General features: G+C 44.1%; 2 long non-coding RNA genes across 2 annotated transcripts; both read right to left on the reverse strand.

Annotated features, from left to right (window-relative positions):
• Positions 1–18,057: 18,057 nt before the first annotated feature.
• LOC147975984 (uncharacterized) lies at positions 18,058–21,761 on the reverse strand. The gene is made up of 2 exons (XR_015601265.1): positions 21,367–21,761; positions 18,058–20,069 (listed from the first exon to the last, which is right to left on the reverse strand). It is a non-coding gene; the product is annotated as an uncharacterized LOC147975984 (long non-coding RNA).
• Positions 21,762–25,559: 3,798 nt separating this feature from the next.
• Positions 25,560–29,265, reverse strand: LOC147975985 (uncharacterized). The gene is made up of 3 exons (XR_015601266.1): positions 28,870–29,265; positions 27,501–27,572; positions 25,560–25,873 (listed from the first exon to the last, which is right to left on the reverse strand). It is a non-coding gene; the product is annotated as an uncharacterized LOC147975985 (long non-coding RNA).
• Positions 29,266–72,089: the final 42,824 nt, after the last annotated feature.

Raw genomic sequence — 72,089 nt, forward strand, 5'->3', positions numbered from 1 at the left:
CTATACTGAAGCGGCTGCACCCCTCGCATGATGCATTCGGCCATAACCCCAATCATGGTTAGTCCGGAATGGGCCAACAGGCTTATTCGGCCCATCAGGTAAATGATGTCCCTGTCACTTTCCCTTTGAGGGCTCCGCGGACGCCGGCTTAGGTGCTTCTTTAAGGGAGCACCGTCAAATTCAGGGAGGCCGACCCGGACAGGATCCGGCAGCGGGACGTCTTCTATATAGAACCATTCCGAGGGCCAGTCTTCGGACGCCTTCTTTGGGGTTCTGGACAGATATCCGGTCCTGGCGATGCGCCATACTTCGGCTCCGCCCACTTGATACATTGACCCCTCCTTAGAGCGGGGCACAAGGCAGAATAACCTTTTCCATAGCCCGAAATGAGCCTCCACGCGCAAATACAGCTCGCAGAGGGCTACGAAGCCCGCGATATGCGATACGGAGGCTGGCATGAGATTGTGTAGTTGGAGACCGTAGAACTCCAGCAGCCCCTGGAGAAATGGGTGGATTGGAAACCCGAGCCCCCTTATTAAATAAGGGGCAAGGCATACTCGCTCTCCTTTGGAGGGATTGGGGGCATCCTCCGCTTGCTTTCCGCCGTTATAGATGGCAAGACCGGCTCGAACCGGGACCATGTAGGCCGGGAGGAGAAATCTCTTGGTCTGGAGCTTCACCAGCTCGCTATGCGGGACGGAGCATCTCTCCCAGTACCCGGGCTGAGGGATGGAAGGGCGAGGGGAAGAGTTGTGATGACTGGCCATGGTGGAATGGACCTTCGTCGGATGCGCTCTGATGAACACTTGCGAAGGAAGGAAGATGTGGTTTGGATCTAAATCCTCGTCCCCCTAAATAGGGTAGCTCATTTACGCGGCTAGGGGTGTGAATGTAAAAGCGCTCAGACTTTTCATATTCATTTGACACGTGGGAAGCGGCCATTATTGGGCGTAGAAGCCAAGGAGCGCAACATCTACAAGAAACCGGACTTTATTCAACAGGTACACGGAATTTGGGGGAGAACCCGCCTTGCAATGCCGAAGACACTCTGCGCGCCGGACTTATCGTCATTGAAGCCTGGTTCGGGGGCTACTGAGGGAGTCCTGGATTAGGGGGTGTTCGTGTTGGGGAACGTAGTAATTTCAAAAAAATTCCTACACACACGCAAGATCATGATGATGCATAGCAATGAGAGGGGAGAGTGTTGTCTACGTACCCAACGCAGACCGACTGCGGAAGCGCTGAACCGACGTAGAGGAAGTAGTCGTACGTCTTCACGATCCAACCGATCAAGCACCAACACTACGGCACCTCCGAGTTCGAGCACACATTCAGCCCGATGACGATCCCCGGACTCCGATCCAGCAAAGTGTCGGGGAAGAGTTCCGTCAGCACGATGGCGTGGTGACGATCTTGATGTACTACAGCAGCAGGGCTTCGCCTAAACACCGCTACAGTATTATCGAGGAATATGGTGGCAGGGGGCACCGCACACGGCTAAGGAATAGATCACGTGGATCAACTTGTGTGTTTCTGGGGTGCCTCTGCCTCAGTATATAAAGGAGCCAAGGGGGGAGGGGAGCGCCGGCCTAGGAGGAGGGCGCAGGAGGAGTCCTACTCCTTCCGGGAGTAGGACTCCCCCCCAATCCTATTCCAACTAGGATTCCCAAAAGGGGAAAGAGGGAGAGGGGTGGCCGGCCACCTCTCCTAGTCCTAATAGGACTAGGGGAGGGGGGAGGCGCGCAGCCCTTATGGGCAGCCCTTTCACCTTTCCACTAAGGCCCATTAAGGCCCATATGTCTCCCGGGGGGTTCCGGTAACCTCCCGGTACTCCGGTAAAATCCCGATTTCATCCGGAACACTTCCGATATCCAAACATAGGCTTCCAATATATCAATCTTTATGTCTCGACCATTTCGAGACTCCTCGTCATGTCCATGATCACATTCGGGACTCTGAACAACCTTCGGTACATCAAAATGCATAAACTCATAATATAACTGTCATCATAACCTTAAGCGTGCGGACCCTATGGGTTCGAGAACAATGTAGACATGACCGAGACACGTCTCCGGTCAATAACCAATAGCGGGACCTGGATGCCCATATTGGCTCCTACATATTCTACGAAGATCTTTATCGGTCAGACCGCATAACAACATACGTTGTTCCCTTTGTCATCGGTATGTTACTTGCCCGAGATTCGATCGTCGGTATCCAATACCTAGTTCAATCTCGTTACCGGCAAGTATCTTTACTCGTTCCATAATACATCATCTCACAACTACATCTTAGTTACAATGCTTGCAAGGCTTATGTGATGTGTATTACCGAGAGGGCCCCAGAGATACCTCTCCGACAATCGGAGTGACAAAACCTAATCTCGAAATACGCCAACCCAACATGTACCATTGGAGACACCTGTAGTACTCCTTTATAATCACCCAGTTACGTTGTGACGTTTGGTAGTACCCAAAGTGTTCCTCCGGTAAACGGGAGTTGCATAATCTCATAGTTATAGGAACATGTATAAGTCATGAAGAAAGCAATAGCAACATACTAAACGATCGGGTGCTAAGCTAATGGAATGGGTCATGTCAATCAGATCATTCAACTAATGATATGACCTCGTTAATCAAATAACAACTCATTGTTCATGGTTAGGAAACATAACCATCTTTGATTAACGAGCTAGTCAAGTAGAGGCATACTAGTGACTCTTTGTTTGTCTATGTATTCACACATGTATTATGTTTCCGGTTAATATAATTCTAGCATGAATAATAAACATTTATCATGATTATAAGGAAATAAATAATAACTTTATTATTGCCTCTAGGGCATATTTCCTTCAGTCTCCCACTTGCACTAGAGTCAATAATCTAGATTACACTTTAATGATTCTAACACCCATGGAGCCTTGGTGCTGATCATGTTTTGCTCGTGGAAGAGGCTTAGTCAACGGGTCTGCAACATTCAGATCCGTATGTATCTTGCAAATCTCTATGTCTCCCACCTGGACTAGATCCCGGATGGAATTGAAGTGTCTCTTGATGTGTTTGGTCCTTTTGTGAAATCTGGATTCCTTTGCCAAGGCAATTGCACCAGTATTGTCACAAAAGATTTTCATTGGACCCGATGCACTAGGTATGACACCTAGATCGGATATGAACTCCTTCATCCAGACTCCTTCATTTGCTGCTTCCGAAGCAGCTATGTACTCCGCTTCACATGTAGATCCCGCTACGACGCTTTGTTTAGAACTGCACCAACTGACAGCTCCACCGTTTAATGTAAACACGTATGCAGTTTGCGATTTAGAATCGTCCGGATCAGTGTCAAAGCTTGCATCAACGTAACCTTTTACGGTGAGCTCTTTGTCACCTCCATATACGAGAAACATATCCTTAGTCCTTTTCAGGTATTTCAGGATGTTCTTGACCGCTGTCCAGTGATCCACTCCTGGATTACTTTGGTACCTCCCTGCTAAACTTATAGCAAGGCACACATCAGGTCTGGTACACAACATTGCATACATGATAGAGCCTATGGCTGAAGCATAGGGAACATCTTTCATTTTCTCTCTATCTTCTGCAGTGGTCGGGCATTGAGTCTTACTCAACTTCACACCTTGTAACACAGGCAAGAATCCTTTCTTTGCTTGATCCATTTTGAACTTCTTCAATACTTTGTCAAGGTATGTGCTTTGTGAAAGTCCAATTAAGCGTCTTGATCTATCTCTATAGATCTTAATGCCTAATATGTAAGCAGCTTCACCGAGGTCTTTCATTGAAAAACTCTTATTCAAGTATCCCTTTATGCTATCCAGAAATTCTATATCATTTCCGATTAGTAATATGTCATCCACATATAATATCAGAAATGCTACAGAGCTCCCACTCACTTTCTTGTAAATACAGGCTTCTCCGAAAGTCTGTATAAAACCAAATGCTTTGATCACACTATCAAAGCGTTTATTCCAACTCCGAGAGGCTTGCACCAGTCCATAAATGGATCGCTGGAGCTTGCACACTTTGTTAGCTCCCTTTGGATCGACAAAACCTTCCGGTTGCATCATATACAACTCTTCTTCCAGAAATCCATTCAGGAATGTAGTTTTGACATCCATCTGCCAAATTTCATAATCATAAAATGCGACAATCGCTAACATGATTCGGACAGACTTAAGCATCGCTACAGGTGAGAAAGTCTCATCGTAGTCAACCCCTTGAAATTGTCGAAAACCTTTCGCGACAAGTCGAGCATTGTAGACAGTAACATTACCATCAGCGTCAGTCTTCTTCTTGAAGATCCATTTATTCTCAATTTCTTGCCGATCATTGGGCAAGTCAACCAAAGTCCATACTTTGTTCTCATACATGGATCCCATCTCAGATTTCATGGCTTCAAGCCACTTTGCGGAATCTGGGCTCACCATCGCTTCTTCATAGTTTGTAGGTTCATCATGATCTAGTAGCATGACTTCCAGAACAGGATTACCGTACCACTCTGGTGCGGATCTTACTCTGGTTGATCTACAAGGTTTAGCGGTATCTTGATCTGAAGTTTCATGATCATTATCATTAGCTTCCTCACTAAATGGTGTAGGTGTCACTGAAACAGTTTTCTGTGATGTGCTACTTTCCAGTAAGGGAGCAGGTACAGTTACCTCGTCAAGTTCTACTTTCCTCCCACTCACTTCTTTCGAGAGAAACTCCTTCTCTAGAAAGGATCCATTCTTAGCAACGAATGTCTTACCTTTGGATCTGTGATAGAAGGTGTACCCAACAGTCTCCTTTGGGTATCCTATGAAGACACATTTCTCCGATTTGGGTTCGAGCTTATCAGGTTGAAGCTTTTTCACATAAGCATCGCAGCCCCAAACTTTAAGAAACGACAACTTTGGTTTCTTACCAAACCACAGTTCATAAGGCGTCGTCTCAACGGATTTTGATGGTGCCCTATTTAACGTGAATGCGGCCGTCTCTAAAGCATAACCCCAAAATGATAGCGGTAAATCTGTAAGAGACATCATAGATCGCACCATATCTAGTAAAGTACGATTATGACGTTCGGACACACCATTACCCTGTGGTGTTCCGGGTGGCGTGAGTTGCGAAACTATTCCACAGTTTTTCAAATGTACACCAAACTCGTAACTCAAATATTCTCCTCCACGATCAGATCGTAGAAACTTTATTTTCTCGTTACGATGATTTTCAACTTCACTCTAAAATTCTTTGAACTTTTCAAATGTTTCAGATTTATGTTTCATTAAGTAGATATACCCATATCTGCTTAAATCATCTGTGAAGGTGAGAAAATAACGATATCCGCCACGAGCCTCAATATTCATCGGACCACATACATCGGTATGTATGATTTCCAACAAATCTGTTGCTCTCTCCATAGTACCGGAGAACGGTGTTTTAGTCATCTTGCCCATGAGGCACGGTTCGCAAGTACCAAGTGATTCATAATCAAGTGGTTCCAAAAGTCCATCAGTATGGAGTTTCTTCATGCGCTTTACACCGATATGACCTAAACGACAGTGCCACAAATAAGTTGCACTTTCATTATCAACTCTGCATCTTTTGGCTTCAACATTATGAATATGTGTATTACTACTATTGAGATTCAATAAGAATAGACCACTCTTCAAGGGTGCATGACCATAAAAGATATTACTCATATAAATAGAACAACCATTATTCTCTGATTTAAATGAATAACCGTCTCGCATTAAACAAGATCCAGATATAATGTTCATGCTCAACGCTGGCACCAAATAACAATTATTTAGGTCTAATATTAATCCTGAAGGTAGATGTAGAGGTAGCGTGCCGACCGCGATCACATCGACTTTGGAACCGTTTCCCACACGCATCGTCACCTCGTCCTTTGCCAGTGCCCGCTTATTCCGTAGTCCCTGTTTCGAGTTGCAAATATTAGCAACAGAACCAGTATCAAATACCCAGGTGCTACTGCGAGCTCTAGTAAGGTACACATCAATAACATGTATATCACATATACCTTCGTTCACCTTGCCATCCTTCTTATCCGCCAAATACTTGGGGCAGTTCCGCTTCCAGTGACCAGTCTGCTTGCAGTAGAAGCACTCAGTTTCAGGCTTAGGTCCAGACTTGGGTTTCTTCTCTTGAGCAGCAACTTGCTTGCCGTTCTTCTTGAAGTTCCCCTTCTTCTTCCCTTTGCCCTTTTTCTTGAAACTAGTGGTCTTGTTAACCATCAACACTTGATGCTCCTTCTTGATTTCTACCTCCGCAGCTTTCAGCATTGCGAAGAGCTCGGGAATAGTCTTGTTCATCCCTTGCATATTATAGTTCATCACGAAGCTCGTGTAGCTTGGTGGCAGTGATTGGAGAATTCTGTCAATGACGCAATCATCCGGAAGATTAACTCCCAATTGAATCAAGTGATTATTATACCCATACATTTTGAGTATATGCTCACTGACAGAACTGTTCTCCTCCATCTTGCAGCTATAGAACTTATTGGAGACTTCATATCTCTCAATCCGGACATTTGCTTGAAATATTAACTTCAACTCCTGGAACATCTCATATGCTCCATGACGTTCAAAACGTCGTTGAAGTCCCGATTCTAAGCCGTAAAGCATGGCACACTGAACTATCGAGTAGTCATCAGCTTTGCTCTGCCAGACGTTCATAACATCTGGTGTTGCTCCAGCAGCAGGCTTGGCACCCAGCGGTGCTTCCAGGACGTAATTCTTCTGAGCAGCAATGAGGATAATCCTCAAGTTACGGACCCAGTCTGTGTAATTGCTACCATCATCTTTCAACTTTGCTTTCTCAAGGAACGCATTAAAATTCAACGGAACAACAGCACGAGCCATCTATCTACAATCAACATAAACAAGCAAGATACTATCAGGTACTAAGTTCATGAGTTTAAGTTCAATTAATCAAATTACTTAAGAACTCCCACTTAGATAGACATCCCTCTAATCTTCTAAGTGATTACGTGATCCAAATCAACTAAACCATAACCGATCATCACGTGAGATGGAGTAGTTTTCAATGGTGAACATCGTTATGTTGATCATATCTACTATATGATTCACGCTCGACCTTTCGGTCTCCGTGTTCCGAGGCCATATCTGCATATGCTAGGCTCGTCAAGTTTAACCTGAGTATTCTGCGTGTGCAAAACTGGCTTGCACCCGTTGTAGATGGACGTAGAGCTTATCACACCCGATCATCACGTGGTGTCTGGGCACGACGAACTTTGGCAACGGTGCATACTCAGGGAGAACACTTCTTGATAATTTAGTGAGAGATCATCTTATAATGCTACCGTCAATCAAAGCAAGATAAGATGCATAAAAAGATAAACATCACATGCAATCAATATAAGTGATATGATATGGCCATCATCATCTTGTGCTTGTGATCTCCATCTCCGAAGCACCGTCATGACCACCATCGTCACCGGCGCGACACCTTGATCTCCATCGTAGCATCGTTGTCGTCTCGCCAATCTTATGCTTCCACGACTATCACTGTCGTTTAGTAATAAAGTAAAGCATTACATCGCGATTGCATTGCATACAATAAAGCGACAACCATATGGCTCCTGCCAGTTGCCGATAACTCGGTTACAAAACATGATCATCTCATACAATAAAAATCATGCCTTGACCATATCACATCACAACATGCCCTACAAAAACAAGTTAGACGTCCTCTACTTTGTTGTTGCAAGTTTTACGTGGCTGCTACGGGCTTTAAGAAAGAACCAATCTCACCTACGCATCAAAACCACAATGATAGTTTGTCAAATAGACTCCGTTTTAACCTTCGCAAGGACCGGGCGTAGCCATACTTGGTTCAACTAAAGTTGGAGAGACAGTCGCCCGCAAGCCATCTATGTGCAATGCACGTCGAGGGAACCGGTCTCGCGTAAGCGTACGCGTAAGGTTGGTCCGGGTCGTCTCGTCCAACAATACCGCCGAACCAAAGTATGACATGCTGGTCGGCAGTATGACTTGTATCGTCCACAAATCACTTGTGTTCTACTCGTGCATATAACATCAACATAAATAACCTAGGCTCGGATGCCACTGTTGGGGAACGTAGTAATTTCAAAAAAATTCCTACGCACACGCAAGATCATGGTGATGCATAGCAACGAGAGGGGAGAGTGTTGTCTACGTACCCAACGCAGACCGACTGCGGAAGCGCTGAACCGACGTAGAGGAAGTAGTCGTACGTCTTCACGATCCAACCGATCAAGCACCGAAACTACGGCACCTCCGAGTTCGAGCACACGTTCAGCCCGATGACGATCCCCGGACTCCGATCCAGCAAAGTGTCGGGGAAGAGTTCCGTCAGCACGACGGCGTGGTGACGATCTTGATGTACTACAGCAGCAGGGCTTCGCCTAAACACCGCTACAGTATTATCGAGGAATATGGTGGCAGGGGGCACCGCACACGGCTAAGGAATAGATCACGTGGATCAACTTGTGTGTTTCTGGGGTGCCTCTGCCTCAGTATATAAAGGAGCCAAGGGGGAGGGGGCCGCCGGCCAGGAGGTGGGCGCAGGAGGAGTCCTACTCCTTCCGGGAGTAGGACTCCCCCCAATCCTATTCCAACTAGGATTCCCAAAAGGGGAAAGAGGGAGAGGGGTGGCCGGCCACCTCTCCTAGTCCTAATAGGACTAGGGGAGGGAGGAGGCGCGCAGCCCTTATGGGCAGCCCTTTCACCTTTCCACTAAGGCCCATTAAGGCCCATATGTCTCCCGGGGGGTTCCGGTAACCTCCCGGTACTCCGGTAAAATCCCGATTTCACCCGGAACACTTCCGATATCCAAACATAGGCTTCCAATATATCAATCTTTACGCCTCGACTATTTCGAGACTCCTCGTCATGTCCATGATCACATTCGGGACTCCGAACAACCTTCGGTACATCAAAATGCATAAACTCATAATATAACTGTCATCGTAACCTTAAGCGTGCGGACCCTACGGGTTCGAGAACAATGTAGACATGACCGAGACACGTCTCCAGTCAATAACCAATAGCGGGACCTGGATGCCCATATTGGCTCCTACATATTCTATGAAGATCTTTATCGGTCAGACCGCATAACAACATACGTTGATCCCTTTGTCATCGGTATGTTACTTGCCCGAGATTCGATCGTCGGTATCCAATACCTAGTTCAATCTCGTTACCGGCAAGTCTCTTTACTCGTTCCGTAATACATCATCTCACAACTAACATCTTAGTTACAATGCTTGCAAGGCTTATGTGATGTGTATTACCGAGAGGGCCCCAGAGATACCTCTCCGACAATCGGAGTGACAAAACCTAATCTCGAAATACGCCAACCCAACATGTACCATTGGAGACACCTATAGTACTCCTTTATAATCACCCAGTTACGTTGTGACGTTTGGTAGTACCCAAAGTGTTCCTCCGGTAAACGGGAGTTGCATAATCTCATAGTTATAGGAACATGTATAAGTCATGAAGAAAGCAATAGCAACATACTAAACGATCGGGTGCTAAGCTAATGGAATGGGTCATGTCAATCAGATCATTCAACTAATGATGTGACCTCGTTAATCAAATAACAACTCATTGTTCATGGTTAGGAAACATAACCATCTTTGATTAACGAGCTAGTCAAGTAGAGGCATACTAGTGACTCTTTGTTTGTCTATGTATTCACACATGTATTATGTTTCCGGTTAATACAATTCTAGCATGAATAATAAACATTTATCATGATTATAAGGAAATAAATAATAACTTTATTATTGCCTCTAGGGCATATTTCCTTCAGTTCGGATAGCCGAACTATACCTTCAGCCGAACTCCTGGACTATGAAGATACAAGATTGAAGACTCTGTCCCGTGTCCGGAAGGGACTTTCCTTGGCGTGGAAGGCAAGCTTGGCGATATGGATGTTCAGATCTCCTACCATTGTAACCGACTCTATGTAACCCTAACCCTATCCGGTGTCTATATAAACCAGAGGGTTTTAGTCCGTAGGACAACATACACATCAACAATCATACCATAGGCTAGCTTCTAGGGTTTAGCCTCTCTGATCTCGTGGTAGATCAACTCTTGTAATACCCATACCATCAATATTAATCAAGCAGGACGTAGGGTTTTACCTCCATCGAGAGGGCCCGAACCTGGGTAAAACTTCGTGTCCCCTGCCTCCTGTTACCATCCGGCCTAGACGCACAGTTCGGGACCCCCTACCCGAGATCCGCCGGTTTTGACACCGACAGACCGATTGGATCCAAAATTTTAATGCTATGGTTAGAATTTATGCTTGATACTTTTCTCATAGTTGCGGATGCTTGCGGGAGGGTTAATTATAAGTAGGAGGTTTGTTCAAGTAAGAACATCACCTAAGCACCGGTCCACCCACATATCAAATTATCAAAGTAGCGAACACGAATCGAATCAACATGATGAAAGTGACTAGATGAAATTACCGTGTACCCTCAAGAACGCTCTGCCTATTATAAGAGACTGTTTTGGCCTGTCCTTTGCCTCAAAAGGATTGGGCTATCTTGCTGCACTTCTGTTACTATTATCATTACTTGCTTGTTACAAAATATCTTGCTATCAAACTAGTTACTTACAATTTCAGCACTTGTATACATTACCTTGCTGAAAACCACTTGTCATTTCCTTCTGCTCCTCGTTGGGTTCGACACTCTTACTTATCAAAAAGAGCTACAATTGATCCCCTATACTTGTGGGTCATCATGTCGCCTTGGCGTGCCCTCTTAGGCGCCACCCTACGGAAGCCAGCCGCCGGTACCTGCACCGTGGGACCCTGCCCTCCTGGCCGCCCATCACTCTGCGCCGTCATCGAGTAACTACGACGGTGGAGGCAACTGGTACATGGACTCAAGTGCTACTTCATACATGACAGTTCATCCCGGTAAGCTATCCTCTTCTACTCCCGTTAACACTCCCACTTGTATCACCATTGGCAACGGTTCTTCTTTACCTATCACTCATGTCAGTAGTACTAGTTTTCCTTCTATTTCCACACCTATTACGATGTCTAATGTCCTTGTCTCTCATGACTTAGTCACTAGCTTAGTTTCCATTCGCCATCTTACTCGTGAGAATCCACTTACTGTTGAATTTGACGGCGTTGGTTTTTCTGTGAAGGACGGCCATACCCGGATGGTGCTTCCCTGATGTGATAGCCCTGACGAGCTTTATCCCGTGCACACCGGCGCCTCCACCTCCACACCTGTCGCCCTCGCCGCCGGCGTCGACCTTTGGCATGCTCGCTTGGGCCACCCCAACCCCGTTGTTTTGCGTCAGATTCTTAGGAGTTTTCCTTTCTCATGTATGCTCGACGAGCATATTTGTGAGGCTTGTCGTTTGGGCAAGCACGTTCGTCTTCCCTTTAGTGTGTCTACTACTATTTCCTGCATATCTGCTGCTCTACGTTGACGACATCATCCTCATGGCGTCCGCCCCCGACCTCCTTCAGCGGCTGACTGCTCGTTTGCGTGGTGAGTTCGCCCTCAAGGGCTTAGGGCCTCTGCACTACTTCCTCGGCATCGAGGTGGTACAACGGACTGACGACTTCTTTTCTACATCAGCAGAAGTACGCCCACGAGCTTTTGGAGCATGCCGGTATGCTTAACTGCAAGCCGGCGCCCACCCCCGTTGACATGAAGGTGAAGGTCTCTGCTCTGGAGGGGTCTCTCGCATCTGATGCAGCGTTCTATCGCTCCATCGTTGGTTACAGTACCGGACGCTGACTCGACCAGACCTGCAGTACACTGTCCAACAGGTGTGCCTCCACATGCGCGCTCCACGTGACTCCCATTGGACCTTGATGAAGTGTATTCTCCGTTACATACGTGGCACCATGTCCTTGGGACTCGCCCTGACGGCCTCCGCCTCCACCGACCTCATGGCCTAATCCGATGCCGACTGGGCTGGCTGCCCCGACACTTGATGCTCCATGTCCGGCTATTGCATCTACCTTGGGCTCTCATTGATCTCTTGGTCATCGAAGCGGCAGCCCATGGTCTCCCGCTCCAGCGCCGAGGCAGAGTATCGGGCCGTGGCTAACGCCGTGGCTGAGTGCTCTTGGATCCGTCAGCTACTCCATGAGTTGCTTTGTGACGTTCAAAAGGCCACTCTTGTCTACTGCGATAACATCAGTGCGGTTTACCGCTCCGCCAACTCGGTGCACCATCGACGTACAAAGCATATTGAGCTCGATATTCACTTCGTGCGCGAGCAGGTTGCCCTTGGTCGTGTTCGGGTTCTCCATGTTCCGACGTCGCAACAATTTACTGATGTGATGACTAAGGGATTGTCCACTCCCATCTTTGAGGAGTTTCGGTCCAGTCTCTGTGTCTTCGGCGATGCTTCGACTGCGGGGAGGGGGGTGTTGAGTATATATTTTGTGTTGCATGTATTATGTGTTGTGGCCCACCTCCTAGTCATGTATAGTTGAGGTTGAGGCCTACCATGTACTTATATATACGTGCACCAACACCCCATCAATACAACGTCTATTGTGTTGCAAACTCTCCATCTACAAACTGAGATCATCAATTTGAATTGGGTCACCGATTTTGTCCGGGTCAACAATATCTCACTCAATTTTTTAATTCATATGTCTACTATATCACTAACCTCTCTAGGACTAGAGGCCTCTCATTCAATTGAGATCACCAATATAGAATTGGGTCGCCGATTTTGACTGGATCAACAATCTCTCACTCAATTCATTTAATTCACTATGCTCTCTAATTTTGGAGTTCTCCCATTCCATTGAGAAATTTAATACTCCCTACATTTACTTATACAAGGCCACTATGGAATATACGTTTTGCATCAATACAAGGCCACCAACAGTAACCAAGGAAAGAATTAATGATATTTCATCGTACTAGCAACATGTTTAATACTTGCATGCATGTAGTCATAATAACACTAGCTACTTCCTCTACTCAGTTTCCTTGCATTCATGTTGCGTATTAATGATCCGAGTAAACAAAAAGAAAAGCTGGCTTGTAAAGTATGCATTAAATTTTATCTTAATACCTATAATTTGGGTTTGTTGCCTTGTATATAAAAATGAAGGGAGTATTGAATTTGATTCATGATTTTGATTGGGTTAATAATTTTTCAAATCAATCGGAGGCAACCGTCCTATAAAACCATACCAATCCCGCACACCCTCTCATCACCTAAAAAAACAAAGTGTCAACATGTGATACGGTAGCACCAATATAGTATGCAGCCATTGACGCAAATAAAATCCCACATAAGTACAACTTGATTAGCAGACAATACAAAATCACACCACGAAAGTCCCATCAAAACACCGCATTATATGAATAAAAAAGAAAATATAGTCCATCATCTTCCCCACTAACCAAACCAAATATTACTGTGTTTCAAAATATAAAGTGTATTCTTTATTAAAAAGTCCAATTCCTTTAACTTTGACGAAGTTTAGAGTCAAAAATATTGACTTTCACAATACTGAATAAATAAAATATGAATCGTTTCATGATTAATCTAAAAATCTGATTTGATATTATGGATATTGATATATTTCTACACAAATGTGGTAAAACTTAAAGAGGTTTGACTTTTCAAAAAACTAATACACCTTATATTTTGAAATAGATGGAGTAATAAAATTATGAAAATTTAACAACATCAACGGTGCAGCAAAGCGCGACCAACCCTTCTAGCATGTATTAAAATGACACCTCTTATAGGGCGCATTCTGCGTTATGTCTTTTTTTTAAAAAAACTGCAATTTTATTCATACTCGTAACAATTACAGGTACACTGATTCGGATTTAAAATCCAAGAAAATAGAAAGTAACTCCTATCACTAAGAATTACAATGAAATCTCTTGGAAACAACTTCTTCGCTGCACCAAGCCCTGTTAGAAGAAATACTCCAAAAACTTTGATAAAAGGGTTGTAATTGGATTGGAGCAACGATGTTGTCACTCTTTCACTCGCACGAACATTACCAATAATGATTTTTGAAAGCACCTTGAGTCGCCCATCCAAAAAGATGGGAAGCCTTGATCGGTGAACGTACTTGGGCCGGGGATGATCCCCTAGAAGTGCGGGACGTCGGATCACAAAATCTTCACCATGATGTCGATGAAACACTTCAACTTCGCAAAGAATCAAACCAACATGAAATGTTTGACACACCAATCTAAACTTATCAGATCCAAATAATCAGGTCTGCGAGGACAAAAAATTCTCTAATCTCATGGCATCGCTAAAAGAACAAGAGTAAATTTATTCTCACAAAATACGATAATCACTAGATGATGATGAAGATCGTAGTACTCTGACAATGCGAGGTCCCCCATCTCTAGGTGCCAAGATGGCAGCCGGAGGCGAGGGGGTCAAAAAGTTCCTAGCGATGGCGGTGCAAACCATCGTTCGTGCTTGTTCAAAATCGTGTGTGCATTCTGCGTCATGTAGGAACCTGATGCAGAAGGCGGCGCACAAACTGGGCCGTCCCACGGACGCTTGGAGGAAATATGACGAACATGAGAAAAAGAAAGGTGGCGGGTTTCGATCCTGCGACCGCAAACTCATGCGGGTGACCTACGAGCCAACTTGTCAATCAAGTTCTACTAAACAAAGTACAACGCGATGCTAAAACACACATGTACGGTCGCGAACTTTAACATCTGAAAAATGGCGAACAAATTTTCAAAAACTAGAGAAAAAAAATCTAACTTACGACCAATTTTGACAAAACACGATGAAATTTTGAATAATTCTGAATATTTTCTAATTTTCAACAAAATACGACACATGTGAACAAAAAATTGAAAATCTTGACCATTTTTAGATAAATGTGATCATTTTTCTAATTTAGAGAACAAAAAAAAATTAAATCTAGAACAAAATTTGAACATGGGAACAAATATTCAAAAATCCCACAAAAATTTGAATTTAGAGGGAAAAAATTCAAATCGAGAACAAAAAATACTTAAAATTCTGAACATTTTTTGAAAATTTGAACATTTTCCAGTTTTGGGAAAAAATGAAAGTCAAATCAAGATCAAAATTTGAAGATGGGAACAAAATATTGAATAACAATTTGAATTTACAGAACAAATAATTCAAATCAAGAACAATTTGAAAAACTTAGACCTAATGTTAAAATCCGAACTATTTTTTTATACATAAAAATATATTTTAAAATATTTGGAAATTGTAAACGTTTTAGAATATTTGAACATTTTTTTAAATGAAGCAAACAACATTTGAACTTCTGAACATTTATTTAAATTTGTGAACAAAATTTTAAAAACAGAAACATTTCTTAAATTTCTAAATATTTGTTGAAAAGTAAAATAAAAAGGAAAGAAGAGAGAAAAAAGAAGCAAAGAAAATAAATAAGGAAAAATGAAAGAAAAAAGAAAGAAGAAAAACGAAAAATTAAAAAAGGATAGAGAAAATAAAGGAAAAAAGCGAAGAAGAAACAAAAAAATACATAATGCTGGTGCAGAAACCTTCCCTTACCGTCTACTCCCTCGGTTCCTAAATATAAGGCTTTGTAGAGATTCCACTATGAACCATATACATAAGTATATAGATGCATTTTAGTGTGTAGATTCACTTATTTTGCTCTGTATGTAGTTCATAGTAAAATCTCTACAAAGACTTATATTTAGTAACATGGGGAGTAGAAGGTTCTGAAAACTAGAAAAAACCAAACGGAACCCCCAAAACCGGACGACACTATAGCACGTTCTTTACCGATAAGTCGTCGACGGGAACGTCTCCTCCCACTGAAAGTGCATCACCAGAAATCTTGAAATAAATCCAGGAATAATGCGAGCACCAGGACTTGAACACTAGTTGGCTAGGAATACCACTGTTCCTCTAACCATCCAACCACAGGTTGGTTCGCATGTGGCAGATAGGATTTTCCTATTAAAATTCCCGACGCACACCTCCCTACCAGCGATGGGCCATCTCTAGAAAAAATCCAGAGATGGCCCGACCCATGTTTCCTTATTTTTTTGTTAAGCTTTTTCACTGAAGAAAAAGGTGCGCAATAGGGGATTAAATCATGCGACCTGCTCGTCGTATATAAGATCCAGTAACCAACTAGGCCTGCTCACGTACATGAAATACTTACATCTTTTATCCTTTTTTGTTTCAGTTCATTTCCTAGTTCGCTGGATCCTTTTTATATGGTTTTTTGTTTACTTCCTTTCTTACTTTTTATTTTCTTTTTTGAATGTGCGAATCCTTTCTCAATTTTTACGATTTTTTCCGAAGTCTATGAACTTTTTTCAAAGTTGAAAAACTTTTTTTAAAAAATTGATGTTTTTTAAAATCATAAATTTTTTTTCAAATTGGATGAAGTTTTCTTTAAATTCTGAACTTTTTCCAAATTTGATTTGTTTTTAAAAATGGATGAACTTTTTATAATTCATGAGTTTTTTAAAAATTGATGTTTTTTTGCAAATTTATGAACTTTTTTGAAATCCATGAACATTTTTCTAATCCATTATTTTCTTTTTTTTTAAAATCCATAAGACTGTGTGATAGTAGGCAACAGAAAAACCGAGGAAAAAAGCCTGATACGAATGACATACGTACATATGGGAGCTTCTGTTCGGCGCCTGTTGTGCCAGGAAGTCTCTCCCTCGCGCACACTGCCTACGATTTTGGGCCTCGGCCATTACTGCTCCTTCGCTAATTCACTTTCTCTATCACCCGTATGTATGGGCATGCCCTATTCGGCGCCTCTTGCATCCGTTAACGTCTAAAAGGCAAACCGGCGCTCGCCCCCACCAGCGATGGGCTGGCCCATGTTGCCATTTTTTCCTTGTTAAGTTGTTTCTCTGCATGAATGGTGTGTTATAGGAGATTCGAACACACGACCTGCTCGTCCTACATAAGATCCTTTTGTTTCAGCTCATTTCCCGGTTCGCTGGATGTTTCTAAACTATTGTTTTCTTTACTTCTTTTCTTCCTTTTTTCTTTGATTTTTCGAATGCGTGAAACCTTTTTCAATGTTTATGAATATTTTCCCAAAATTCATGCACTTATTTTAAGAATCAATGAACTTTTTTTTTCAAATCGATGAGCTTTTCTCAAATTCGACGAACTTTCATTTAGGTATGAATAACTTTTAAGAAATGATGATTTTTTTTCAAATCGATGATATTTTTTCAAATCCATGTACTTTTTGTGCAAATTCACAAACCTATTTCAAATCTTTGAAAAAATTTCAATCTGTTTTATTTAATGCAAAAAACTATCTGACAACCGGCACCAGAAAAACCGAGAACAAACCCTAAGACAAACGGCCTACATACATACGGGAACTTTTGTTCGGCACCAGGAAGTCTCCTTGGTGGACACTGCCGACGGTTTGGGCCTCGGCCTGTTACTGCTCCTTCGCTAATTTGCTTTCAGCTGCCTGATGTCAGACAATTTTATGGATTTCAAAAAAGAAAAAGTTATTAAAAAGTATTCACATATTTGCAAAAAATAGCAAATTTTTCAAAAAGTTCACGTATTTAGAAAAAAGTTCGTTGATATTGACAGAAATTTAATCAATTTGGAAAAAAATTCACAAAACTAAAAAAACTTTGAATTTGAAAAAAAATCATCGATTCTGAAAAAAATTATTCGCAAAATTTGGAAATGATCATCAATTTTTAAATAAAAGTTAATATATTTTGGAAAAATATTTGTAAATTTGAAAGAAGTTTCACGAATTTGAAAAGGAAAAGAAAAATAAATAAAGGATGTAAAGAAAAAACGGTATAAAAACATCCGGCGAACAACGAAATGTATTGAAACAAAAAGAGATAAATAATGTAAGTATTTCATGCACATGAGCAGACCTAGTTGGTTAGTGTATCTTACATAGGACGAGCACGCCGTGGCTTCGAATATCGTATAGCGCACATTTTGTGACGCCCCCGATTTAATCATACACTAATCATACACGCAAATGTGTACGATCAAGATCAAGGACTCACAGAAGATATCACAATACAACTCTAAACATAAATTAAAATAATACAAGCTTTATATTACAAGTCAGGGGCCTCGAGGCTCGAATACATAAGCTCGAAAACACAAGAGTCAACGGAAGCAACAATATCTGAGTACAGAGATGAGTTAAACAAGATTGCCTTAAGAAGGCTAGCACAAAAGCAACAACGATCGAAAAGGCAAGGCCTCCTGCCTGGGAGCCTCCTAACTACTCCTGGTCATCGGCGGCCTCCACGTAGTAGTAGGCATCCTCCGGGTAGTAGTAGCCATCAGTGGCGTCGTTTGGCTCCTGGGATCCGTCATCTGGTCGCAACAATCGGGTATGGGGAAAAAGAAGTAGCAAAGCAATCGTGAGTACTCATCCAAAGTACTCACAAGACTTACATCAGATCTAAACTAAGTATGCATTTGTATCAAAGGGGTGGGTTGTATCTGTGGACTAAACTGCAGAATGCCAGAAGGGAAGGGGAAAGCCTAGCCTATCAAAGACTAGCATCTTCTGGAAACCACCATCTTGCAGCAATAGGAGGGAGTAGCGTAGCATAAAGTAAAGTAGCAGTAGTGTTATCAACCTCGGCCAGAGATCCTTTCTCGACTCCCTGCGAGAAAGCAATCCCAGAGCCATACTATCCAGTTATCATCACAATCCAATTCTCATCACCATCCGTTCATTTCTCATCACAAGTATCCAGTTCTAGTTGTATCGATCGGGATACAACTCCAAGTGTCCGTTACCGTAGGACAGGCTATCGATAGATGTTATCTTCCCTGCAGGGGTGCACCAACTTACCCACCACGCTCGATTAACTCCGGCCGGACACACTTTCCTGGGTCATGCACGGCCTCGGCCAAACAATACGCCGCAACCCGACCTAGGCTTAATAGAGAGGCCAGCACGCCGGACTAAACCTATGCCCCCAGGGGTCATGGGCCATCTCCCAGGGAACTCCTGCATGTTGCGTACGCGACCGGTGAGCAGACCTAGCTACCTCCTTCAACAAGGTAGGTGCTTTCCAGTCCAACCCGGCGCGCGCCGCTTAGTCGCTGACATCTATTAAGCTTCGGCTGATGTATACGACGCAGAACGCCCATACTATGCCCACGTGATGGTTAGTGCTATCAGGCCAGAGGCCCCTCAGATCAAATATCCGAATCGTAGTGGATTAGGAACGTGCGGTAACGAGCAGAGACTCACGATCGATGTGACCCCGTCGCCCCGTCTCGAGTACTTGCGGCAAGGGCTAAGAATGCCCGGCCATGTCTCGTAAGTATCTCGCGGGCACCTTCCAGGTCAACCCGTCTCCACATCACTCGCAATTAAGCTCACGCGGGTACCGCTTAGGGTCGACCCGTCTTTCCAAGTAACAGGGGTAAAGTCCAAGTATCCGTGTGTCCAAACATCAAGGGGAAAGCCCGAGGATTCACCCCCGGTGAATTCCACTCGATGTAATCATCAAGGTGAACGTAAGAGGATCCACCCTCGAGGTTCACACTTGAGGGGTTGCACGACAGAGCCGTATCGGAAGTGATTAAGGAGGAAATCACCCTCGATGACCACGACCGAATAGCTACACTACAGGTTAACAACAGAAGTGCTGAAGAGGTCTCACCCTCGGCACTCGATAGTAACCCAGTAGTGTCGAGCAACTAAGAGGAAAGTGATGTGCGGTGTCGGGGCCTGGTCTTCGATCCCGTTGATCGGGTCTTCGATGATGAAGCAGGGGCAACAGGGACAAGGTGGGGGTCACTGATGTATCACTAACCAACCTATACTAAGCAGTTTAGGATAAGCAGATAAGGTATGAAAACAGGTAACAACAATAGGTTATGCATCAGAGTAGGATCATACCGAAAGCAGTAGCAGTTCTAATGCAAGCATGAGAGGAAAATAAATGGGCGATATCGGAATGCTCAAAGGGGGTTTGCTTGCCTGGTTGCTCTGGTAAGGAGGGGTCGTCGGGGATGTAGTCGTACTCAGTCGCATCAACGTCGGTCTCGGGGTCTACCGGAGAAGAAGAGGGGGGAGAAACAGTAAATACGGGGCAAACAAGCATCAGAAAATATAACAAGGCAAAACGCGGTGCCAGGGGTGAGCTAACGTAGTACTAGGCGATACTGGCGAAGGGGGGAAACATCCGGGAAAGTTTTCCCGGAGTTAGGCATTTTCGGACAGATGAAACGGAGGGGGACGGTTGCAGGTTTGCTATACTATGGACGTGTGGCGGACAAACGGGTTGCGTATCCGGATTCGTCTCATCGTTCTGAACAACTTTCATGTACAAAGTTTTCCCATCTGAGCTACGGTTTAATTTCTATTAATTTTCAAAATTTTAGCAATATTCTAAAATTATTAAATCGATTTATCCAAACAGTAAAAGGCTAAGTGCACCCTGATCTGTGTACACAGAAGTGAACCAGTGGGTGACATGTGGGCCCAGGGGGTCCCAGTTGACCAGTCAAAGTTTGACTGGTCAACAGGGGCTGGGGCCCTCCTGTCATTGACTAGGACTGGCTAATTAATTCCAGTTTCAATTAATCCAATGATTAGGCTAATTAATCCTAGTTAATTAAATTAATTAATTACCTAATTAATTAATTCCATTAATTTATTTTATTTAAATCCTTTTTTTACAGGGGCATGCCCCACTAGTCGGTGGCCCAGGCCGACCTGGGCGGTTAATAGGGCGAACGGGCACGGGCGCCCGCATGTGCGCACGAGGCCGCCGGGAAAGAAACAGCCACGGCTACGGGCCGGAGCCGCGCGGCGAGGTGGCTGGCGAGGGCGGTCGCCGGCGGTGGCGTGGCGCCGGCGGGCGACATAGGAGGCGAGACGGGGCGCGGGGAGCAGGAGGGCGCGAGGCGAGCGGCCAAGGAGGGGCGGAGGGGACCGGAGCCGCGGGCGCGCGGGGCGGCGGCGGAGCAGTAGTGACGGTGGCGGGCTCGGCGGCAGGTGCAGGCGAAGCTGCAGCGGGGCTCGGGGGGCGCGAGGCGCGGCGGAGGTAGCAGGGGAGGCTGCGGCGGCGGCGCAACGACGGGCGCGGCCAGTCGGGGCCGTGGTGAGGTCAGGGGAGGAGTGGCGTGGGATGGCTGCTGGGAGCGGGGCGTGCGCGACAGGGGACGGTCGGGCGCGCGAGCGCATGCGTGCGGAGCGGGAGCACGCTGGTGGTGGCGGCACAGCCTAGGGTGGCCGGAGGCGACGGCAATAACGACTGTCTACGGCGCGGCAACTGCCAACCAGCGAAAACGAGCCTACGGCACGGGAAACGGCAGGGGGGTACGGGGGAGAGGGAAGTGCTCACAGGGAGCCTATGGAGGAGTAGAGCGGGCTCGGGGGAGGCCTGGGGCAGACGAACGGCGGTAGTGGAGCTCCGGTGTCCCGAGGTGGAAGACGGCGGCGTGACGGCGATCCAGCGCCTCCGAGCTCCTGCGAATGGCACCAGGGTGCGTAGAGGACGACGGCGAGGAGCTGCGTCATGGCGTAGACGTGCGTGGTGGCCGACGGCCGCGGCAACGGCGATGACGTTGGGGACGAGCGCGGTGGCGAGGAACCGACGAAGGCGGCGGCGACGGTTGCGTACGGGGCCTATCTAGATCAGGGAGGTGAGCGAGGAGGAGGGGGAAAACTGGGGCTAGGGTTCGGAGGGGGTCGCTGCGACGCTCTTATCCACCCAGAGGACCGCGGGATGCCCGACACGGCGATTGCAACGGCCCTGAGGGGGGTGGATGCGTGCCACGCCATGGCCCCTGCCTCCTGTAGCGAGGTGGGAGAAGCCCAGGTTGGGTTGGGCCAAGTGCACTGTGTACTTAGGCCCATTCCCCAACAGTAGTCTAGGCCTTTTTTCTATTTATCTCTGTTTTATTTCCAGAGATAATTTTGCAATAATTTGAGCCATCAAACGACTTAGTAAAAATGTGAAACTTGGTCACATAAATACTATGGCATATTTCACATTGCCACAGAAAGTTAGGGAAATTTTGGAATCCTTTGGCATTTTTCATAAATGAATTTAGGCATTTATAGTGTTGTTTTCGCACTGATTTAAATGCTTTGTCCCACTTTGACTTGATGGTGATGTTGTTTTCCTTAACAACAAGTTGTTTTGGAATATTTTCTAGATGGCGAACATTTTTCCAGCATCTTTTGTGCAACTTCAAATTTCACTTTGAATTTGAATTGAGTTCACAGAAGAATTGTGAAATGAGATGTTTAACCACTGTGATTAATCAATGCAAAGGATAATGACTTTGCGTGATCATAAGGGATTACTGTGGTGTGATACTGGGGATGTTACAAATCTCCTCCACTACAAGAAATCTCGTCCCGAGATTTAAGTGGGGAATTAAAGAGTAACTTCGAGAGAAATGACCCTTATAGGGTTAATTATATGGTGAACAATTCAAAGAATGTGGCAGAAGTATCTCTCGAGTAGAAAGTTAATAAGACCTCGAGAGCATGTATGAAGGTACAACAGGAAGGATCAAACGGATAGGCAAACGATTGATACCCGAATAGAGTGTGAGAAAGGGGTTCAGAGCATCAGGAATAGATCATCTCTCGGACGGTGCCTCGTGACAACACACAAAGACAAGAGCAAATGATACTTCGAAATAAAGGATATACAGGAAGAGTCAGGTTCCGATCCTGTGGAACTGTGGGTTATGGGCCCACCATGTGGGTTAAAAGTAAGGGGAGCGGTGACATGTTACAAGGTTATGATAGCAAGGCATGTTAGAGTGTAGCCTGCCAGTTATGTCGGCAATAACGTCGGTACCAAGGGCGAGGGGCGAAGAGAACCATTTTCCTGCTCGTTGAACGAGGCGGGCCATTAGGCAAAGTTCTCGTCCATCGGTGGCTACCGGAATGTCAACAGCAATAATAACAGGGTCTTTACTGACAGAGTTGTACATTGAGGTGCTACCTAAGCAAGAAATTATCTCTACTGAGATAAGTTAGTTTACCGGAAAGGTTAAACAAAAGAATGGAAAGGAAAAAAATATGATTAGTATATTAATCGAAACAATGGAAAGGAAAATATGTTTGAACACATATTTCAGGGGTATATCCTCCCCAAGAATAAGCAGAGCATGATATCCATGACAGGATAGAAGTATAAAACCATTTAGGTGAGGGGAAAGAAATTTCATGACATTACCCACACAACGATGTTTGGATAATTGATAAAGAAAATTTTAGTATCATGCTTCAAATGTTCTTATTGGAGATCGGATTACCACAGACATGCTTCGAGATAGCATTAACATGGTTTCAAGCAAAGGTCAGACTTTGGATACACCAAGGATCCATCGAAAACAACTTAGAAAAATAAGTCATACAATTTTAGCAGGGAACAGATGAGGGTGTGGCCAACGGGCTCAGCCATAATCCATTGACATGCCAAAAAGGATGTATTTCCAAATTATATGAACCAGTTTGTGTTCGGGAAGGCAAGAATATTGTCGATGATAACACAAATCATCGAGGGCAAGGATTTATTTCTCATCATGAATTCGATTGATATCCTGGAAAAGCTCGGAATGTTGATGATGATCACGACACATTTGTCGAGAGATTTCATGAAGATGTCACCGAGCCGAAAAGGAAGGGTGAAGTGAAAGGCTATGAGAACCACGGATTCGACACAAGCTCAAAGTCAAGCTTGTTGTTCGAGGTGAAATGATAAGATGAGGAAGATCGACGTAAGATTAACTCATCGTCGAAAGTTGCTCCGGGCATAAGGACCAGGTAGCACAGTTAAAAGTGGACATGATAAAAATATAGCCGATCAGGCTAGGAATGATGTGATGGGGTATAAAGCTTCTCAGAATCAAGTACTAGGTGTAATGCCTGAAGGTAAATCAGAATAGAGGTTGGACGGGCAAATGATTTGCAGAGGATAAGTAATTTTAACTTACCCAGTAAATAGGATCAAGGAGGAAATATGGTCGGGACCATAACTGCAAGGGATCCAATTTACGATACCGTAAGAATTATTCAAATGATTAAATATCCTTGCAAGAAGCTTTCATGATAAGTTCCACACCGTGTCCATGGGCATGAACACAAAGGTTCAGGGTCGACTCCCACTTCCACAATGCATAACCTTTCATTTTACTTTTCGCTCTTGATGAAGCTACAGTATTGAAATTTTATCTGACGAAAAGCCAGTAGAGTAAAACCCGCATAACTTTCAAGTTCACACAGATTAGGGAAGGCATAGGTTCAACTCATCGGGGCATCTTAGGAACATATATCATAAATTTCGAGAATAAATAACACAAGCTCGGTAGTAGAGCATGCTTGAGAAAGCGGAGGATACAATTTACCAAAAGAATTATGTATCCGAGGAAAGGCTCACAAGGTGATTGAATAAGAAGGACATTGTCGGATAAAATCCAACAAAGGACCTTGTGGTCCACAAGGGAGTTGATGTGAGTATAGGTACTCAACCAGAGAAAGAAGAATGCAAAGGCATCGAATTATAGAACATCTGAATAATTTCAAAGTTTAAATGCAAGGAATTATGGTTTCCAAATGGGGGACCGGAAGCAGAAGCTCTGATCAAAAGATAAGCAAGTTGAATAGACATAGATCGACAATCATTCAAGGTTTGATTTACCGAGAACCAGCTCATGTCCGGAATGACGTTTGAGCCGGGAGGATAATTTATAATGATCAACTGATGATTGCGGGCATCCGCAAACATACCGAATCAAGGGCTCAAAACGATAATGACAAAAAGCTGACAATAAGATTACTAGACTTATGGTATTGACCATAATGTAAGCAAGCAAGAAAATCAAGAACAATAGGTTGTTGAGGATTTTCACAAGAACGAATGGTATTACGAAGACTTTTGTGAAGTACATGAGTCAACTGAGGATGAGCGGATACTCGATAGTTGCACAAGGTTATCCGTAGGGGTATTCAGATGACAAGGAACTGCAAGGCAGTAAGCTCAAAGGATTCTCGGAACAAAGGAGAGCAGTTCAGGGCATCTTGTAATAACAAGAGCAACAAGGAATGATTGTATGAATGACAAGTGTATATAGTTATCCATAAGGATATATCGGTGGTAGGGAGCTGCAAAGAAGTGGGCACAGGGGCTCGGGACTCATCGAGGAGTACCTTTAGAGTCTTTTGATGAAACAGTCGGTCATGTGTGGTGAAGGGGCTCTCCGAGATGAAGTGGTTACGAGAACCTAATGTCAAGTTAGTAAAAATTTAACCCTAAAGGAAGAGAGATCAGAGTCCCAGAGTATAGACGAGGAGTAAAAGATCCTAATACCTCCCAATGGCGACGTGGGGCCGTAAGCCACACAGCCATGTTAGTAAAATAGTCTTCACTGACTAGACTCAACTTCGGCCAAGGAGTTTGGAAGGGGATCCCTACAGGCAGTCGGCTCTGATACCAACTTGTGACGCCCCCGATTCAATCGTACACTAATCATACACGCAAATGTGTACGATCAAGATCAAGGACTCACGGGAAGATATCACAACACAACTCTAGACACAAATTAAAATAATACAAGCTTTATATTACAAGCCAGGGGCCTCGAGGGCTCGAATACATAAGCTCGAAAACACAAGAGTCAGCGGAAGCAACAATATCTGAGTACAGACATGAGTTAAACAAGAATGCCTTAAGAAGGCTAGCACAAAAGCAACAACGATCGAAAAGGCAAGGCCTCCTGCCTGGGAGCCTCCTAACTACTCCTGGTCGTCGGCGGCCTCCACGTAGTAGTAGGCATCCTCCGGGTAGTAGTAGCCATCAGTGGCGTCGTCTGGCTCCTGGGATCCGTCATCTGGTCGCAACAATCGGGTATGGGGAAAAAGAAGTAGCAAAGCAACTGTGAGTACTCATCCAAAGTACTCGCAAGACTTACATCAGATCTAAACTAAGTATGCATTTGTATCAAGAGGGTGGGTTGTATCTGTGGACTAAACTACAGAATGCCAGAAGGGAAAGGGAAAGCCTAGCCTATCGAAGACTAGCATCTTCTGAAAACCACCATCTTGCAGCAACAGGAGGGAGTAGCGTAGCATAAAGTAAAGTAGCAGTAGTGTTATCAACCTCGGCCAGAGATCCTTTCTCGACTCCCTGCGAGAAAGCAATCCCAGATCCATACTATCCAGTTATCATCACAATCCAATTCTCATCACCATCCGTTCATTTCTCATCACAAGTATCCAGTTCTAGTTGTATCGATCGGGATACAACTCCAAGTGCCCGTTACCGTAGGACAGGCTATCGATAGATGTTATCTTCCCTGTAGGGGTGCACCAACTTACCCACCACGCTCGATTAACTCCGGCCGGACACACTTTCCTGGGTCATGCCCGGCCTCGGCCAAACAATACGCCGCAACCTGACCTAGGCTTAATAGAGAGGCCAGCACGCTGGACTAAACCTATGCCCCCAGGGGGCATGGGCCATCTCCCCGGGAACTCCTGCACGTTGCGTACACGGCCGATGAGCAGACCTAGCTACCTCCTTCAACAAGGTAGGTGCTTTCCAGTCCAACCCGGCGCGCGCCGCTCAGTCGCTGACGTCTATTAAGCTTCGGCTGATGTATACGACGCAGAACGCCCATACTATGCCCACGTGATGGTTAGTGCTATCAGGCCAGAGGCCCCTCGGATCAAATATCCAAATCGTAGTGGATTAGGAACGCGCGGTAACGAGCAGAGACTCACGATCGATGTGACCCCGTCGCCCTGTCTCAAGTACTTGCGACAAGGGCTAAGAATGCCCGGCCACGCCTCGTAAGTATCTCGCGGGCACCTTCCAGGTCAACCCGTCTCCACATCACTCGCAATTAAGCTCGCGCGGGTACCGCTCAGGGTCGGCCCGTCTTTCCAAGTAACAGGGGTAAAGTCCTAGTATCCGTGTGTCCAAACATCAAGGGGAAAACTCGAGGATTCACCCCTGGTGAATTCCACTTGATGTAATCATCAAGGTGAACGTAAGAGGATCCACCCTCGAGGTTCACACTTGAGGGGTTGCACGACAGAGCCGTATCGGAAGTGATTAAGGAGGAAATCACCCTCGATGACCACGACCGAATAGCTACACTACAGGTTAACAACAGAAGTGCTGAAGAGGTCTCACCCTCGGCACTCGATAGTAACCCAGTAGTGTCGAGCAACTAAGAGGAAAGTGATGTGCGGTGTCGGGGCCTGGTCTTCGATCCCGTTGATCGGGTCTTCGATGATGAAGCAGGGGCAACAGGGACAAGGTGGGGGTCACTGATGTATCACTAACCAACCTATACTAAGCAGTTTAGGATAAGCAGATAAGGTATGAAAACAGGTAACAACAATAGGTTATGCATCAGAGTAGGATCATACCGAAAGCAGTAGCAGTTCTAATGCAAGCATGAGAGGAAAATAAATGGGCGATATCGGAATGCTCAAAGGGGGTTTGCTTGCCTGGTTGCTCTGGTAAGGAGGGGTCGTCGGGGATGTAGTCGTACTCAGTCGCATCAACGTCGGTCTCGGGGTCTACCGGAGAAGAAGAGGGGGGAGAAACAGTAAATACGGGGCAAACAAGCATCAGAAAATATAACAAGGCAAAACGCGGTGCCAGGGGTGAGCTAACGTAGTACTAGGCGATACTGGCGAAGGGGGGAAACATCCGGGAAAGTTTTCCCGGAGTTAGGCATTTTCGGACAGATGAAACGGAGGGGGACGGTTGCAGGTTTGCTATACTATGGACGTGTGGCGGACAAACGGGTTGCGTATCCGGATTCGTCTCATCGTTCTGAACAACTTTCATGTACAAAGTTTTCCCATCTGAGCTACGGTTTAATTTCTATTAATTTTCAAAATTTTAGCAATATTCTAAAATTATTAAATCGATTTATCCAAACAGTAAAAGGCTAAGTGCACCCTGATCTGTGTACACAGAAGTGAACCAGTGGGTGACATGTGGGCCCAGGGGGTCCCAGTTGACCAGTCAAAGTTTGACTGGTCAACAGGGGCTGGGGCCCTCCTGTCATTGACTAGGACTGGCTAATTAATTCCAGTTTCAATTAATCCAATGATTAGGCTAATTAATCCTAGTTAATTAAATTAATTAATTACCTAATTAATTAATTTCATTAATTTATTTTATTTAAATCCTTTTTTTACAGGGGCATGCCCCACTAGTCGGTGGCCCAGGCCGACCTGGGCGGTTAATAGGGCGAACGGGCACGGGCGCCCGCATGTGCGCACGAGGCCGCCGGGAAAGAAACAGCCACGGCTACGGGCCGGAGCCGCGCGGCGAGGTGGCTGGCGAGGGCGGTCGCCGGCGGTGGCGTGGCGCCGGCGGGCGACATAGGAGGCGAGACGGGGCGCGGGGAGCAGGAGGGCGCGAGGCGAGCGGCCAAGGAGGGGCGGAGGGGACCGGAGCCGCGGGCGCGCGGGGCGGCGGCGGAGCAGTAGTGACGGTGGCGGGCTCGGCGGCAGGTGCAGGCGAAGCTGCAGCGGGGCTCGGGGGGCGCGAGGCGCGGCGGAGGTAGCAGGGAAGGCTGCGGCGGCGGCGCAACGACGGGCGCGGCCAGTCGGGGCCGTGGTGAGGTCAGGGGAGGAGTGGCGTGGGATGGCTGCTGGGAGCGGGGCGTGCGCGACAGGGGACGGTCGGGCGCGCGAGCGCATGCGTGCGGAGCGGGAGCACGCTGGTGGTGGCGGCACAGCCTAGGGTGGCCGGAGGCGACGGCAATAACGACTGTCTACGGCGCGGCAACTGCCAACCAGCGAAAACGAGCCTACGGCACGGGAAACGGCAGGGGGGTACGGGGGAGAGGGAAGTGCTCACAGGGAGCCTATGGAGGAGTAGAGCGGGCTCGGGGGAGGCCTGGGGCAGACGAACGGCGGTAGTGGAGCTCCGGTGTCCCGAGGAGGAAGACGGCGGCGTGACGGCGATCCAGCGCCTCCGAGCTCCTGCGAATGGCACCAGGGTGCGTAGAGGACGACGGCGAGGAGCTGCGTCATGGCGTAGACGTGCGTGGTGGCCGACGGCCGCGGCAACGGCGATGACGTTGGGGACGAGCGCGGTGGCGAGGAACCGACGAAGGCGGCGGCGACGGTTGCGTACGGGGCCTATCTAGATCAGGGAGGTGAGCGAGGAGGAGGGGGAAAACTGGGGCTAGGGTTCGGAGGGGGTCGCTGCGACGCTCTTATCCACCCAGAGGACCGCGGGATGCCCGACACGGCGATTGCAACGGCCCTGAGGGGGGTGGATGCGTGCCACGCCATGGCCCCTGCCTCCTGTAGCGAGGTGGGAGAAGCCCAGGTTGGGTTGGGCCAAGTGCACTGTGTACTTAGGCCCATTCCCCAACAGTAGTCTAGGCCTTTTTTCTATTTATCTCTGTTTTATTTCCAGAGATAGTTTTGCAATAATTTGAGCCATCAAACGACTTAGTAAAAATGTGAAACTTGGTCACATAAATACTATGGCATATTTCACATTGCCACAGAAAGTTAGGGAAATTTTGGAATCCTTTGGCATTTTTCATAAATGAATTTAGGCATTTATAGTGTTGTTTTCGCACTGATTTAAATGCTTTGTCCCACTTTGACTTGATGGTGATGTTGTTTTCCTTAACAACAAGTTGTTTTGGAATATTTTCTAGATGGCGAACATTCTTCCAGCATCTTTTGTGCAACTTCAAATTTCACTTTGAATTTGAATTGAGTTCACAGAAGAATTGTGAAATGAGATGTTTAACCACTGTGATTAATCAATGCAAAGGATAATGACTTTGCGTGATCATAAGGGATTACTGTGATGTGATACTGGGGATGTTACACCTTTTTCTAGAGAAAAGGCTTAACCAGGGAAAAAAAGACAACATGCACCGGCCCGACGCTCTTTACTGTGGTGTGATACTGGGTGTGCATGGGTTTGACATTTACACGGTAATAGGCGCCGAATAGGAAATGTCCCTGTCAGTCGCTCTCTGCAGCAGATTGTTGCCTGCACACACGGGGAGATCTACAATTAGGCCGGCCATGAAGCTAGCGACCAACAGCGAACAAATCGAACCCAGAATCTCCCGCTACTAACATGGTACTACCGGTTGAGCTAGCGATCATTCCTAATTATATAGTAGTGCAAACACATTAAGACCTACCCACAACGCAGATCCAAATATTGTCTAAATTTTAGAAGATCGACATTTTCTGAAGAATAATGCGACTGTTTTATGGAACACAGATACTATTACATTCTTTGAACAAATATAAAAATAATTTAAACATTTTTTTAAAAGAGAACATTTTCCAAGAACCATAAACAATTTTATGAAACACATTTTTGGAATTGTCCCAAAACATTGAAAACACAAACATTTTTGAAATTTGCAAATAGTTTTTTAAATGGGAACCTGCTTTTTGTGAAAACACAAACATTATTTTATATTTCTGAACAACTTTTTAAATGCAAAGTTATTTTAAAATGTCGTGAAATTGGACAACATGTTTTGCACATTAGTTAAAGAAGTATGCCAATTTTCTTGGTTGTGCGTTATTCTTCTGGATTTGGTCAGCCATATTATATATACTTATAAATATGAAAATGTAGCATTCTAGTGTCAATGAAGTAAATACTCCAATTTGTAAATGTTGAGCTCTATTGTTTGGAATAGTCTCGCCCCATCCTTCCACCAGGCAGTGCATTTACTTTTTTGTCTAGTGGCCTCCTGGTATTTTTTTTGAAACGCCTGCACAAAAACATCTTGAATATTTTTTTACGATTCTCAAACAATAAATGAAAAGTGCTAACCTTTTTTAGATTTATGAACAAAATTTTAAAATACAAATATGTTTTCAAAATTTGAAAACAAAGCATGAACATTCTTGAAAAAAAAGTAAGTTTGAAAAAATAAACTGGAAAAGGAAAAGAAAAAATTGAAAAAAAAAGTTAAAAATTAAAAGAAATAGAAAACATGGTAAAAAAGAAAACTAAAACCCCGAAAGAAACAAAAGGACGCTTCCCCAAAACAGATGGAGTAGTACCTACGCTATCTACACAAATGTGCGGGCCCAACGTGTCACTCGGGCGCTCGCCCTGTGCAACACGCCCACAGTGTGCCAGAAGGATCAACAACTGGGCCAGCCCATAAACTTGGCGACCGACAGCGAACTGGTACTCTACCGCTCGAAAAACACTCGCACCCCGAAGAATAAAACCCAGGATCTCGCGCTATAGATGACGTGGTGCTCCCGGTTGAGCGAGCGAGCGTTCCAAATTATTAAGAGACGATCTCTGCTGACTTGTTTTTCTTCTTCTTTGCTGTGTTGTGCTTGCCTCTGGTGGCCAAGCTTCGCCTTTATTTCTTCAGTGTTTATTTAGAGTTAAACTCTGACGGCTGACAGTTCTAGATCGCCTAGACTGCCTAGCTTGCTGTACTCTTCCTGTTCTTTCTAATAAAAGATCGGCCTATGGCCCTTCGACAAATTATTAAGAGACTCAAAAACACTAAGAACCAAGCATGGTGCAGATCTGGATATTTTCAAAATTTTGACCGCTAATTTTTTTTCGAAGAAAAGACTGACCATTGAATGAAGCATGAACACATTCCAAATTTTGAACACATTTCAATTTTTTCGAAAATACCAAAACAAATATTGAAAATGCTACTCCCTCTGTTCCGATATAAGTGTCATCGTTTTAGTTCAATTTTGAACTAAAAGCACAACCTTATTTAGGATCGGAGAGATAAACATTTTTTAGATTTATTAAGTAAATTTAAAAACGTTAATATTTCTATCAAAATTTTCATATTTCCAAACATTTTTCATAAAGTACAAAAATAATTTGAGAAAATGGAACAAAAATCAAAAAATGAAAAAAATAGAAAACACAGTAAAAGAGAAAAGAGAAAGAAAAATATTTAAAAACTAAAAGAAACAAAAAGCCAGTTTCCAAAAACCAGATGGTGTAGTACCTACGCTATCTAGACAAATGGGCCATTTGTTTTCTGTTGTGTTTTTATACTTTTAGTTTTTCTTTGTCTCATTTTTCATTCATTCTTTCTATTTCGATTATAGTTTTTCTGCACCTTTTTCTTTTTATAATTTTCTATATAACTTTTTACTATACAATGAATAATTTCCCCGTACACACTGAACATCTTTAAAATATACGGTGAACATTTTAACACACATAGTACAATAATTTCACAAAGAACATGTTTTGAATACACGCAAAATATTATTTTAAATATGTTATATATTTTTATATGTTTTGAAAATATTTAGCTTTGTAAAAAATCCATCAATTTGTTTTCCGAAAAAATATGAGGAGAAAAAAAGGAAGACAAAATGCCTTGACTATTCAACCTTGATGAGCATCGCACACATTAGAGTGCTAGGCGAACCCAATAAACCCACACGACCTTATAGTACAGGAACCTAGTAGGATTCCCCACACCTGGCGCGCCCCCTTAGGGCCGGCCACCTCTTCCCTCCCATCCTTTATATACGTGGCTAGGGGGACACCCCATAGACACACAAGTTGATCTTTTAGCTGTGTGCGGTGTCCCCTTCCACAGTTACACACCTCGATCATATCATTGTAGTGCTTAGGCGCCCTGCATCGATAACTTCATCATCACCGTCATCACGCCGTCGTGCTGATGGAACTCTCCCTCGGCCTCAACTGGATCAAGAGTGCCGATGAGAATCGAACCTCCCACCTATAGGATGGGCTCTCTCTCAAGTAACCACCTTAGCTAGTGCACTCAGGTGATTAAAAAATTGTTAGATGCTTTTTGTACCGTGCCACCTATTTCTGTCAGAAAAAAAATGAAAATCTGATGTGAGTGTGCGGCACCTAAAATTTGAACCTGGGTCGTTAGGGAATTTAGTAGAGTCCCATTAACACCTCACCTAAATTGCTTTATGAAATTTTAAACTTCCGAACATTCGTATATCTTTCCAATAGATCCGAACGATCGATCTCACAACCCCGTACGCCAGCCCAGCTCACGTCCAGATCGGGATTTATTTTTCAGACGTTGATAAAAGAAAAAATAATCGTCTAAAGTGGGACTCAAACCCATGACCCCTACGATGAAGTAGCAGTGTACTAACCAACTTACCCTGCCTTGATTATTGTCCAATAAGTAGAAATATGACAATTAACTTTTTTCCACTTTCATATGAGCCAGAAAAGCATTTTTCTTGTGAATTTTTGGATTTGTCAAGTTGTCTTGTAGTCTCTTATATATACCAACGGGTTGTATATCTTGCCCATGTAGTCTTGTTGTAAATATCATGGTAACTTCACATTAGGGATTTTTTTTGGGTTGAAACATACCCCAGTAACTTATGTGCAAATGGCATCGTAATTTCTGCACCGGGACCCGATAACTTGCGTATAAATGTCATGGTAACTTCAACCAGGGGTGAAAAATTATTGAAACATCTCCTTGATGATTTATGTGTAAATAACACGGTAATTTCTGCATGGCAACCCTGATAACTTAGGCACAAATACCACGGCAACTTTTGACCTGAAGGAAAAAAGTTGTGTGCAAATAACACGATATTTGTGTGCAAATAACCGCGGCGGGGGGGGGGGGGGGGTGTTTGTTGAAAAATATATTCCTCGGTACTTTGTGTGCAAATAACATGGTATTATACACACAATAAAGTTGATAACTCACTACAGACCCCACGATAACTTTTTGACCATGGGATAAAAATTTGTTGAAAACATACCCTGATAACTTGTGTGCAAATAACATGGTAATATACATACAATAGAGCTGATAACTTATTTAATCTAGACATGACAAACTTTTTATCAGGGATAAATGTTGTTAAAGAATACCTCCCAGTAAATCATGTGTAAAAAATATGATATACACACACATGTGAGCTGATAACTCATATACAAATATCGCGGTTGTTTTTTGACCGAAGGAATGAAAATTGTTGAAAAACATATCCCAATAACTTTCATGCAATATGATAATATACACAACAAAGCTGATAACTCACTGCAAACATCATAATCACTTTTTGACCTTGGGATAAAAGTTTGTTGAAAACATACCCCGATTTTTTTTGTAAATGACACGATAACTTACATATGATAGACGTGATAACTTACGTACCCCAGATATGGTAACTTTTGGTCCGAAAAAAAGTCATCAGAACATATCAACATGGGATCTAATTTCAAAGATCTCGTCGAGACGATTTTTTTGGAGAAGACGGTTTTCCAATCGCAGGGACAGTTTGAGCTACAAATCATTTTGATGTTTGAAAAAAGAAAGAATCTAGCATGACATCAGCTGTTTGTCCTTTAGTGCATATATGCATGTAATTAGAGGGAGGAGTGCATGTGAAAGGAAAATTAGTCATTTTAATGCATGCATGTATTTAATTAGAGTGAAGTAAGGATCGTTCTTGCCTATTGCTAAAATCGGAACGTTTGGTAGTTATAAAAACTTCTAAAACATGTCAAAAAAGCTCGTGCATTGAAAAATGTTCGTGGATTTCGAAAATAGTTCATGATTTTTTTTAAAACTTCATGAATTTGAAAAATATTCACCAATTTTGATAAAAGTTCATTAAATTCCAAAAGTTCATCAATCTTTTTAAAGAACAACAATTTTTAAAAAAGTTCATCGATCTTGAAGAACTTCCTTCAAGTTGAAAAAATCATCAGTTTTTCTAAAAACTTCACAGGTTCGAGAAAAGTTCAAAGATTTTTTCAAGTAAAACACAAGTTTGAATAGAAAGTACATCAATTTTGAAAACATTTCATGAATTAAGAAAAGTTCATGGATTTTGTAAAAAAGTTCATCCAATTAAAATAAAAAGGTTAGGAAATTCAAAAAAGTTTGTGTATTTTGAAGAAGAAGAAAAAGTAAGGAAAGGAAAAGAATACAAAAAAGAAAAAGAAATAGAAAAACAAAGAAAAAACCAAACAAGAAGGGTCCCATTGCACCCATAGATGGGCAGGCCCAGGTATGAGCTCCTTTAGCACCAGTTAACAAAATGCATGTTAACAGGCGTTGAAGACTTCGAGTAGGAAATTTTGTTTAGTACATTGTGCATATAACCGGGGACCTGAACCGTGAATGTGGGCTCATCGGACTTATGTAACCCCGAATGTTCCAAGCGAGAAGTGAAGATCTGGTTATTTCCTAAGTATCTCTAATTCTATATGCCCTGTTTATAGCACACAAATCTATCTATTATATAACTAAGCTCACACATGTTCGAGGCTCTGGTGTGTCGTGGTATCCGGAGCGATTTTGCTAGTCAACTATATATGAGCATAAAACAGCGCCACATGGCAACAAAAACATACACAGAACATTTCCATTTTTTCGTTTCTTTTCTTTTTCTTTTTTTCTTTTTTGTTTATTTTTAAAAGCACAACACACATTCTTCACATATAATTTAATATTTTTAAAATGCACACCAAATACTTTTCAAATAGACATTGGTCATTTTTACAAATAAATGAAATACATATTGGACATTTTTTAACTGCACGTCAAACATTATCTAAATACACATTGAAATTTTAGAAATGTCAAATACATGTTCAATTTTTTCGCATACATTATGAACATTTCTAAAAACACGACAAAAGAAACAAAAACTTTAAACATTCTCTAATACGTGCTAAATGTTTCCTAAATATGCCTTGAACATTTGAAAATACATGAGGAAAGTCAAAGAATTTTAATTATTTAATACATAATTAACTTAAACAAATGATGCAGATTTTTTTAAATCCACAATGAATATTTTTAAATATGCGGTGAACTTTACTTTGAAAACAAGTTGAACATCTTTTTAAATACATGTTGGCCATTTTCTGAATGCATGACAAACAATTTTGAGTACATGTTGAAAATTTTCTAAATACACTATAAGATTTTCCAAAAATACATGTGTAACTCTTTTTGATACACGGTGAATGCTTTTATATAACGATGAATAATTTTAAACATACATGATGAGAAAAGTTAAATTTTTAAAACTTATTTCAAAATTTCATGAAAATGTAAAAATTTGCTTACATTCAAGAACAGAAAAAATATAAAGGCATGTTAGAAAATTGTAACACCCGTGTAACTGAGCTACATTGATCTCTCCTCTAATCATGCCAAGTCATAATATTTTGCAAGCATAAGTGCCACTTGTCCCAAATCAAATTCAAATTTAAATCACAAGTCAAAATATTATTTCTTCAAATAGTCAGACAAAAAGGTTGGTATTATTACAAATAATCCCTAGGTATTTACCATGTGGAGACCAACATCTTTTGAATTCCCAAAATGCTCCTAACAATATTTAGAGTGGACCAACAACATTTAAATAAACTCATTTAAATTCAAACATAAATTTGATTATATCCAATTGACATGAAACTTTGTGTGTAGCCTAAACATGTTGCTTTGTATTTTTGTGCAAAATTTCATGATCAACTAAATTCATCTGCTAGGTGAATTAGATAAAAAAACGAACAAAAAATAATAAACAAAAAGAAAAAAAAACACTGTAGGAGGGGCCTCTAGTGCACAGGGGAGACCCAGCCCAACCGGGGTCATCCCCAACGTGGCACCCCCGGTTTGACCATACACTAATCATACACGTAAACGTGTATGATCAAGATCAGTGACTCACGGAAAGATATCACAACACAACTCTACAAATAAAATAAGTCATACAAGCATCATATTACAAGCCAGGGGCCTCGAAGGCTCGAATACAAGAGCTCGATCATAGACGAGTCAGCGGAAGCAACAATATCTGAGTACAGACATAAGTTAAACAAGTTTGCCTTAAGAAGGCTAGCACAAACTGGGATACAGATCGAAAGAGGCGCAGGCCTCCTGCCTGGGATCCTCCTAAACTATTCCTGGTCGTCGTCAGCGGGCAGCACGTAGTAGTAGGCACCTCCGGTGTAGTAGGAGTCGTCGTCGAAGGTGGCGTCTGGCTCCTGGGCTCCAACATCTGGTTGCGACAACCAGGTAGAAGGGATAGGGGGAAAAGAGGGAGAAAGCAACCGTGAGTACTCATCCAAAGTACTCGCAAGCAAGGAGCTACACTACATATGTATGCATTGGTATCAACTGGAATAAGACTATCATATGTGGACTGAATTACAGAATGCCGGAATAAGAGGGGGATAGCTAGTCCTTTCGAAGACTACGCTTCTGGCAGCCTCCGTCTTGCAGCATGTAGAAGAGAGTAGACTGAAGTCCTCCAAGTATCATCACGTAGTATAATCCTAACCGATGATCCTCCCCTCGTCGCCCTGTGAGAGAGCGATCACCGGTTGTATCTGGCACTTGGAAGGGTGTGTTTTATTAAGTATCCGGTTCTAGTTGTCATAAGGTCAAGGTACAACTCCAAGTCGTCCTGTTACCGAAGATCACGGCTATTCGAATAGATTAACTTCCCTGCAGGGGTGCACCACATAACCCAACACGCTCGATCCCATTTGGCCGGACACACTTTTCTGGGTCATGCCCGGCCTCGGAAGATCAACACGTCGCAGCCCCACCTAGACCAACAGAGAGATCAGCACGCCGGTCTAACCCTAAGCGCCCAGGGGTCTGGGCCCATCGCCCTTAGCACACCTGCACGTTGTGTGGTGGCCGGAAGCAGACCTAGCCTAGTAGGCGTTCCAGTCCAATCCAGCGCGCGCCGCTCCGTCGCTGACGTCACGAAGGCTTCGGCTGATACCACGACGTCGAGTGCCCATAACTGTCCCCGCATAGATGGTTAGTGCGTATAGGCCAGTAGCCAGACTCAGATCAAAAACCAAGATCTCGTTAAACGTGTTAAGTATCTGCGAACGCCGACCAGGGCCAGGCCCACCTCTCTCCTAGGTGGTCTCAACCTGCCCTGTCGCTCCACCTCAAAGTAACAGTCGGGGGCCGTTGGGAACCCAGGCCCACCTCTACCGGGATGGAGCCACCTGCCCCTTCAGCCCCAACTCCGAACAGTACCACAGGTAATGTAACTGTGTAAAGTATATAGTATATGCCCGTGATCACCTCCCGAAGTGATCACGGCCCAGTAGTATAGCATGGCAGACGGACAAGAGTGTAGGGCCACTGATGGAACACTAGCATCCTATACTAAGCAGTAGGATAGCAGGTAATGGTAACAACAGTAGTAACAAGGACAGGCTATGCATCAGGATAGGAATAACGGAAAGCAGTAACATGCTACACTACTCTAATGCAAGCAGTATAGAGAAGAGTAGGCGATATTTGGTGATCAAAGGGGGGGCTTGCCTGGTTGCTCTGGCAAGAGAGAGTGGTCGTCAACTCCGTAGTCGTACTGGGGGTCGCCGGCAGTCTCGGGGTCTACCGGAAAGAAGTAGTGGAGGGGGAACACAATAAATAACAGAGCAATCAAAGTATCACAAAGCGTAACATGGCAATACGCGGTGCTAGGTGTGCCCTAACGCAGCAGTACGTGGTACCGGCGAAAGGGGGAAACATCCGGGAAAATAACCCCAGTGTTTCGCGTTTTCGGACAGATGAATTGGAGGGGGAAAGTTGCGTGTTCGCTATGCTAGGGATGCGTGGCGGACGAACGGGCTGCGTATCCGGATTCGTCTCGTCGTTGTGAGCAACTTTCATGTACAAAATTTTTCGATCGGAGTTACGAATTATTTTATATTAATTTTAAAAGCTTTAATCAATTTTGGAATTAACAGATTTTAATTAATTAGAAAAGGTAATTATTGGGTCAGCGTGACATCAGCATGATGTCAGCAGGTCTACAGGTTGACTAGGTCAACCCTGGCACGTGGGGCCTATTCGTCATAGTCTCAGGTTAATTAAACATGATTAAATAATTAACTAAATGATTAGGTTAATCCAATACAAGATTAATTAAGTTAATTAATTAATTAATTAATATTTTTATCTATCATTATTTTTTTGATTTAGAGGTGGGCCTGATGTCATAGACTACTTTTAGGAGGGGGTTAGCATTTAGGGGATTAGTCCCTAATCCAACAGGGGCCAGCCCATCTGTCTCGCACGAGCAGGGGCGCCGGCAGCATGAGGCAGAAGCCGACAGCGGCAGGCGCGACGAGCAGCGCCGGGTGCGGCCGGCGGCGGGCGGTCTGGGCACGCGGGTGTGGGATAGGGCGCAGCTAGGGCGGCGGCAGCAGCAGTAGTGAGGAGCCGCGGGAAGCAGCCGCAGCACCTAGGAGTGACGCGGCGCGGCGCTAGCTGCAGAAGTAGTGCAAGCAGCGGGCAGGGGAGCAGCAAGCAGCTGCGGCTACGGGCGTGCGCGAGACAAGGCACCGGGTAGGGCCACGGTGAGCATGGCGCGTTCAGCACAGGGGGGGGGAGAGGGAGCACGGGGCGGTGCTCACATTCGATGCAGGGAAGGGGGCAGCGTGGCTCGATGGCGTCCGACGAGGAGGAGGATGGGGACGAGCGACGGTGGGGAAGGAGATTCGGCGATGAAGCGGTCCGGCGAGGCGGCTTCGGGCGACAGCGAGGTTCGGCAGCGTCGGGGCATCAAAGCCGCGAGGTAGCTCTGGTTGGCGGCGAGGCGCGGTCGGAGGGCAACGAGGCGCCAGGCTCAGGTGCCAGCATGGACGACGATGGGGAGGGGGTTTGCTCCAACGCTGCTGGAGGAGGCCAAGCAGGGGAGGCGGCAGCGCCATGGCCCTCCGCCGAGCAGAGGATGGCGCGAGGAGCTCCTCTCCCTGGCGCGATATGTGCGTGCAGGTGTGGGAGTGGACGAGGGAAAGCGAGGGAGGGAGAGAAGGGGATCGAGCATAGCGCTCTGTGATGCACGCGCACGCGCGTGTGTGTGGCGGCGCACGGGAGGGAGTCGAGGGAGACGTGGGGGGGGGGGGGAGTGGGAATCGTGGGATGGATCGAGGGTTAGGGTTCGGTGGGTGAGGGGATAAGGGGAGTGAGGGGGCCGGCCCGGGCCGGTTTGGCTAGCTAGCTGGGCCGGTTGGCCCAGCGCGGGGGGTGCTTCTTTTCCTTTTTTTTGTTTTTGTTTTTATATATTTTATCTTTCTGTTTTATTTTTATTCAAGTGTTATGAAATACAAAAGTTAAAGCTAAATTAATATTATTAACTATATCTCTGACATAAATAATTTGGCACTTTAAATAAGTATGTTGTATTTGTTTAATACTTAAAGGGCATTTAATTATTTATTGTAACGATGTGTTAATTAATTTAGTCGATCTAACTATTTTATAAAAAGATGATTTCTCCACCACAATTACCTATGATTTATATGCCGCATTTCGAACATTTTTGTTTTAATATTTGAAAACTTTTGTGGTTTGCCTTTAACTTAAATTTGAATTTGAATCGTTTTGAACTAACGCGAGACTAACAATAGTAACCATGGTGACGTAGCATCATTAACGTGGGATTACTGTAGCCTAATTATCCGGGCGTCACAATTCTCCTCCACTACAAGAAATCTCGTCCCGAGATTTAGGAGAGGTAGAAAGGGGAAGGGATTTGGTTACGAAATTCTAACGGGTCTTCTCGGTCTTGGTTGCTCTTCACGAAGAGGTCGATCCATTATGTTGATGCCTTCATTTCTCTACTTCAGGTCATCATGATGAAGTCGGCATTCTTTCTTTCTTCGGGAACTCCATCATACTTATGAATAGGTCAGGGGCAGCTTTACAGCAATTGAATGTTATAAGGGAAAATCATCTTGGGGGGGGGGGTATCCCAAGAATGATCATAAGAGTATCTCTCGAGTTGAACAAATGAAACACATCGAGAGCAAAGTAAGAAGGTACCATAAGAAGTTTGAAGCGGATAGACAATCGTCGTTGCCTGAAACAAAGTGTGAAAGGGGTTCAAGTCAACGAGAATAGGTATTGTGTTTAATACCAGAATTGATGATCACACGGAAGGTGGCTCGTGAACTACATACGGGGCCAAGCGTGAGGAATAACTTTTAGAAACAGGGTTGTACGGGAGAGTCAGGTTTCGATCCTGCGGAACTGTAGGTTATGGGCCCATCATGTGGGTTAAAGTAGGGAGGACGGTGACATCTTGCACGGTCATGATAGCAAGGCATGTCAGAGGGTAGCCTGTTAGTTATGTCGGCAACAACATCGATACCAAGGGCGAGGGACGAAGAGAACCATTTTCCTGCTCGTTGAACGAGGCGGACCAATAGGCAAAGTTCTCGTCCATCGGTGGTCACCGAAATGTCATCAACAATAGTAACAGGGTCTTACTGACATAGGTGTACATCGAGGTGTTTACATAAGCAGTGAGTTATTACTGCTTAGATCATATAGATCACAAGAAAGGTTAAACAAAAACAATGGAGAGGAAAAAGGTGATCATCCGATTAAACAGTACAATGGAAAGGGAAATGTGTTTAAACACATTATTCAGGGGTATATCCTTCACAAGGACAAGCAAAGCATGATATCCATGACAGGATATAACATGGAAATCCATTTAGGTAATGGGAGAGGAAGTTCATGACATTACCCAATCAACGGTGTTTGGGGTAATTAATAAAGAAATTTTAGCCTTGTGCTTCAAGTGTTCTTATTGAAAATCGGAGTACCACATACATGCTTCAAGATAGCGTTGACATGGTCTTTAAGCAAAGGCCAGACTTTGGAAACACAAAGGATTCATCGGAAACAACTTATAGGATAAGTCTTACAATTTCCTCATGGAAGAATGGATAACCTTGCTGAAAGGGAATCTATAACAATAGGTCATCCGGCCAGGTGTGTTGGGCATGCCATCACCTTACCGGGTCATAAAAGACCAGTGTTATAACTCTTGGAAAAATGTTCCAACCATCATATCTGACCGAGATTCAGATCTGATCAGTGTTAGGATACCTTAGACTCAGGATGCCTGAGAAGAAAAGGTGCAACACAAATTGTCAAGATGACATTGTAAGATTCTCGGGAATTGAACTGTGGAAGCAAGTTCCGAATCATGAGTTCATTATTAAATCAAGGATAGAAAGAGGAGGTGGCTGATGAACTCAGCGACAATTCATCGAGATTTCCAAAAGATGGATTTCCACAATTATGTGAACAAGGAAATATCATTTGTCGGATCAATGAGATAATGATGTATGCTCGAGGGAAACATACTCAACTGAACAATGATAGAAGGGTGCACCCAGGAATCTGGACTAGGTAGCACGATCAATGTTCGAATGATGATTCAATAAGCAATAGAATTCTAATGAAACTGTAGACCAATAACTTCAAAGCAATAGGGTTGCTAGAAGTTTAGAATTTACACATCACATACCATTTGTCGGTATTCCGGTTAGAAACAACATGAAGACCAAGAAATGAACGCAAATGGCGAGAGATATTACTATATCAAGAATTCTCAAGAGGTGGTAAAATTGCCACGACATTCTTGACATAAAAGGTGGTAATATTCCAAGGTAAAGAAGGACAAATGCTGGATAGCAAGGAACTCAAGGTATAACACAAAACATGAACAAGTTTGTGTTGGAGGGAAGGCAATAAAGTGGCCGATGATAACACAAATCATCAGGGGCAAGGATGGTATTTCTCATCATGAATTCAGTTGATACCCTTGAAGAGCTCAGAATGCTGATGATTAAAATTAGCACGATAATGATGTATCCGTTCAGGCTAGGACAGACATGGAGTATTAAACTTGTAAGCGATGAAGATCTCTAATCCTCGTTGAATCGCAGTGCAGACTCGATTCCGTTATCGGTGTCCTTGAGTGTTTCATAACTCAAAGCCCGTGAAAAATTGGAGTCCGTGAGAATGTAATACCTGATGAAGAACTCATAAGAGGTTATGCAGTTCCATGATAATCTCGAGATACTAGGGGGGTAATGCTCGACGACAGATCAAAGTAGAGATTGGACTAGGGTATTGCTCTGCAGAAGACAAATGCTTAAACTTGCACGAGAAATGTTATTTAAAGGAGAACATGGTCGGAACCACGATTGCAAAAGGCCAGATCCCAGAGATAAGATGAACTTATACCAAGGGAATAATTAATTTAAGAAAAGCTTTAATGATAAGATCTACATCGTGTCCATGGGCATGAACACAAAGTTCAAGGTCGACTCCCACTTCTTCAATGTATAACCTTCCATTCACTTTTCGCTTTGATAAAGGCATTAGTGTTGAAAGTTTTATCTGGTGAAATACCAGATGAGTATGACTCGTGAAAACTTCCGAGTTCACACATATAAAGGAAGGCATAGGTTCAACCCTTCAGGGTATCGTGGAAACATATACCACAAGCTTCAATAGTAAATACGACCAGCTCGAAAGCGGAGCATGGTTGGGCAAGCAGATGATACAATTTACCAAGGGCATTATGTACGGTAAAGAAGTCACAAGAATTTTGGTTGTGAAGGACATTGTCGGATAATAACCCGGCAATGGGTATGGCGATCCACAACGGGGCTGATGTGAGTATCGGTACTCAATCAAAGGAAGAAGGAATGCCATGGCATCGGGTTATAGAAACAACTGACTAATTTCAAAGCTTAATGCAAAGAAACTTTATGATCTCCAAATCAAGGGATCAGAAGCAATCGTTCTGATCGAAAATGAATAAGTTCAACAGACTTGGAAGCACAAACGATCAAGGCATTGATTGGTCAAGAACCAGCTCATATCCAAATGACGTATGAGCCGGAAGGAAGAATCCTAGGATTCGATTGAGGAATGCGAGCATCCTCAACATATTGAATCAACGGACTTAAAATGATAAAGACAAGGGGGGCCTATAAGATTACGAAACTTATGAGATTAACCATAATGCAAGCAAGCGAGAGTTTCAAGAGCAATAGGCTGCTCGGGATTTTCGGAAGATCGAATGATATTTTGAAGTCTTTGGCGAAACACCTGAACAACTGGGAATGAGCGGATACCCGATAAGTGCGAGAATTATCCGTAGGGGTGTATATGTGGATAATGAACTGCAAGGCAATAGGCACAAAGTATTCTCGGAAAAATAGAGAGAATTTCCGAGGTATCTTGTAATAACAAGAACAACTGGGAATGAAGTTATGGACGACAAGTGTATGTAGCTTTCCATAGGGACTTATCGGTGGTATGGAATTGCAACGACGAAGGACACAAAGGTCTCGGGGAAACATCGGAGAGTATTGTCAGAATCTTCTGTTGCAGCAGGCGATCATCTGGCCTGAAGGGGCTCTCCGGGAGGAAGTATTTTCGAGAACCTAAAGTTAGATTTTAGCAAAATCACTTAACCCGAATAGAAGAGAGTTCAGAGTCCCAGAGTAAAGGTCGAGGAATAAAAAGATCCTACTACCACCCAAACGACGACGTGTGCCCGTAAGACACACAGTCGTGTTAGTAAAAGTTTTTGCAATGTCTAGACTCGACTTCGGCCAAGGAGTGTGGAAGGAGGATTCCTACAGGCAGTCGGCTCTGATACCAACTTGTGGCACCCCCGGTTTGACCGTACACTAATCATACACGCAAACGTGTACGATCAAGATCAGGGACTCACGGGAAGATATCACAACACAACTCTACAAATAAAATAAGTCATACAAGCATCATATTACAAGCCACGGGCCTCGAAGGCTCGAATACAAGAGCTCGATCATAGACGAGTCAGCGGAAGCAACAATATCTGAGTACAGACATAAGTTAAACAAGTTTGCCTTAAGAAGGCTAGCACAAACTGGGATACAGATCGAAAGAGGCACAAGCCTCCTGCCTGGGATCCTCCTAAACTATTCCTGGTCGTCGTCAGCGGGCAGCACATAGTAGTAGGCACCTCCAGTGTAGTAGGAGTCATCGTCGAAGGTGGCGTCTGGCTCCTGGGCTCCAACATCTGGTTGCGACAACCAGGTAGAAGGGATAGGGGGAAAAGAGGGAGAAAGCAACCGTGAGTACTCATCCAAAGTACTCGCAAGCAAGGAGCTACACTACATATGTATGCATTGGTATCAACTGGAATAAGACTATCATATGTGGACTGAACTGCAGAATGCCATAATAAGAGGGGGATAGCTAGTCCTTTCGAAGACTATGCTTCTGGCAGCCTCCGTCTTGCAGCATGTTGAAGAGAGTAGACTGAAGTCCTCCAAGTATCATCACGTAGCATAATCCTAACCGACGATCCTCCCCTCGTCGCCCTGTGAGAGAGCAATCACCGGTTGTATCTGGCACTTGGAAGGGTGTGTTTTATTAAGTATCCGGTTCTAGTTGTCATAAGGTCAAGGTACAACTCCAAGTCGTCCTATTACCGAAGATCACGGCTATTCGAATAGATTAACTTCCCTGCAGGGGTGCACCACATAACCCAACACGCTTGATCCCATTTGGCCGGACACACTTTTCTGGGTCATGCCCGGCCTCGGAAGATCAACACGTCGCAGCCCCACCTAGACCAACAGAGAGGTCAGCATGCCGGTCTAAACCTAAGCGCCCAGGGGTCTGGGCCCATCGCCCTTAGCACACCTGCACGTTGCGTGGTGGCCGGAAGCAGACCTAGCCTAGTAGGCGTTCCAGTCCAATCCAGCGCGCGCCGCTCCGTCGCTGACGTCACGAAGGCTTCGGCTGATACCACGACGTCGAGTGCCCATAACTGTCCCTGCGTAGATGGTTAGTGCGTATAGGCCAGTAGCCAGACTCAGATAAAAAACCAAGATCTCGTTAAATGTGTTAAGTATCTGCGAACGCCGACCAGGGCCAGGCCCACCTCTCTCCTAGGTGGTCTCAACCTGCCCTGTCGCTCCGCCTCAAAGTAACAGTCGGGGGCCGTCGGGAACCCAGGCCCACCTCTACCGGGATGGAGCCACCTGCCCCTTCAGCCCCAACTCCGAACAGTACCACAGGTAATGTAACTGTGTAAAGTATATAGTATATGCCCGTGATCACCTCCCGAAGTGATCACGGCCCAGTAGTATAGCATGGCAGACGGACAAGAGTGTAGGGCCACTGATGGAACACTAGCATCCTATACTAAGCAGTAGGATAGCAGGTAATGGTAACAACAGTAGTAACAAGGACAGGCTATGCATCAGGATAGGAATAACGGAAAGCAGTAACATGCTACACTACTCTAATGCAAGCAGTATAGAGAAGAGTAGGCGATATTTGGTGATCAAAGGGGGGGCTTGCCTGGTTGCTCTGGCAAGAGAGAGTGGTCGTCAACTCCGTAGTCGTACTGGGGGTCACCGGCAGTCTCGGGGTCTACCAGAAAGAAGTAGTGGAGGGGGAACACAATAAATAACAGAGCAATCAAAGTATCACAAAGCGTAACATGGCAATACGCGGTGCTAGGTGTGCCCTAACGCAGCAGTACGTGGTACCGGCGAAAGGGGGAAACATCCGGGAAAATAACCCCGGTGTTTCGCGTTTTCGGACAGATGAATCGGAGGGGGAAAGTTGCGTGTTCGCTATGCTAGGGATGCGTGGCGGACGAACGGGCTGCGTATCCGGATTCGTCTCGTTGTTGTGAGCAACTTTCATGTACAAAATTTTTCGATCGGAGTTACGGATTATTTTATATTAATTTTAAAAGCTTTAATCAATTTTGGAATTAACAGATTTTAATTAATTAGAAAAGGTAATTATTGGGTCAGCGTGACATCAGCATGATGTCAGCAGGTCTACAGGTTGACTAGGTCAACCCTGGCACGTGGGGCCTGTTCGTCATAGTCTCAGGTTAATTAAACATGATTAAATAATTAACTAAATGATTAGGTTAATCTAATACAAGATTAATTAAGTTAATTAATTAATTAATTAATATTTTTATCTATCATTATTTTTTTGATTTAGAAGTGGGGCCTGATGTCATAGACTACTTTTAGGAGGGGGTTAGCATTTAGGGGATTAGTCCCTAATCCAACAGGGGCCAGCCCATCTGTCTCGCACGAGCAGGGGCGCCGGCGGCATGAGGCAGAAGCCGACAGCGGCAGGCGCGACGAGCAGCGCCGGGTGCGGCCGGCGGCGGGCGGTCTGGGCACGCGGGTTTGGGATAGGGCGCAGCTAGGGTGGCAGCAGCAGCAGTAGTGAGCAGCCGCGGGAAGCAGCCGCATCACCTAGGAGTGACGCGGCGCGGCGCTAGCTGCAGAAGTAGTGCAAGCAGCGGGCAGGGGAGCAGCAAGCAGCTGCGGCTGCGGGCATGCGTGAGACAAGGCGCCGGGTAGGGCCACGGCGAGCGTGGCGCGTTTAGCATAGTGGGGGAGAGGGAGCACGGGGCGGTGCTCACATTCGATGGACGACGATGGGGAGGGGGTTTGCTCCAACGCTGCTGGAGGAGGCCAAGCAGGGGAGGCGGCGGCGCCATGGCCCTCCGCCGAGCAGAGGATGGCGCGAGGAGCTCCTCTCCCTGGCGCGATATGTGCGTGCAGGTGTGGGAGTGGACGAGGGAAAGCGAGGGAGGGAGAGAAGGGGATCGAGCATAGCGCTCTGTGATGCACGCGCACGCGCGTGTGTGTGGCGGCGCACGGGAGGGAGTCGAGGGAGACGTGGGGAGGAAGTGGGAATCGTGGGATGGATCGAGGGTTAGGGTTCGGTGGGTGAGGGGATAAGGGGAGTGAGGGGGCCAGCCCGGGCCGGTTTGGCTAGCTAGCTGGGCCGGTTGGCCCAGCGCGCGGGGGGGGGGGGGGGGGGTTTGCTCCAACGCTGCTGGAGGAGGCCAAGCAGGGGAGGCGGCGGCGCCATGGCCCTCCGCCGAGCAGAGGATGGCGCGAGGAGCTCCTCTCCCTGGCGCGATATGTGCGTGCAGGTGTGGGAGTGGACGAGGGAAAGCGAGGGAGGGAGAGAAGGGGATCGAGCATAGCGCTCTGTGATGCACGCGCACGCGCGTGTGTGTGGCGGCGCACGGGAGGGAGTCGAGGGAGACGTGGGGGGAGGAGTGGGAATCGTGGGATGGATCGAGGGTTAGGGTTCGGTGGGTGAGGGGATAAGGGGAGTGAGGGGGCCGGCCCAGGCCGGTTTGGCTAGCTAGCTGGGCCGGTTGGCCCAGCGCGGGGGGTGCTTCTTTTCCTTTTTTTGTTTTAGTTTTTATATATTTTCTCTTTCTGTTTTATTTTTATTCAAGTGTTATGAAATACAAAAGTTAAAGCTAAATTAATATTATTAACTATATCTCTGACATAAATAATTTGGCACTTTAAATAAGTATGTTGTATTTGTTTAATACTTAAAGGGCATTTAATTATTTATTGTAACGACGTGTTAATTAATTTAGTCCATCTAACTATTTTATAAAAAGATGATTTCTCCACCACAATTACCTATGATTTATATGCCGCATTTCGAACATTTTTGTTTTAATATTTGAAAACTTTTGTGGTTTGCCTTTAACTTAAATTTGAATTTGAATCGTTTTGAACTAACGCGAGACTAACAATAGTAACCGTGGTGACGTAGCATCATTAACGTGGGATTACTGTAGCCTAATTATCCGGGCGTCACACCCAACCTCGCTACAAAAGCAGGGGAGGTCGTGGCATGCATCCCACGGCCATGGCTGCGCTTGGCCACGTGCCCCGCGAAACCTAGCTCGCTCGCCCGCTCCTCTCTCCCTCTCTCTCTCTCTCTCTCTCTCGCCCATCTCCTCGCTCGAAGCCGTCGCCCGAGCTCTCGCGCCATCGTGCCATTGACGTTGACACACTCCGGAATCACCCCACGTCGATAGCTGGTGTCCAGGAGGACCGCCGTCCTCGAGTACATCGACTTCGGGGACAGATCGGCCCGAATCACCACTACATCGACGCCATAGTGTCGCCTTCTCCATCCACGGCCGCCGCACATCATCGTTGATTGCCGCTGCCTCGGTCCACCTCTGGTGTCCTCAAACACGGCCCGAATTCGCCGTGAGCTCCTCTCCCGAATCCCCCTTTTCCTGACATCGATTCATCGTTGTAGCGTCGTCCCGCGAGCAAAGGTTGCCATGGCTGGAGCTCCGCTCCTACGTGTGCTCCCCCGCTCATGTCGCGTCCCAGCCCACGCGCTGCTCGCGCTCCGCACGCCCTACCACTTCCTAGCACGCCCGCCCGCTGCCGGCGTTGCCTGTCGGCCGAGCGCCATGGCTGCCGGCACGCCTCTATGCACTCGCTTAAGATCAGCTTTGGCGTACTGCCAGGTGGGCCAACCGTGCTAGTTTATAGTTAGGATTAGATTACTGGGCTTATTAGCCAGTGACACTTGACCCCACCAGAAAAAAACCCTTTGCTTAAAATGTTATTCAATGACATGTGGGACCCATTTGCTAACTAATTTAATTAAAATAGTTAATAAACTCTATTAATAATTGAGTCTATGGCATGCGGGCCTCATTGGCGAATTGACCAGTCAATAGTTGACTGCTCACAGAACCTACTGACTGGGTAGTTGACCAAGACAACTAGCCCCAACAGTCAGCCACTGGCTGGGTGTACTTATGGGTATACTTAGCACTTTCCATATTAATTTTGAAAAATATTTATTCTAGAAAATCAATGAAATTTTAGAAAATCATATAAAATAAACCGTAACTCGGATGAAAATAATTTGTATATGGAAAATGATCAGATAAATATAACGATCTGATTATGTCATTTGCATGCATTAAAAACTCCTCTATCATAATGAATATTGACAATTTGCATCAGGATCAAAATACGAAATAATATGTGGAGCTCCAAATATTTTCCCACTTCAATTAAAATGCTTAGTAATACATTAGAGCATATCACCAACACATATTGCCATGACATACATCATGTGATGTATTTGATTGCGTGTTGTTTATTTGTTTCCCCCTTTTACTTTTTTCGGTAGACCCCGAGATCGATGTAGCTTCTAAGTACGATTACACCTTTGAGGATCTGTCTTTGTCTATAGAGCAACCAGGCAAGCAGAACCCCTTGATCATTTAAGATATCGCCTATTCTTTCTATCTATATTCATGCATTAGGTATTGTTACCGTTGTTGTTCAGTAGATCCTACTAAGATGCATAGCCTGATTTTTTTGCCTGATATAAATACTTACTTGTTATCCTAGCATGCCTAGTACAAATATTCTGGTGTTCCATTAGTTGGCCCTACATCCTTGTCTGTGTTGCTATGCTAGATTACCGAGTCATGATCCCCTCTAGGTGATGATCACGGGTATGCTTTACATTACTACATTACACTATTACATTTATGTTTGCTATGGGGCTAAAGGGCATGTGGTACCATAAATTAAGAGACGGACATGAGTCCCGATAGCTCCTAAGTGATGCGATAGGGGAACCCAGCAGATATCCATAGGATGATGGTAAGGCTGGAACCATCCCTGCATACTTAAAGGGTGCGGAACGACAGGGGAGGCAGAGACCATCAAGAGAGTGGTGGGCCTGGAGATCCATATGAAGAGCTCGAGTGGTCTTCTTGTGGTCATGATGTTCTTCATGGGATGACTTCCTCCAACTTGTTTTCCTGCTTGGTAAGCACTACGAAGTCTGTCCTTGTCAAATATAACATCCTTAACACTAAGAATATGATCTCATTTAACAAGTTTATCAAGATTCTGCATGCCAACATGTCCTAGTATTTTATGCCATAACCAACCTTTAGAGATTCTGAAATAAGACATGTAGGAGGTTGGGCTCTTTTAGTGAAAACAACAATGTATAGATCACCTCTACGAATGCCAATAAAGACCATATTATGATTATCTCTATGAAACACTTGGCAATCTACTTCGCTAAATAGAACATTGAAACCAAAGTTGGCTAGTCTAGATACGGAAAGAAGATTGTAACCAAGAGATTCAACAAGCATAACATCTTGAATGGAGCTATCATTGGATATGGCCACCTTACCAAGGCCAAGTACCTTACACTTGGAGTTGTCTCCAAAAGTCACATACTTGTATGGACCATCATCCTTAGCAAGCTCACAGAACATGTCTCTATCTCCAATCATGTGATCGGTGCATCCACTACGAAGACTCCATTCCTTTCCTCCGGCCATGTAATCTTGAAGATTTGCCATGAGACTAAGATTTATCAGTCTTCTCATATTCGATGTTGAACTCTTCATCCTAATCACAATAGCCATGTTCAACATTGTCATCATCATCAACATGTATATGATCATCACCTAGGGCAATGGATTCATTAGTTCCATGATTGTCACAATGCTCAAGATTACGAATTCTAATGGCTTCTATTATGATATCATTAATGATTCTAACATCATATTTAGCATGCATAAGATCACGAAGCTCAAAGAGACAATCATCAAATTTAGGATCACTAGGCTTCACCTTATGAAAATCAATAGTTTTATGAAGCATCTCATTAAGGTTATTTAATGAGTAATTGGGAAAGCGCATTTCTAAGTCCTTCCATAAAGTATAGGCACACTCAAAGTTTTGCATATGAACAAGCACAATTTTAGGTAATCCTCGAATGATAAGATTGACAGTTCTAATATTACGAAGCAATAGGGGGATCAACAGGAGGCACATGAGGGCTATGAATATACTTGCTCAAGTTAAATTCATCAAAGACATCAAGCATTTTATTTTTTTCCAACAGTTATAGTACTCTCCATCAAGAATGGGCACTCTACGTCTAAGACTCCCCAAACTAGACACATCCATATTCCTCCAATGATGATTAAACCAAAGTAATGGAGACTAAGGCTCTGATACCAATTGTAGGATTGAGAAGATATGTCTAGACGAGGGTGAATAGACTCTTAACAAACCAAAGGTGCAATTTTTAGTTTTCTTGAAGTTTAGGCAGATTTTGGCACTAGTTAAGATACAACCAACACTTTCTACACATGCATATCTAGAGATAGAGCAGTGGAAATAGTACAAGATGCAAATGAGGAAAGTTAAGGGGTGGAGATGGGAAGATCAGACGCAATGAGGACATGGTAATTTTTGGTGTGGTTCCGATAGGTGGTGCTATCTTACATCCATGTTCCTAGAGACTTCAACCCACAAAGGATAATGGCTACGCGAGTCTATGGAGGGTCCACCCACAAAGAGTCCACGAAGAAGCAACCTTGTCTATTCCACCATGGCTTACGTCCACGAAGGACTAGACTTACTTGGGTAGATCTTAACGAAGTAGGCAATCTCCTTGCCCTTACAAACTCCTTGGTTCAACTACACATGATCTTGGAGGCTCCCAAATGACACCTAACCAATCTAGGAGACACCACTCTCCAAAAGGTAATAGATGGTGTGTTGATGATGAACTCCTTGCTCTTGTGCTTCAAAAGATAGTCTCCTCAACACTCAATCACTCTCTCACATATTTAGCTTTAGTAGGAGAAGGATTGGAGTGGATAACAACTTGGGGAGGCTAGAAATCAAGGTTCAAATGGTTGGATTGGAATGACTTGATCTCAACACATGAGTAGGTGGTTCTCTCTCAGAAAATGAATGGTGGAAGTGTAGTTTCGTTCTGATGGCTCTCTCATAGAGTGAGTGGGGGTGGAGGGGTATAAATACCCTTCACCCAAAATATAACCATTACAACCTTTTGACTCAAGTCGGCGACACTGAACCAAAAACTTGTTGAGACCGACCTGTGTAAAAGATTCGAACATTGGGCTTTTCATTGGGACCAAACAAAGAATCTCAGACAAACTGATATGTGATGACCTAAGCAAGACCGCATTTTGGTAATTATGACCGGTTCTACTCAGCGACTAAGAAATGAACTAATTGGGTTACAGAAACTTGACCAGTGCAAATCGGTGGGACCGATCGTCATCTCGGGTACAACTGAAAGTCTAGGGTTTGACTCTAGAACTGTCTGGGATAAACTCGGTGGGTCTGGATGGGAAGAATTTTGTGGGACCAAGTTTGACTTTTAGGGTTTGTACAGCTAGGATTTGGACAAGGTGGTTGACAGTTTTTGGAGCAATATCTTCAAGCACTTAAGCAACTGAGTCATGATCAAAACCTCATCCCCTTTTAATAGTATTGCCTTTCCTATGAACTCAATGTGATCTTGGATCACTTAACCAAAAATGTAGAGTTTTGAAGCTTTTCCCAATCCATGTGCTTAGCATTTTGAAGGGGCCCACATCCTCACATCCTTGCAATGCCAATGTTGGACTTTTCTGAAATATACTAGGTGAAAGTGTTAGTCCAACATGTATGTTCGCATGAATTACCAAATCCCTAAGGGAGAAATGTGCTTTCAATCCTCCCTTTTTGGTAATTGATGACATCATACATGAAAGCTTCAGATAATACTATAGCAAGAAATGTATGAGAGCTTTGAGAAACATGTAAGATGCATATGCCCCCTCTACAAGTGTGTAGCCTTTTCAAGGGTAATAGCTTTTGAAATGCTCATGCACAATAGAAGGATTCTTAATCATGTTACATGTATCTTGGCTACATGCATCAGAGCTATGATGAGAATGTAATACCTTAATGTTCATGATTTCTTCTTGCAAACAATATGTGCAATAAGCAAGAGATCATCATGCACATGAACTTGATGCATATACTTACCTTGATATACTTGAGTACTTTCCTAAAGAAACAAACTTTAGAAAACAAGGTTAGATAACACAACGAAGTTCTTCAAATGAAAGAAGGGACAAGAACATCAAGAATACCAAGATTGGGATGACATGTGTAGGAAAAGATATCACTAGGTGAATACTTCCTTAAGTGCAAATGTGTCCCCAAAAGATTTGCAATATAATTTCAAGGATTTTTATCCCCTAAATTTGAGCTTCCTCTCCCCCTGAATCTCTAGAATTTTATATTGGGAGTAGTCAGGTTGAGACAAAATTAGAGAAAAAGGATCATATAAAATGATCACCAAATATATGTTTATCCCCTCTTAGAAACATATAGAATTCTCTCCTCTTATGAAGTGTATCTCTCTCTTTGGAATATTTTCCTTTTTATATATGAGAGATTGTGGATTAACTTTGATGTGCTTCTCTCTGTCCCCCTTTGACATTAATTTCCAAGAAGGGTTGAGTTTCAAGGCTGTTGGTCAAGCAGGTATGGTCCTCAAGAGGCACAACCAGCTGAGATTATTTTAGATGCAGTAAGAGGGTAAAGAATCATTGAGTGGAGGCGGAGAGAAAAAACAAGAAGTTTTGGCAAAAAGTTCTTTGTGCAGCGAAATTGATGTCTCCAGTAGTATGAAACGGTGATTCCGAAAAGGATAGGTCACAGAATGATCACATTGGTGTATCTGAGTCTGTCCTCCTCGGTTGTACCGATGAATAGGTATGCAATGTGTATTGCTTCTCGATGGTACCGATGTGCTTTGGATCGGAGGTACCGAATTCAAGGCAGAGAGAAAATTTTGTCAACTCAGCTTGCTTGACAATAGGATATCACAAGGATTTTCAATAAGTTCAAATAAGATTTGCAATGAATTAACTAGAAGAAAAGAAACTAACTAGGGAAATAAAATAAGTAAGAAAAAGAAGAGCATCTATATGAAGTTTTTTTGAAAGGGGAACAAAACAACTAAACTCAAGAAGAAGTAACAATCTAAAAAGACACTAGAGAACTTCATCTAGAGGAGGAGCGGCAACTAGGTCACCTATGTTAGAGTATGTTGACTTAGGAGTCAAGTGAGAACACTTGATTATGGGTCACATTCATAGCTAAGCTCAAAATTTGGCTACCATTTCCTGTTTAAGCATCTCAATGTATTCACATCTTGTTGAGCTACTTTGACTCATGACTTTGAGTAAAGCTTCTCTAAGGTATGCTGCCTTACATTGGGTTGTTGGTGTTGATCTTCATCATGTAGTTGAACTTCTTTTGGATGCTCATGAGTGAAGTTGGGGGCTAAGGCTATCCTTAGCGTTTGTAGTTCATCCTCCTACATGGGTTAGCTTTGCAAGGAACAACATGTGTATCCTAAATGACTAGAATGAATAATGTAGCATATATTGTCAAAGGATATGTTTAAGTTGTCTTGTTCCTTGAGTACACCAATCAAGGTCTAGATACTTGGTTCAATTTTGTTTGCTCATTGTAAGAGTTCGTGAGCAAACTTGTGGAATGATGTATATCCAAGTACCTACAAGGGGTTAGATGCAATACAAGGGAGCAATGTATCCGAGATATGAGATAGTCATCATAAGAGAATCATCAAGGATTAGTCATAAAAGCTCGTGCCCTTGCATGCATCCAAGTGAGTTCCTAGTTCACGTTGGAAGCATCAATGACATTCAAATCACTCCTCAAATGAAAAAAATATCGTATCATAAAGATGTTTAGTGAATATATCTGCCAATTATTTGTCGGTATGAACATGCTTGAGGTCAATGTCACCTTTAGCAACATGACCTCTAATGAAATGGTGATGAACCCCCATATGCTTAGTTCGACAATGTTGTACAAGATTGTGTGTAATCTTAATAGCACTCTCATTGTCACAAAGCAATGGAACATGTTTCATATGTATCCCATAATCTTTGAGAGTTTGTGTCATCCATAGTAATTGTGCACACCAAGATCCGGCAGCAATGTATTCCGCTTCGACAGTGGATAGAGATACATAATTTTGTTTCTTGGAAGATCAAGACACAAGAGATCTACCAAGTAATTGACATGTACCTGAAGTGGATTTTATATCAACCCAATCTCTGACATAGTCTGAATCGGAGTAGCCAACAAGTGTGAAAGAGGATCCTTTGGGACAACAAATGCCAAAGTTTCGTGTATGTATCAAATATCTCACAATTGTTTTTCACGGCCTTGCGATGGCACTCTTTTGGCTCCACTTGGTATCATGCACACATGCACGCACTTAGCTTAATGTCGGGATGGGAGGCACATAGATATAGCAATGTACCAATCATGGATCGATAAACCTTTTGATCAACGAGCTTGCCATCCTTTGTCAAGTCAAGATGTCTGGTGGTAGGCATGGAGTTTTCGTACCTTTGCTTTCTTACATGTTGAACTTCTTGAATAAGTCCTTGGTATACTTTGTTTGAGAAACAAAAGGTACCCTCCCTATTTTTCTTGATTTGCAAACCAAGGAATAATTTAAGTTCATACATCATAGACATCTCATACTTTTGCGACATCAACCTTCGAAATGTTTCACCAAAGAGAGGGTCAGTAGATCCAAATATGATTTCATCAACATATATTTGGCATACAAATAGTTCACCAATAACTCTCTTAGTGAATAAGGTTGAATTAATCTTCCCAATTTCAAACCTTTTTTTAGAAGAAACTCTGTCAAGCATTTATACTAGGCTCTAGGTGCTTGCTTGAGACCATAGAGAGCTTTATGAAGTTTATATACATGGTTTGGTTTCTTGGGATTAACAAAGTTGGGAGGTTGTTTAACATAAACTTCCTCCTCAATTTCACCATTTAAGAAAGAACTTTTGATATCCATTTTATAAAGGGTGATATCATGGTTATTGGCATAAGCAAGTAGAATGCGAATGGACTCAAGTCTAGCAACGGGGCATAGGTCTCACCATAGTCCATACCTTCGACTTGTGTGTAGCCTTGAGCCATGAGACGAGCCTTGTTGCGTATGATTTTTCCATGTTCATCTTGCTTGTTACCAAACACCCATTTGGTTCTGATGACATTTTTCTCATCCTTGGGTTTCTCAACCAAAGTCCATACTTGATTCCTCTCAAAGTTGTGTAGTTCTTCGTGCATAGCATTCACCCAATCTGGGTCTTCGAGGCCTTCATCAACCTTCATAGGCTTAACACTAGATATGAATGAGTAATGCTCACAAAAGTTAGCTAAATGAGATTAGAGCAGGTGATTCTCCCGGATTTGATGTCGCCAAGAATTTGTTTGACGGGATGGCTCTTGTCAACTCTTTCTCTAACTCAGGTTATCTTTTGCTTGGGTTGTGGTGAGGCTTCCTCCTCCTCATCTTCTTCTTCATTGTTGTTGGTATTGTTGTTTATTTGATGTGGTGGAGAAGGAGGTGAGGTGGATGTTCTTGTTGTACTTCTTCATTTCCTTCCTCTTGTCGTGTTCCAATCGTGGATGCCTCCATGTAAACTTGTGGTTCACCTTGATGTCAAGTTGAGGCTTCCACTTGAACGGATGAGGTACTCTCCTTCACCTCCATGGGACGAATATTGCCAATAGACAAGTCTTGGATTGCTTCCGAAGAATTTTTGTCTCCTACATCAATTGGCAATTGCTCGACTTGCGAGCCATTAGATTCACATCTACTGCCTCTTCAACTTTTCAGGTGAAGTTGTTGTAGACACGGTAAGTGTGATAGTTTCATCTGTAACCAAGTAGAAAACCTTCATGGGATTTAGGAGAAAATTTTGAACAAAGATACTTATCAAGAATGTAGCCTTTGAGCCAAATACTAGAAAGTATCCAACTTTTGGCTTATTACTAGTGAGTAGCTCGTATGCCGTTTTACCAAGAAGCTTGTGAAGATAAATTCGATTTGTAGCATGTCAATCCGTCTCAACCGCTTCAGCCCAAAAGTGTTTTGGAGTGTTGTATTCATCTAGCATCATTCTTGCCATCTCGATAAGGGTATGATTCTTCCTCTCAAACTCCATTTTGTTAAGGTGTGTACGTAGCCGAGAACTCACGTGAGATACCTTCTTTGTCAAGAAAGGTATCACATTGGCGTCTTGAACTCCGTTCGATTGTCGCTCCGAACCTTCTTGATCCTCACTTCAAATTGATTTTGGGCCTTCCTAGTGAAGTTCTTGAAGATCTTTTGTACCTGTGATTTGTCATCGAGAAAGAACACCCACGTAAATCCAGAAAAATCATCAACTATGACCAAACCGAAAGAGTTGCCACCAAGGCTCTTGTAAGCATTAGGACCGAAGAGATTCATATGAAGTAGCTCGAGTGGTCTTCTCGTGGTCATGATGTTCTTCATGGGGTGACTTCCTCCAACTTGTTTTCCTACTTGGCAAGAACTACAATGTCTATCCTTGTCAAAGATAACATCCTTAACACAAATAATATGATATCCTTTAACAAGTTTATCAAGATTTCGCACGCCAAAATGTGCTAGTCTTCTATTCCATAACCAACCTTTAGAAGATTTTGCAATAAGACATGTACGAGGTTGGGCTATTTTAGTGAAATCAACAATGTATAGATCACCTCTATGAATGTCGATAAAGACCATATTATGATTATCTCGATGAAACACTTGGCAATCTACTTTGTTAAATAGAACATTGAAACCAAAGTCGGCTAGTCTAGATATGGAAAGAAGATTGTAACCAAGAGATTCAACAAGCATAACATTTTGAATGGAGCTATCATTAGATATGGCCACCTTACCACGGCCAAATACCTTACCCTTGGAGTTGTCTCCAAAAGTCACATACTTGCGCGGGCCATCATTCTTAGCAAGCTCACGAAATATGTCTTTGTCTCCGCTCATGTGATCGGTGCATCCACTATGAAGAATCCATTCCATGTAATCTCGAAGATTTGCCATGAGACTAAGATTTTTCATAGTCCTCTAAGATTCGATGTCGAACTCCTCATCCTCATAATAATAGCCATGTTCAACATTGTCATCATCATAAACATGTATATGATCATCACCTAGGGAAATGGATTCATTCGTTCCATGACTGTGACAATGCTCAATAGTATGATATTGCTAATGATTCTAACATCACCTTTAGCACGCATAAGATCACGAAGCTCAAAGAGACAACCATCAAATATAGGATCACTAGGCTTCATCTTAATTTATAAAGTATTCTTGCAATGTTTACAAGAAAATTAAATAGTTTTGGTGCACTTTTATATGATTTAAATGGAACTAACCCGGACAGACGTTGTTTTGAGCAGAACTACCGTGGTGTTGATTTTTGTGCAGACAAAAGTTCTTGGATTGGGCTAAAAATTGTCACGTCTCCAACGTATCTATAATTTATGAAGTATTCACGCCATGTTTACAACTATTCTATATGGTTTTGGTATGATTTGCATGGAACTAACTCGGACTGACGCTGTTTTCAGCAGAACTACCATGGTGTTGTTTTTTGTGCCCAAATAAAAGTTATCCAAATGCAGCGAAACTTTTTGACGATTTTTCTTGGAACAAAAGAGGAATTAGAAGCTTCGTGGGAGGACCAGGAGGTGAAGGAGGTGGCCACTAGACACCAAGGCGCGCCACCCCCCTCTGGCATGCCCTGGTGGGTAGTGGCCCCTCGAAGCCCATCTCGGCGTGAGACCGACGCCAAAAAATCCTATAAATATAGAAACCCCTAGAAATAATCCTAGATCGGAAGTTCCGCCACTACAAGCCTCTGTAGCCACAAAAACTCAACCGGGAACCCATTCTAACACCCTGTCGGAGGGGGAAATCATCACCGGAGGCCATCTTCATCATCCCGGCGACCACCATGATGAGGAGGGAGTAGTCCACCCTCGAGGCTGAGGGTTTGTACCAGTAGCTATGTGTTTAATCTCTCTCTCTCTCTCTCGTGTTCTTGATTTGGCACGATCTTGATGTACCGCGAGATTTGTTAATATAGTCGGATCATATGGTGTTTTCCCCTCTCTATCTTGTTTTGATGAATTGAGTTTTTACCTTTGAGATTTCATTATTATTGGATTGAATACTTTTATGGATTTGAGAACACTTGATGTATGTCTTGCGTATGAATACCCATGGTGACAATGGGGTATCATATTGATTCACTTGATGTATGGTTTGGCACTCAACTCGCGGATTCCCAAGGTGACATTGGGGTAATCTATGCATAGGGGTTGATGCACATTTTCATCCTTGTTTCTCCGGTAGAAATCTTGGGGCACTCTTTGAAGTTCTTTGTATTGGAGTGAATATTATGAATCTAAAATTGTTTGATGCATATCGTATAATCAACTCACGGATACTTGTGGTGACATTGGAATATCTAGGTGACATTAGAGTTGGTTGATATGTATCATATGGTGTTATTTTAGTACGAACTCTAGGGATGTTTGTGACACTTATAGGAATAGCTCAATAGATTGATCAGAAAGGATAACTTTGAGGTGGTTCCATACCCTACAAACAATTTCGTCTTATGTTTTCTGCTAGATAAGAACTTTGGAGTGATTCTTTGTCCCATGTTGAGGGATTGTTACACAATTATATTAGCATTGTTGAGAGATTGCACTAGTGAAAGTATGAACCCCAAGCCTTGTTTCTAAGCATTGCAATACCGTTTGTGCTCCATTTTACTATTTTTACCTTGCTATTTTTTATATTTTCATATTAAAAAAACCTATATCTACTATCCAAACTACACTTGTATCACCATCTCTTCATTGAGCTAGTGCACCTATATAAATTGCCAATGTATTGGGTGTGTTGGGGACACAAGAGATTTCTTGTATTTGATTGCAGGGTTGTCTGAGAGAGACTATATTCATCCTACGCCTCCCACGGATTGATAAACCTTAGGTCATCCACTTGAGGGAAATTTTCTACTGTCCTAAAAAACTCTGTGCTTGGAGGCCCAACATGAGTCTACAAGAATAAAGTTGCGTAGTAGACATCAAGTTTTTTTCTGGCGCCGTTGCCAGGGAGGTGAGTGCTTGAAGGTATATATTTAGATCTTGCAATTGAATCTTTTAGTTTCTTGTTTTATCACTAGTTTGGTTTATAAAAATAAAACTACAAAAAATGGAATTGAGGTTGCCTCATATTATTCATCTTTATCATGTCTTTCTTGAAAATGATGGAAAGGAAAATTGTGCTCAGTTGATAAAAGAAGAATTCAATAAAATTTTTGGCATAAAATCTTTGAATGATAAGCATGATTGCAATGTTGCTAGTATGAATTCTTTGAATATCCATGATGTTAATGATATGCAAAGCCATAAGCTCGGGGATGCTATGTTTGATGAAGATGATATTTTTAGTTCCCCAAGTTTTGACGAGCAAATTTATTATGATGAAAGCATGCCTCCTATTTATGATAATTATATTGATGAAAGTGGGTTTGGAAGAGTGTCAACTCTAGGTAATAAAGATCCCACTATTTTGGAGGGTGTTTAATTTTATTTTTATAATGATAAAAGTGGATTTGGAGAGGTCATAACTTTATTTAGTGATGAATCCACTATTTTGGAAGAGGTTTCAATTGATTATGACGAGAGCAAACTTGCTATCTATGATGATTATTGTGATGACATGTATGTTATAAAGAATGATGATAACTATAAAACTTATCATCATGACTTTAATGTTTAATTGGATTATTCTAACCAAGTATCTCATGATAGTTATTTTGTTGAGTTGGCTCCCACTATTATGAATGAGAAGGAATTTGCTTATGTGGAGAGTAATAAAATTTCTATGCATGTGGATCATGAAAAGAATGCTTTATGTGATTGCTATATTGTTGAATTCATTCATGATGCTACTAAAAATTATTATGAGAGAGGAATATATGCTTCTACATATCTCCATAATATCAAGTTTCCACTCTATGTGTTGAAAGTTTTGAATTTATGCTTGTTTTGCCTTCCTATGCTAGATGATTCTTGTTACATGAATTATTTGCTCACAAATCCCTATGCATAGGAAGTTGGTTAGTCTTAAATGTGTTAGTCATATGCTTAATGATGCTCGCTTTATGTTCCAATTCTTTACTTCTATGTGAGCATCATTGAAATCTTCATGCCTAGCTAAAAGGCATTAAAGAAAAAGCACTTGTTGGGAGACAACCCAACATTTATACCTACTGTTTTTGTGTGTTCACATGATTGAGCTATTGTATTAATCATTTTTATAGCTTTTGTTTCAATAAAGTGCAAGTAAAGCCTTTGGGATAGTGTGGATGATAGTTGACTTGATTCTATGCAAAACCAGAAACTTTTGCACCGAGTAACAGAATTTTTTAAACTCAATGGAGCCTCGAAAAATTCTGATTTTTTAATATATTATTGATATACAAATCTCCTTCATTTTCCTATTTTTTTAGAATTTTTGGAGGTGCATAAGTATGGCCATTGTTCAGATCATTATGGACTGTTCTGTTTTTAACAGATTCTGTTTTCAATCCATAGTTTGCTTGGTTTAGTGTTTCCATAGCTTATATTGAGTGATATAAATTGTGGAAATGATAAGTTACAGTAGGCATTGTGTGAGAAAAATTATGAATCTTGTCTTTGTCAGTACCAAAGTGAATGATTTTCTCTTTATCATACTAACCTATCTCACGAAGTTCTGTTAAGTTTTTTGATTGAAGTTTCCAAGTTTTGGTTGAGATATCAATATGAGGAGAGGAGTAACAAGACCCTAAGATTGGGGATGCCCAAGGCACCCCAAGGTAATATTCGAGGAATACCCAAGCAAATAAGCTTGGGGATGCCCCGGAAGGCATCCCCTCTTTCGTCTTCAACATTATCAATAACCTTACTTGGAGCTATATTTTTGTTTGTCACATGATATGAGTTTTGCTTGGAGCATAATTTTATTTTATTTTTATTTGCTTGCTATTATTTATAATAGTGTGTTGTATATTTTATTTCAATAAAAATGTCAAGTATAACCTTTACCATGCTTATTTTGCAAGTCCATATGTTGGTGTTTGAAAGCAGAAAGTTTTCTATCATTGTCTGAATTCTTCTGGAAAGTCCGAAAGTAATAAAATCTTGAATTTTTTTACACAATATGCTATGATAAATTTATACAGTGTGGTAATTTTTCAGAATTTTGGAGTTGAAAAGTATGAATCTTCTTGCATCATTTACAGACTATTCTGTTCAGATAGATTGCTGTTATGTTTGCATTGTTTGCATATGTTTGCTTGCTTAATGACTCTATTTGAGTATAGGAGTATTAAATATGCAGAGGCATTTAGTATGCAATGTTAAATTATAATTTTAGTGATTTTCTATTATAGAGAATGATAAGGTTTTGCATTGATTTATACTAACTTATCTCACGAGTTCTTGTTGAGTTTTGTCTGGATGAAGATTTTAAGATTTGAGGAAACCGTGATATGAGAGGAATTAAGGAGATACAAGAGCTCAATATTGGGGATGCCCAAGGCATCCAAATTAATATTTCAAAAAGTCTCAAGCATCTAAGCTTGGGGATGCCCCGGTAGGCATCCCACCTTTCTTCCTCAACAATCATCGGTTAGTATCAGTTGAGCCTAAGTTTTTGCTTCTTCACATGAGTTGTGCTATTCTTGGAATGTCATTTTATTTATTTTTTTGCTTGCTGTTTTAATAAAATACTTAGATCTAAAAGTTTTTAAATGAGAGAGAGAGAGAGTCCTCAAATAGCTACCCATTTACTTAACTACTCCATTTACTTAACTACTTGCTTGATCTTCACTTATATCTTTTGGAGTAGTTTGTCATTTACTCTAGTGCTTCACTTATATCCTATGAGTAAATTGTTGAATGAATTGAATATCATAAATTTGAAATTATATGTTCATATCATGCCTAGTAGTAGCTTCACATTGGGTTTAGAAAGTTAAATCTATTGAAGCTTGACAATCAAAATATTGGTCATACAAGCAATTCATGAATGATTATATAAGAGAACTTTCACATACAAATACATTATCTTGGACATTTTCCATGATTGTGAATACCCACTAATTATTTTAAAACTTGAGAAAATTAGTTGAAGTTGGACAAGGAAGACAACGTAATGAGTTATGGTTGTGTATATTTGCATAAAAGTTATATTTTTATGGATCCTCCAACATGTGGTGCTTGCTTAGTATCTTTTGCTAGCCAAAAATTCCTACTAAGTAGAGATACTTCTTGTGCATCCAAAACCCCTTAAACCCAGTTTCTTGCCATGGGAGTCCACCATATCTACCTATGGATTGAATAAGATACATCAAGTCAGTTGTCATCGGTGCAAAAAGCAATACAAATTGCTCCTAAATATAAGAGATCTTTTATTGCAAGGGAAAATAAGCGTTGTACGAACTTGTGATGGTAAAGAAATAAAAGCGACAGACAACATAATAAAGGTTGCTATCATAAGGGGCAATATAACATGGCGTTCCTTTTCATTAAGAGCTTGCACATCCAAAAATAAAAAGCGCATGGCAACCTCTGCTTCCCTCTGCGAAGGGCCTATATTTACTTTTCAGTATTTACTTTTATGCAAGAGCCAATAGTATGCATTCTCATTTCAACCTGAATTATTCTTTAGTTGGCAAGCATCATGTGGTGGTAAAGATCTAAGCACATATGGCCAGTAAAATATATTTGATCATGAATTATTATTGTCGACAGTTATCTATATGATAAATGAGTTGGGAGGCAAAACATTAAGCCCCTATTTTTCTCTGCGTTTGATGGATGCCATTTGTTCTAAAAATATGCTTTGAGTACCAACAATCATAAGAAGACTATATGATGATTGAGTATGTGGAGCTCTTACTTAGACTTTGTTGAGAATAAGTTGAATTGAAATTGTTTGGTGATTGAGAACATAGGTTGTTACGTTTCAAGAGAAGGCATTGTTTGAACTGTAACAAGTGAATTGATTGCTACTTTATCATGATGAGTTTCATGAGAAAGAATTGTTGTTATGATGCTAGAAAAAGTGACTGGAATTATCATTGATCAAACTTATGCATGTCGGCGTCCTGGAAACGGGGGTGCCCAGACTTGCCTGCCTGCTGAGGGAGTCCTGGATTAAGGGGTCCTCGTGCGTCCGAACTGTTAACCATGGGCCAGACTGATGGGCTGTGAAGAACACGAAGACCGAAGACTACACCCATGTTCAGATGGGACTCTCCTTGGCGTGGAAGGCAAGCTTGGTGACCAAATATGTAGATTCCTTTCTTTGTAACCGACCTTGTGTAACCCTAGATCCTCTTGGTGTCTATATAAACCGGAGGACTTAGTCCGGAGGGGGAGGATATTCATTACCATAGCCATACAAGCTAGACCTCTAGGGTTTAGCCATTACGATCTCGTGGTAGATCAACTCTTTTAATACTCATATTCATCAAGATCAATCAAGCAGGACGTAGGGTATTACCTCCATAGAGAGCGCCCGAACCTGGGTAAATATTGCGTCCCCTGTCTCTTGTTACCATCGACCTTAGACGCACAGTTCGGGACCCCCTACCCGAGATCCGCCGGTTTTGACACCGACATTGTTGCTTTCATCGAGAGCCTCTTCAGGGTATGTGAGGACAAGCAAGGAATAGGCCGGCACCTGGCCGAGCTCCTTCTCGGCCTGCTCCAGTCTCCGCTTCAGTTCGGAGACCTCGACAGTATGTGAGGCTGCGGCCAACAACGATGCCTGCATATTCATTTCAGACAATTTAGTTAGTTTCCTGCAATAAAGGATTGATCCTCTGTCCGGCTTTTCTTTTCGAACACCGGACAGTGTCTCAAGGGCTACTGTCTATATTGGGATTTTCTCTTTTTACGTCGCTTACCTCAAAACCTGTCAGCAGGCTGCTGTAGGCTTTGGTTAGTCCGCTCTTGGTGGACTGAACACTTTCAATTACCATGCCCATAAGAACACGGTGCTCATCCACAATGGAAGCGCCTCGTAGCGCTTCCAGCAGATTATCCGGTGCCCCTGGTTGGACATGGGTCACTGGCGGAATAGGCATACCTCCTTCTTTCAAAGGAGGTTGCGTGCCAGATTCTGGAGCTGTATTGGTCTCCAGAATCGAGTCCGGCTGAGGACCGAACTGAATCCGGTCCTTCTCACCACCAGTCTCCATGGGGATCGGCTCCCCCTGGTGTCCGGTGATGGAGGCATCGCCTTCGAGCGCCTCCTGAGCCTCTCCCCGGCCTAGGAAAGTCCTTCGGGACAGCACCTCCGCGTCGTCCTTGGCCTTGGGGGAGTGAGCGGCCGGCGGTGACTCGCTGGCCATCGCCTTTGAGTCCAACGAACCTCCTGACGAGGATCACTAGGGGCGGTCGTGGGTCGGACTATAATAACATAACCAATCATGTCAATACAACAAGGAGGAGAGACTTGGTTTATGGGCAGATATGAGTCTTAGCACTTAGGACGCAGCCCGAGGCTTAGTGTGGGGGCGTTGCTCCGGACTACTTTCGACGTCCCATGCGGAGCTGCCCACGAGTGGGCCTTTCGCCTTCTTGGGCACCTCCGCCTCCAGAATTGTGGAGGCCACCCTCTTCTTCCTCCCCCCATCAGGGGGAGAATCACTTTCCTCCTCCTCCTCATCATCACTGTCTTCGGCGGCGGAGGAGCGAGTCTTGTCTTCGGACGTCGCGTCCGAAGCGCCCTTGCGGCGGGGGCCACTCCGGACCCCCTTGGCCTTCCCTTGGGCTTTCTATAAGGCGCCGACTCTAGCATCTTCGCTAAATGCGGGATGACTGGTTCTTCAGGTAGCGCAACCGGACACCAGATCCGCTTCGCCCACTCCATCCAGTTATGAAGAAGCAATGATAATAAAAGCTTAGATATAATCCTCGAAACAAGCAAGTAGGGGATGTGTTAAAGATAACATACCTCGCTAGGAAGGTGGTTAATGTCATGCCCGTGGTCCAAATATGTGGCCGGCGGTATCTCGTTGCCCTTAAAGAGCAACTTCCAGGCATCTTCGTAAGTTGTTTCAAAGAGCCTATTCAGGGTATGGTGCTTCTTCGGATTGAACTCCCATAGAGGGCGGCTTCGGCTTTGGCACGGGAGAATCCGGCGAACTAGCACCACCTGGATTATATCGACAAGCTTGATGTCCTTGTCCACCACACTTTGAACACGCGTCTGCAGCGCTATCAGCTCATCTAGCGAACACTAGTTCGGGCTCTTCTCGACCTAGGAGGTGAGTCGCGTAGGAGCACCGAAGTTAAATTCGTCAGCTGCGGCCCAGTTTGTGTCGCGGGGTTCTGTGATGTAGAACCATTGTTTCTGCCATTCCTTGACAGTCTCCACGAAAGTGCCTTTCGGCCAGGAGACATTGGTCAGCTTACTCACCATGGCTCCTCCGCACTTTGCATGCTGGCCATCCACCACCTTCGGCTTCACGTTGAAGACCTTGAGCCACAGCCCGAAGTGGGGTTGGATGCGGAGGAAGGCCTCACACAGGACGATGAACGCCGAGATGTTGAGAAAGGAGCTTGGGGATAGATCATGGAAGTCTATCCCGTAATAGTACATCAGCCCGCGGATGAAGGGGTGGAGTGGAAACCATAGCCCGCGTAGGAAATGAGGGATGAATACCACCCTCTCATTGGGTTTTGGCATAGGGACGACTTGCCCCTGGGCTGGAAGACGATGGGCGATTTCCTTTGCCAAGTACCTGGCCGCCCGAAGCTCAGTAATGTCTTTCTCCTTGACGGAGGAGACCATCCACTTGCCTTGGCCTCCGGATCTGGACATGGCTGAGTGCTAGCTTGAGTGGTAAGAAGATGAGAACTTGGGCGATGGAGCTCAAGAGTGGAAGGGCAGAGGAAGAGAGAAGGCGTGGGAGAAGAAGGGTGTCGGGTGTCAAAACCGGCGGATCTCGGGTAGGGGGTCCCGAACCGTGCGTCTAAGGCGGATGGTAACAGGAGGCAGGGGACACGATGTTTTACCCAGGTTCGGGCCCTCTTGATGGAGGTAAAACCCTACGTCCTGCTTGATTTATTCTTGATGATATGATTATTACAAGAGTTGATCTACCACGAGATCGGAGAGGCTAAACCCTAGAAGCTAGCATATGGTATGATTGTATGTTGTCCTATGGACTAAAACCCTCTAGTTTATATAGACACCGGAGGGGGCTAGGGTTACACAAGGTTGGTTACAAAGGAGGAGATATACATATCCGTATTGCCTAGCTTGCCTTCCACGCCAAGTAGAGTCCCATCCAGACACGAGACGAAGTCTTCAATCTTGTATCTTCATAGTCCAACAGTCCGGCCAAAGGATATAGTCCGGCTGTCCGGAGACCCCCTAATCCAGGACTCCCTCAGTAGCCCCTGAACCAGGCTTCAATGACGACGAGTCCAGCGCGCAGTGTTGTCTTCAGCATTGCAAGGTGGGTTCCTCCTCCGAATACACCACGAAAAAATTTGAATACAAGGATAGTGTCCGACCCTGCAAAATAAGTTCCACATACCACCGTAGAGAGAATAATATTTCCATAAGTCTAATCTACCGACACGTTTTGGCAACATGACATTATGCCACGGCCCGGTGATTATTCGAACCGTTTCCTTTAACTAGCCCCGCACATAACGCGAGGCAGTTCCTTGACACGTCTTGTCAAAGCAGAGATCGTGTCCCCCTTATTACGGGATTCTCATCAATACGGGTGTGGGTAACCCAACCGTGTCTAGGACTCCTAGATTTTAGGCAAGTCCCAAACGTCCACGAGGAGGACGCTTGATATTCACCCTCTTTATAAAGGGTCAAGGCTTTTACTTTTTTCCTCCCGTGATCAATCGAATCCTTCCCCCGCCTCGAGTTCTAACACCCAAAGCCCAAGTCAGGTACTTCGGACCTTCAATCATGTCCGGATCCAGCCTCCAGGGCCGGTGGATGCCCTCCTCCGTCACGGAAGAGGATATCAAGAAGTTGAGGGAGGCAAGATACTTGACCGCCGTCTCGCATCGGCTGCCCGCCCGAGGGCAGGTCGTCCCTACTCCTGAACCCAATGAAGACGTCGTGTTCATCTCCCACTTCCTCCGAGGACTAGGCCTCACTCCGGATCCCTTCGTTAGGGGTTTGATGTTCTATTATGGGCTTGATTTCCATGACCTAGCCCCAGATTCCTTTCTCCACATCTCGGCATTTATTGTCGTATGTGAGGCCTTCCTCCGCATTACCCCTCACTTCGGCCTGTGGCTCAAGACCTTTGATGTGAAGCCGAAGACGGTCGAGGGGTGGTATGCAGCATGCGGGGGTGCATTAATAAGAAAGATTGCCGGAGCTCCGTGGACAAAAGGTTCCTTTCCAGAGGTGTCCGGATTATGGCAGCGGGAGTGGTTCTACATCACCGCTCCCAAAAGTGCCAAGTGGGTAGCTTCCCCCGCCTTTCGCTCGGGCCCTCCACCACAACTGATGTCATGGATCAGCAGGGGGCTAAGCTGGGGTCCAGCCAAGGATGTGCCCATACTGCAGAGCCGCATCTGGGATCTCTTCGAGGGAGATTTTAGTTTGGTTATGGTAGTGCAAGTCATGCTGATTCGTCAAGTCCAGCCTTGCAAACGACGGCCCCTCCGCTTGTGGGAATTCAACCCAGAAGGACTGCGCACTATTCAGAATTTCCTCGGCCTGACGCATGAGGAGATGTACAAGTCGTTCTTCGGACCCCAAATAGAGTTTCCGGACACCACCGATGACGTGGGCCTGAGCAGCAACCGCACCGCGGCCCAAGTAAGTAACCCTCTAGCCGAACAGACTGTCTTTCTTTTATCATGACACCATTCTGAAGAATCGCTCCTTTGACCAGGACTGGATAACAAAGGCGAAGATGATCCGGTGTTCGGCTCCCCTTCCCGAAGGCTTGGACAATCCGGTGCTGGAAAAGATGCTCGAGCCAACACCTTGCCCGGTGCCCTCAAGGGAAGACGAAGGGGGGAATAAAGGGGGCGAAAGCGGGCCTCCACCGCTACCTATTCCAACCGAGGGAACGAGCGCCTCCGTGAGGGAGGATAACCAAGGGGAAGAATCTGACGTTCCATCGGCCCGAGGGAGGAAGAGGACTACCTCTGAAGATCCAGAAACCAAGGTCTCCAAACGGGAGAAGAAAACTCCACCGGAGGGTCCTGCCTCGGAGGGTGCTCTTGCCGCACAAAGTCTATGCGGGGATCAGCCCTCTAACGAGCTGTAAGTAATCAAAAAGTACTTAATAGTGAAGATATACTACCTTACTTCTGAGGAAGATAATCGAAGCATCTATCTTGCAGTTCGGATCTGAGCCCTTCTCAGCAGAGCTCGTCTTCGGGGGATCTTCTTCCGGAGATGATGGAGAGCGAAACACCTCCTCGGGACTCCCTGGCTCAAGAAGCGGGCGACCTTGAAGTGTCGTCACAGAGAGTTTCTTCGGATCCAGCAAGGCCAGAAGGTAATCCCATGGTCACCCGAAGCCCTCAGTATCTGGCTCTTGAAGAGAGCAATCAAAAGAGTCTGGCACCACTTGGTATGCGGTCGGACGTACTGAAGGGTCTGCTAGAGCGAGCGACTATCTCAGAAGAGCACCGTACATTAATGTGTATGGTGATTGAAAGGATTTCGTCCGCCGAAAACGGGTTGCATGAAACCTTTATGAGTCTACTGACGGGCTTTGAGGTACGTGAAATGATATACATTTGTGATGGTACCGCACATATTAGGTGGGCCCTGTGTAGATAGTAGCCCCTGAGACTCTGGTTGTCATCGAGAACGGCGGCGAACAGAGGATCATAGTCCCAGGTAATAACCAGACCGCCTTTATGTGCAGGTGTCTGAAGCTCCGTGGCTAGCCGCACTGATGGGGTTGCCGAACTAAAGCGGCAACTGGATGCGGCGGATACCGACATCGAGCTTGTTAACAAGCGGCTTGACGAGGCACAGGGTAGGTGATATTTATAGTGGATGTCACATAGTAAGAGCAGCGTGATGCCAGTATCTTTAATATGTTGTGACTGCAGATGGAGCTGCCACCCTGGAGGCCTTGCGGGCGGAGCTTGCCCGAGCCAAGGAGCAAGCAAGGAGTAGTAATGCGACCGCTTTGAAGGCGGCCAAAGAGTTGAGGGCCGAGAAGGCCGCTCATAGCGAGAGTAAAGAGAAAATGGCTGAGAAGTTAAAAGACACTGCCGACCGCTGCCAGTGTCTTGAAGAAGAAAACCGGGCAAAGGCTACGGACCTGGAAAAGGCCACAATGGCGACCAAAGACACCCGCTCTGCAATGAGAGCGAAGAAGGAGGAACTACGTGAAGCTGGGGACATTGTGGCTGGGAAGCCCTTTATGCTGCAGAGGAAGTTCAGCGATCCACGGTATGCCCCTCTGGATCGGTTGTGGAGTTCGGCCGATGTAACGCCCTCGATGCGGCTATATCTCCCACGTGTCGAAGCACGACTTAGAGGCATAACCGCATACAAAGCAATGTCGCAAGAGAGGTAATCTTCACACAACCCATGTAATACATAAGGGAAAGAGATACATAGTTGGTTTACAATCGCCACTTCACACAAATACATGAATAAAGCATTACATCATCCAAATACACTCAAGGTCCGACTACGGAACCAAAATAAAGGAAGAACCCCAAATGCGACAAAGGTCCCTGATCGACCCCAACTGGGCTCCACTACTGATCAACTAGAACGAAGCAACACAAAGGACAAGATCTTCATCGAGCTCCTCCTGAGCTTGGTTGCGTCATCTGCACGATCTCATCGGCACCTGCAAGCTGGTTTTGGAAGTAGCTGTGAGTCACGGGGACTCAGCAATCTCAAACCCTCGCGATCAAGACTATTTAAGCTTATGGGTAAGGTAAATGTATGAGGTGGAGCTGCAGCAAGCGACTAGCATATATGGTGGCTAACATACGCAAATGAGAGCGAGAAGAGAAGGCAAAGCACGTTCGAGAAAGTATGATCAAGAAGTGATCCTAAACGACCTACGTCAAGCATAACTCCAACATCGTGTTCACTTCCCGGACTCCGCCGGAAAGAGACCATCACGGTTACACACGCGGTTGATGCCTTTTTAATTAAGGTCAACTTCAGGTTTTCTACAATCGGACGTTAACAAATTCCCATCTGCCCATAACCGCGGGCACGGCTTTCGAAAGTTCAAATCCCTGCAGGGGTGTCCCAACTTAGCCCATGACAAGCTCTCACGGTCAATGAAGGAATAGACCTCCTCTCGAGACATTCCGACCAGACTCGGTATCCCGGTTCTTCAAGACATCCTCGACAATGGTAAAACAAGTCCAGCAAAGCCGCCCGATGTGCCGACATCCTGATGGGAGCTGCACATATCTCGTTCTCAGGGAAACACCGGATGAGACATCCTACGAGTAAAACCAAACCTCAAGTTTCCCCGAGGTGGCCCCACAGTCTACTTAGTTCGGACCAACACTTAGACAAGCACTGGCCCGGGGGGGGGGTTAAAATAAGATGACCCTCGGGATGCGCGACTCCCAAGGGAAAAAGGCTAGGT

The sequence above is a fragment of the Triticum urartu genome, chromosome 4A (genome assembly GCF_056163025.1).
Source record: "Triticum urartu cultivar PI428250 chromosome 4A, HENAU_Tu73, whole genome shotgun sequence".
NCBI classification, from domain to species: domain Eukaryota; kingdom Viridiplantae; phylum Streptophyta; class Magnoliopsida; order Poales; family Poaceae; genus Triticum; species Triticum urartu.